The sequence below is a fragment of the Ictalurus punctatus genome, chromosome 11, assembly GCF_001660625.3.
Source record: "Ictalurus punctatus breed USDA103 chromosome 11, Coco_2.0, whole genome shotgun sequence".
Classification (NCBI taxonomy): domain Eukaryota; kingdom Metazoa; phylum Chordata; class Actinopteri; order Siluriformes; family Ictaluridae; genus Ictalurus; species Ictalurus punctatus.
This window is the reverse complement of record NC_030426.2, coordinates 16,907,800-16,959,989: the sequence shown is the minus strand read 5'-3', so window position 1 is coordinate 16,959,989 and position 52,190 is coordinate 16,907,800. Positions and strand designations below refer to the sequence as shown.

Genomic DNA, 52,190 nt, shown 5'->3' with positions numbered 1-52,190 from the left:
GTTATCTCTTACATTACAACCTCTGTAAATAGTTGTTTCCTCATCAGCCTCAGATTTTTTTCTCTCTTGAATTTAATGAGACAAAAAAAATGCACCTTGTCATGTTACTGAGAAATCACAAAGCACAAGGACCTCTACACTGAAGACTTTCCCTTTTCAGAACCATGAAACCTTAAATCTTTACCTCCAACTGTTACAAAACACTGACATGAAATACTTCTTCCAAAAAAGATAAATAAATATATCTTTATGAAAAGGGTCACCATATCAACCACACTGTATTATATATACACATGTGTAAGTTACATTAGGGGGGCATGGTGGCTTAGCATGATTTCCTTGTACCTCTGGGGTTGGGGGGTGGATTCCCGCCTACGTCCTGTGTGTACGGAGTTTGCATGTTTTCCGCGTGCATCGGGGGTTTCCTCTGGGTACTCCAGTTTCCTCCCCCAGTCCAAAGACATGCACTGTGGGCTGATTGGAATCTCTAAAAGTGTCCGAAGTGTATGAGTTGGTGTGAGTATGTGCGCTGAGTTCCCTGTGATAGGCTCCAGGCGCCTGTGATCCTGTGTAGGATAATCAGTACAGAAAATGTATGGATGACTGGATGGAAGTTACATTAACTAATATGTTCCATGTGTGTTTATTTACAAGTTTCTTTCTACATGTACAATACACAATCTAGTATTCCGTGCTACCTATAAATTGTTAACCTAAATTGTATATGTATATCAATGTATATCTGGGTTTGTGTACGTTTATATATTGTTGTATGTAATTACACTGATTTGCAAAGGCAAAGAAAAAGAGATTCTGATTCTTTTTCATTTGACCACACTGATTTGAAAGCCATGGAAAAAAGACTTATGTGTGTGCTGATCTAGACCTGGAACATAAATACCAGTATCAGCTCTACAGGTATGTACCCAAAATAAGTTTTATTTCCTGCTTTCTATGACACAAATGTGACGTCTGCTCTTTCAGATCTTAATTGGACCCAAATGTCCCACTGACAGCCGCCTTCAAAGGCAGGTTACAACTTTCTCCTGCAGCGTAAAAAGAGTACAAAGGCAGCTTTGGCTTGCACCTCAGAGTCCACACAAAGAACAAAGGAGCAGTGTGTGTTTGGGGCTGAAGACAGCAGCTCTGATCAGTATGGCTTACTCCCTGACATTTACTAAAAAAGCATAGACAAAGTTTAATTGGCATCTAATTCTGCTTTTCATTAAACACCTTTACAAGCAAGAGAGATTGTACGTCTAAGCGAAGTACAACCTGTAATACAGTGTGGATGTGTTGAACTACATAGTGGGTTGTGCTGACAGATTATGTTCTCTTTTTTACTGTTCTACTCCAAGGTGAAGAAAAAAAAAAGTTAACCTTTGTGTTGTTGGTACAACAACGGAATGGCACGGATGCTGAGTATTGAAAAATGAGTCATGTTGGAACTTGCCCTTATGTTAACTGCAAGTAGGACATTCCATGATATCAGTGTCGCATAAAAGTATTCCAGTACTCGGAGAGTTCTTGTTTGTATTATAAACACCAGCTTTTTATGTTGGGAAGATTCCATTTTTTTATGATGATGTTTGAGGATGAAGCTGATGACAAAAAGGTCATCGGGCAGTGTTTAGTAAACACAGGGTCAATCCTTGGCTATAAATGCAATGCAATTCATGTTTTTAACTCATCCGTATGTACGCCTACCAACATTATCACATTTTAAACGTTTTTCAGTGACGCAGATGTTCATGTTGAGAAAAAATATATATAATACATCAGGCTGCAAGTTGACACTATGGTATAATGAGTCTTTAAGAGCTCTTTCAATATCTTTATAAAGACATTGGCATATTTGTGCAGATGATTGGTGAGTGGCTTTGGATGTGGGATTGTGGGCGCTGCTGTTTTTGTGTAAACAAAGAGAGAGGAAGTCGAGCTCACAGCCTTAACAGGAGTTGCACCTGTCCGTCCTCCAGCACCATATGGCGTGTGTGAGGAGAGCATGCAACGTCGCTTTCTTTGTAATGTTCTTATACAAGGAAACGGTACGCATATATGCATTACTCAGATACACATTTCAATTATTGACAAATTCTGCTTGTACTAAATTTGGTGTATATCAATCCAGCATGAAGAAAGTATACAAAAACAATGTATACACAGACTGAAGCTTTAATGTAACCTGAAGTCTATGGAAACACATCAGAACATTCTGTGTTATAAAAAATAATGTATATCAAGCGGATCCCCATATCCTCTCTGACTTATTGCTGCTTTAAACTCAACTCCTTTAACGTGTTTACCAACAGTCCTCATCCCCCACCCTGAGCCAGGCCTGAACAAAGCCGTGGTCACAGCACCTGTCCTCCTCTGAGCAGCTTTATCAATGAGAGGTATTCTCTCACTTTCACTCCACATTCCTCACACCTATTAGAGCAGAAGCAGGTGGGAGATCAGCATGGTGATCTCTCCTCTGTCTCACAGCATAAGGAGCTGTTGTGATGGAGGCACTCTATATGGAAATGCACTTTATTCAGGCCCAACGAGAACAGTGATGAATTTAAGTCACTCGCATTGGTGTGTTTATTTAGGTGGTAAGTGACGCAAATAATTTTTTCTTGTTTACAACCTACCTCCTCACCTTAATTGCTATACTTTGTAAATGTTGGTAAAGTGTGTAATTATTAGCAGCCTAGTATAATTATTATATTAAATAATTCAAAAGGGGCCATACTTAAAAGACTCCTGCGGAAATAAGGATTTACAGTGTGTGATGTTTTCATTTCTACTAAATGAAGGTGTACCATATAATTCCAAAACGCTTCCCTTCTATGTCAATCATCTTTAAAGGCTTACACCTCGGCATGTATGTAGGTTTGCCAGATTTTTAAAAAAATTTTTAAAATAAAACATGTAGAAATGAATGAAAGAGAAATTGGTTAGAATGCCTACTGCTTCTCAAAGCTTAAGAACAAAAAGCTCATTTGTTTTTTTAAATGCCCTATAACCTACATAAATATTTTATACTTATATTAATATTAAATATTATTTCATCAATATTTAAAATATTTATATCACACGTTCTTGCAGGTTTGCACAACATTCAAGTGCACTGTTTACAGAGTGTGCTTATATATTTCTTGCATATTTTTGTATAGAAATACAGCTGAGGTCATATGTTTACGTACACCTTGCAGAATCTGGAAAATGTTAATAATCATCAAAATTTTATTTTATGTTTTTATTTAGTACTGCCCTGAATAAACTATTTCACATAACAGATGTTTACACATATTTCACAAGACACAATAATAACTGAATTTACACATTCGTAATACGGTATGTTGTTACTTGGATGATCATTGACTGTTTTTAACTTTTGTGGTAGTTGTTCATGGGTCCCTTGTTTGTCCTGAACAGTTAAACTGCCCACTGTTCTTCAGAAAAAAGCCTCCAGGACCTGCACATTATTTGCTTTTCCAGCATGTGAATATATGGTTGGAGCTAAAGTCTTCAGGAAGGTAGAGCTCCAGCAACAGGGTTGGTGACCACTGCCCTAAAGGTTGTATGTAGAACCCAACAACAGAGTGTTTCCTAATCAAAATGAGTTCCATGTAGAACCATTTTTTGGAAGTTGAGGACCATTTAGTCACTGTACATCTGGGGTTTGGATGAGATAACAATAAAACAGGTAACTATTGTTAAAGGTACGGTCAGGTTTAGAATTTTGGAAATCCAGAAAATAATCCAGAAAGAAAGAAAGAAAGAAAGGAAGGAGGGAGGAGCAAAAACAAAGAAAAATATATATTTGAAGAAAATCAAGAAAGAAAAAGGAGAATGTGTGAATAATGTCAAACGCTCTGTGAAGTGACCATTCACTGAATAAAACCATGTTCTGTCACCAAATGTACATTCTGCTCTTGTCCTGCAGTAACATGATCATATAGCATGAGTGGAAGTGACTGTAAACCCGCCTTTTGAGTCATTACTCCTAGCATTGTCTTCAACAGAAGATCGATAATAGAAGGGATCAGCTTTCGTCTCTCTGCAGATCCATCTAAGAGCAGATGGTTCACTAAGCGATCACTTCCAGGGCAGATAAAGTTGTCTCCCAAGGCCATATGGTCCAGAGATCCTCAGGCAACTAATCAACGGCTGAAATGAGATGGATGCTTTTAAGCCTGTTGCCTAGTGACAGCAAATGCACACACATATACACACACACACACACACACACACACACACACACACACACACACACACACACACACACACACACGCACACACTCAGGCCAGGTGGTGGGGATGGGCAGTGTGTCACAGCACCCAGCTGCTGAATATAATCTTTTTGTATTGTGCAGAATGCTTACAGCACCTGGCATCTACAGCATATGCATCATACAAGGAGCGTTTACTTTTTAGCTGATGTGGATCTGACTTTCTTTGGCTCATCAGTAAACTGAAACATATGAAATATGTAGTCAAGTCTGGAATGTACTTTATTCATGCAAAAATTATTTAACAGTATGATAACAGTATATTTCAGCTATATTGGGATTCAGGAGGTGAGCACTAGCTCTTTCATGTAGGAACAGTACAATTCATGTTCTTGTGTGGAGTTCTCAAATAAATCTGACTACACTGGAGATCCAGGCCTTAAGCGTTTCAGTTTTCCTTGTTTGTCAGTTTGGTTGTCAAAATATCTTCTCTCCTGGTAAAGATTTAGTAAAGTCTTTAAACAAGCTGATCAGTGGTCAGTTGCATATAAGCAGCACTTATTTACATGAATTATGTAATTATCATAATTATTAACATTGTGGCATGCTACAATTAACATTTCCATCAAATTTAGTAATAGAGCTCAGCTTTACTTTCCATTTACCAAAACCATATGTAAAGCTGAAAAGGCATGTGGACAATAATTATGGATTGTTTCTGGTATTTCCAAGTGTAATTTCTGTTGTTTTCCAGCTCGCCATCCAGAGTAAGCACTTGTAACAGCAACAGATTATACATCGCTGTAGGCTATTTCTGGGTTCTTTGGCCAAAATGATAATTGTTTGTAGAAACATAAGCTCACATATTTTACTGAAGAAGAAAAAAAGAAGAAAGAAAAAAACTGGGTTGCCCTATATGGCATCAAATTATAATTTTAGCTTATGGTGTAAAAGTGTTTTAATACCAAGTTTCTGTTTTGAAAGTTAGTATTATTAAGCTCATTTAAGTTAAATAAATTTGCCTCCAGACAATTCTATTTGCAGTGGCCACTCTTAATGTGTGTATGCTTTAAAAGCTTTTAATTTTTTTATTATTATTATTTAAATCAAGAACTAAAAGAAGTGAATGTTAGAGAATTGAACGATTTGAAACACTGCAATAATGAAATAAATTAATAGATTTTTTTTTATACTTCATGACACACTACTTTACACCTAAACTCATCTTAATGATCAGCAAACCGAGTCTATCAAAAAAAGATAAAGAAAACAAGTGAAAGAAAATGTACATGACAACATAAAATTCACTTAATTTTAGATACACGACTATGTGTAAAAAGTAAAGGTAAAAGACGTTTTAAAAATAGATAAAGTGTCACTCACAATGTTCATGTTTCAACTTAAAACCTGTCTGCAACATTTTTGCCTGTCCCAACCCACTGTAACTACACTTTATCTCACAATATAATCATCAAAATACTTCAGAAATCCATTTATCCATTCATCTCCTGCCTGAAATATTCTTTTCCATGAGTCATTTAGTGCACATTCACCCTTGTGAAATATTTAGAATCATCCTCAAGCCACACATTCAACAGGAGGTTGCAATAGCCAGATTTCCTGGAGGTCTTCAAAAGAAAAAAGGGTACATTTTTTTCTTTATTTTCTGTGATATTCTGACATTGACTGATGAAGCCACTTCATCAGTACAACACTGATATCCAAACAGGTTTTATTATTATTATTATTATTATTATTATTATTATTATTATTATTATTATTATTAAGCAAATCATTAGAATTCCCTTGATATTCTTCTGCTATTAGCCTGAATGCTTGTTAACCACATTTCGGTGTATTTGACTCAACCCTGTTACTCATTTTAAGGTAAACTGTAGCCATGAAACCTTGTAAAAAAATAAGCTGGTTGCCTGAGACGTGCTTGTGAATAGTTAAATGCATGTTTTCTAAGACTCAATGTTGAAAATGAACTTTAATTCGAGTTATGAATTGTACCAATCATGAAATCACCCATGATAAACTACTGGGTTGTCATTTTTTAGACAGTTATTTGACCTGCTAAACTGTGATTTACTTTTTATATCCATGGTATAAACATTGAATCCTGAAGTTAAACTTAGCATCAAGCCATTGTTGTCCATTGTGAGTGGTCCAGCCTGGCTGCTGCTCTGAGTGGACTGCTGGATGAGGATGAGGGGGGAGGAATAATGTCTCTGACTCTACAGCCCCCTCCACCTCGAGCCGTCTGTCTGCCTACGTGTTTCTGCCACTCTGCTCCCATTGTTCCCCACTTCCTGATAGGAGGCACTCGGGTCAGGAGGCTCACTCAACTGCAAAGGAATGTGGACAAAAATTACGGACATTTCCTGAGATTTCATAGCGCAATTCCTGTCGTTTTCTAGCTCACTGTTTGGAGCGAGCACATCCGGCTATACACACACGCAATTCAAGACACACACGAATACCTAAAATCTCGCTGTCATGAAAGTGACCCACATACAGCACGTGAGACAAACATGCGCCCAAGGACAAAGAGAGTAAGTGGATGAGTGTACGGGTGTATAAAGTCTTTTGTAAATAACAAAAGTTCATTAATGAATAACGCCCCGTGAAATATCTTGCATAACTGTCTCACAAACACATCTCGTGGAATTTGACTGGAAGAATTTCAATAGAATTTGTTCTTTTGCAGACTTTACTATGTCTGAAATTCAAATGTGGGCTGTTGAATGCCAGTAAAAGTATTTCTCACCCAGTCTACCCTGCCATGTAAAGAGAGAATAACATGATCAGGCCCATCCTAGAAACCCAGACCCCATGAAACTCGCCTTTATTTCCTATAATTTCTCTGGTGGTGTTGTGTTTCTCATCAAAAGTCAACTCACCTTTTAACATTGGGACAATTAGCATTTCAGTGGGCAGGAGGAAATGGGTCTGCAGAGCCACAGGCCGCGTGAGCACAAAGGAATCTCAGGGACAGAACAATGCTTTTGACACCAACCGTCTCACCAACCTTGGTGTCAATGTCTCAAGCAGACTTTCTTTCTTACTGATGTTACCTGAGACCAAAATATTCTCACCCCTGAAACCCTTCCCAGCCCTCAGGCAAGCGAAAAAGGAGAGACAGAAAACCAGAAAAAAGATATTTTAGATAGAAAGATAGAAGTATTTCTAGTGACTTTTAAACATCCACTTCTACAAAAGGAAAGTATTTAAGTGGCAGTAAATCCTTTCTGAATGTTCTGAATGTTAATCATAATGAAGGACTTTTCTCAATTTAGACAAATTAACAAAATTCATATCCGAAAACCCGACATTTCTTTATATTGTACATTAAAGCTGTTATTTCTTTAAATGGATTGATTTTTGGTTCAAGATAACGACTCCTTAGGCACATTATCTTTCAAAATGTAAGCGAGCTAAAGGAAACTTCTAAAATTAGACCAAGATAGATAAACAAAGAGGGGAAGAGAAAAGTTCTGCTACTGAAATTGAATGTTACTTGAGTTACTGTGCATTCTGTATAGTGTAACCTCAATTGACAAAAAAAAGCCTTAAAAATTATACAATAAGGACTTCAGAGACATTACATCTGGCAAAAGACCACAAGATTTATTATCATACACAGCTTAGGAGGAATAGTCAGGCTCTAAATACCACAGAACATGACAGTTCTCACGACTGCCCTCTTCTTTTATTTGTGCCCAGATTGACCTGTTGTGGCATCTTCTCTCTGAAATATGCAGCAAGAGCCAAGAAATGCACTTTCCTGAGAACTGCAGCCTGATGTTTAAACATCAAGCCCTTGTAGTGTATATTCAGAATTACAAACACTCACTCACATGGAACCATCATGCAATGCAATACGGTCCTCAGATTGCCAATAAAGTGTGTATGAATAATCGAAGTGTTCTGAAGTGTTCATAAACCCTGGAAGGTGTGTGAAACAGTATGAGAGGGTCACATGTTCAGCCAGCATCACAAATTCATGTCACCTAGTAGGATATTGCACTAGCTGAGAAATAACAATACCTCCAGTGTGCATGTTTAGAGTAAAACACAGATATATGCTCATCAATGAAGTGACAGTTGGTTGTAGTCAGCTGGCAAATTCAAATTAAAAATGATGACATGGCAGAGAAGAATCCCACCAGTACTAGGATTGTATAAACCTGCTTGCTTTTACTTAATTGTGGGCAGTGGTGACTCACGGTTAAGGTGCTGGGTTACTGCTCAGAAGGTTGGGGGTTCTATCGCCCGCACCACCAAGTTGCCACTATTGGGCACTTGAGCAAGGCCCTTAACCCTCTCTGCTCAGGGCGCTGACCCTGTGCTCTGACCTCAACTTACTTACAAGCATGTCTATGTTTCATTTTTTTATTGAAGCAAACAAAGTTACCCAACACTTACCCATGTGAAAAACTAATTGCCCCCTTAAACTTCAAATCTGGTTGTGCCATCTTTAGAAGCAATAACTGCAAACAAACGCTTCCGATAACTGGTGATCAGTGTTTCACTTATTTCTAGGACTAGGACTTACTCCCATGCTTTGGATCATTGTCTTGATTCATAATCCAGTTGCTAACAGACTGAAGATTGGACATTCTCATTTAGGACTGTCTGGTCGAGAACAGAGTTCATGTTTCCCTCAGTTATTGCAAGTTGCCCAGTCCCTGAAGCAGCAAAGCTTCCCCACATCATCACACTTCCACCACCATGCTTGACCATAGGTATCCACAGAACATTATCCCAAAAGGTTTGAGGATCATCAAGGTGTGTTTTGGAAAAATTCATATGAGTCTTAATGTTCTGAGTTAGCAGTGGTTTTCACCTTGCCACTCTTCCATGGATGCCATTTTTTCCCAGTGTCTTTCTGAGTCATGAACAGGACCTTTATTGATGCAAGAGAAGCCTGTATGTCCTTTGTTGTTGTTCTTGGCTCATTTGTGACTTCCTGGATGAGTCGTTGCTGTGCTCTTGGAGGAATTTTGGAAGGTTGGCCGCTTCTGGGAAAGTTCTCTACTATGCTGAGTTTTTCTATTTAGAGATAACAGCTCTCACTGTGGTTCTTTGGGGTCCCAGAGCCTTTGAAATAGCTTTGCAACCCTTCCCAGACTTATGTATTTCAATCTCCTTCTTCCTAATGATTTCTGGAATTTCTTTAAATTTTGGCATAGTGTGTTACTGGATAAGACCTTTTAACCAACTTCATGCTGTTGAAAAAGTTCAGTTTAAGTGTTGATTTGATTGAACAGGGTTTTTTCAGAAATCAGGCCTGGTTGTATCTAGTCCAGCTGAACCCCATTATGAATGCAGTTCTTTAAGCCAAATACACTTAAATATAACAAGTTTGGGTTAATTTTTTGTTATATTTAAGTGTATTTAGCTTAAAGAAATTGATTTATCAACTTAAAAATTTTGAGGTAATTAGTTTCCTTAAATTAATGAGTGAAATGAACTATCCGGTTTTACAGTGTGTGTTAACTGACATCACATAGAATGGCTTATGTGGTTTGTGACACTATATGGCACATTCAATTATGGACAAAAACCTGTGACATAGATAGAAACCGTAACAACAGCCATTTTGAAGCCAGAATTTATTTCTTCCTCAGCATGTGCTATGTTAAAATGGGATCATGTTCATTATGCTTATGAGGAGATTTCATATAAGCATCTCACTTTTGTTTTATTCCCACTTCTGTTAGCACACATGACACAATATTGATGTTTCTCAATACAGTGCAGTCAATAGTTTCTTCATCAGTCAATGCTAAGTGTAATTAGTTGTATGCAGTCTTTCCTTAGTAATTTATCAACACTTCTGAGGAAAATATTGATAATACTGACACACACACACCCCCCCCCCCCCCCCCCCCCCCCATTTTTATTTTTTTGGCCAATCTGTCCCTTTAACAAAGACAGTATGGCTTTTTGAAAATGTACGTACCACAAATTGCACAATCTAGGATGCAGAAATGTTTTTCAAAGAAACAGATGAGAATGCATCTGTTTTGAGGCATGAAAATGTTTTCACTATACTGTGAAAAATACAATTTCAAGCTTATTTTCTTAAATCTGGATAGGGTGCTAGGGGATTTGGCCAACAATGTATGAAGATTACACAATCAAGCATGGCAACTTTTAGTTGTACAAAGTTCAGAACAGTCATAATGTAAAAATTCTTATGACTTAAATCATCATTCCTCTCATAACATATAAGTTGGCTTTCAAACTGTTTTATCTGTGTTCCTGTCAGCATGATGCCTATTTTAAACACCCATTTCTGAGGGTGAGTTTTCTCAACATTAAACCTGAATTTCCACATTCTTTGTTGAGCCAAGGACGAGCAGAAACCAGTCTCATATGTCTCTGCTGTGTGTAGTTGAGTGCGCGTGTGATTTCACAGATAAGACTTGGCAGCATATGTACCGTTAATGTGTGTGTAAACAGCACATGCAGATTTTGGACATACTACTGTCATGTACTTATCAATTTAATTGTAGTCTATTGCTGTATTTATACCACATACTGCAAATGACTGATGTTTGTGTATTATTTCAGTGCACATTTTCTTGCGGTAATATGCAGTTTTGAACAGTGCTGGACTAAGAAACCCACTGAAGGCTAGGGTTATCAAAAATGCTGAGACACAGTAACAGCAGCCACATTTATCACCGTCCATGAACAAGCCTCTCTCAGGTGACGAGCGGAGCATTCTTCTCAAACTATTCTGGCTGTATGCTAATTATGTCTGCTTATTTCTCAGCATTCCAGTGATGTAGCATGGAGTCTAAAAGGGGGAAGTGAAGGAGACTGGAACTGGAGACACAGGGACAGCATGTTTACCGTTCCACAGTGGTCTCCATTCCAGGGCCTTCCACCGTGTGCTACATTCAGCAGGAGGCTTTACATGACCGACATTCCTGTTCAGAGCCACATGGACACTCACGCACGCAAACGTTTACAGCCAAAAACCAGGACTCAAGGTCAGCGCTAATATGACGCAATCAAGCAAATAAGCTGAACAAACATTACATTGACTTAAATATTATTTTCTTAATACACGTTGGATGTGGCTATATCTGTATACATTTTTGTACGTTTGAAAGATTAGAGAAGATTTAGTCTCATATTGACAAATGCCTGTATCATTATTTATTTATACAATATACGTCAAAAGGGGTTTCACTATTCACAAACATCTGATCTTATGCCATGTAAATTTAATGCAATGTGCCATGATTTTGTACAAATAGAGACTAATTTATGAATAATTGGACATCCTTCTGTACAAATCTCTGAATTTGTATATGTATCAAATACAAAAACAAAAAGGACTTTTCAAACCTTCAAACCAGGGAAATAGAACAAATGAACTAATGAATGAATGGAGAGACAGACAAACAACAAACAAACAAGCAAACAAATTACCACAGAGGTGGCAAAAAAACTTTAAAATAATTGTTAGAAATGTATTGTGGACCATTACAGCATTATGTTTCTCTTTCTCTGTTAATATACAGTATAATAGAGAACAAGGGAGTAATAAGGGTGTAATGGTACATAATATTTATGCAAATTGATAACCTTTTTTTTTCTTTATAAGACAAACCAGTTTGAGAAGTTTCTGAATGTGATATGCAAGCAATTGATACCTTAAATACATTTGTTTAAATGATCAAGTCTTCCTCTTCATACTTTTTCAATGCACACTTGTTCCAGATACTTGCTGAACCTTCTACCATCAAGCACAACCAATGAGATAATGGCTTCATAAAATATTATCAAGTTTACAACAGTTGTAATGTTGGCTTGGTCATGTTATAGCCATGATAGCTAACAATGAATGAGTTGTGAATGACTATCATACAAAAATTGCATTGGGTAATATACACTGACCACAATACGAAGTTTGGCTGGTTTAGAATAGAAGAATTTTATAAACATAAAGAAAGTTTGCTTCACAGAAAGTATGGCGATGTCCAGTACAAAAAGAACATGTTCAAGACAAAAAAAGAGGATAAAGTTTGGAGAAAGTTGGAGAAAGGCGGTGTCTATAAAGTCCCAGCATTATCAGACTCTGTGTATCGAGCTGTTTCCCCCTCGTGAAGCATGTGTGACCCTCACAGCTACAGAGCTCGGCCTGAGAAAACACTGTTGGCCAACTGAGCAAACATCGTATGGCTGTCCATGGGAATGCTCCTGCTGACCCTTCATTAGTCCAAAATCACCAGAGCCAGGGAGGAGAAAGAGGGGAGAAATGAGGGGGTATGTGACAGGAATGAGAAAACATACAAACACACACGTGCATACACACACACATACACACAATCAGAGGTAAGAGGTCAAGAAAGATCTACATGGTCCTGGTTGGACCCGTGACATCTTTTGTGCTGTGTGTGTGTGTGTGTGTGTGTGTGTGTGTGTGTGTATGTGTGTGTGTGTGTGTGTGTGTATGTGTGTGTGTGTGAGAGAGAGAGGGGGGGGTAGTGGTATTGTGGGAGTAGGAGATGAAGGAGGAAGGAGAAGTGACTCTGACCCACTGATAGCCCTCGTCAGGCGGCCGATGGAGCGGCTGATGTCATGCACAGGCCTGGAACTTTCTCAGGCAGCGCATCAGCAGGCGGCAGATAAGACTTGCTTTCAGTACCTCTGCCATCTGTCCATTATATAGACAACAGAAAGAGGACATTTCAGTAATGAGAAGGCCGTGGGAAAGGGCTCAAGCCTGTTAAAAACACACCTCTGCTTCTCCTGTTTTCCATCCAACACAACCAAACAAGAAACACATCATGCTTGGCTGTAACTACAGATTTACAGCCTTCCTCGAGCACACTGTGTGCAAGAATATGTCATTTTAGAACGACTTGGAAAAGTGTACATACGTATAAATATGTCCACCATCCATCTGTTTGAACAATATAAAGATCAAAGTTAACAGCTATCCTATTGACCATTAACTCAGTAGGAGTTTGCAGGCTTTATGTGAGCACACATTAGCATTTTCACTACTATTGTATGCTATCCTGCTGGGGATCTGCATTCCTTACATTCCTCTGGCTGACCCTACAGACTCTCAGAAGCAACATGCCATTTTTTCCTGCTCACAGATGGATGGGACAGGACTGTAATGTGGGTCCTTTGTATGCAGATGCTATTTTCTCCATTAAAGGAATATGCTCTGTCAGTTATAACTGTAGCATATTGGGGATTGCCACTGAAAATAATTTCTTTAAATTTCCCTGTACTTAGAAAAAACACCACCACCACCAACAACAACAACAACAACAACAACAACAGAAAACTGGTTTACTCAAAAATCAGTCTAAGGTGGCACCAACAATGCTGACATTGTTGACATTTCTACCTCTGGGTTTTTCCAGTGTCTCTATCTGAATTCAGATACATAAACAGATATGAATATTTGGAGCATTTACAGGTACAGATACAGACAATGGCATTCTGATACACCCTGTTAAGCACATACTTCAAATGTTTATTTGAATCTGTTTACAGAATGCAACGACTGCTCATAGACTTCCATTATAAGAGAGTTTTAAGGTTTTCTATTGTTGTTTTTGGTAAGTGATAATCATCAATATACCACAGATGTGGTGGAAAGAGTTTAGGTTGAATTGCACAGGACTAGTCCTTTAATTATTTCTCCTTTTCTCAGATCACAAACACTGAGCTTTTAAAGTATTCATTCAGGTATGAAGACATTTGGAATATGAGAACGTTAAGTACATTTTTGAGCCATGTGATTTACGGCACTTGGATTTTTATACAGCTAAGCTGGCATTGGGTGCAGCATGTAGATGTCAATCAAGCATTTTCACATTAGGCCATTTATTTTCAGATTCCTTTCCAGAAGTTGGCAGTCATCTGGAAGTATTGAAAATTGACACTTTTTGGGGGAGAGATTCTGGTCATTCCTTATACGCCAACATGGATTAGGCAGCCTAGCTCTTCTTGTCTTTCTACACGTTTTCTGTAATTTTAGATGTCACTACCACATGTAAGTTTCATAGTTTGTAATAGTTTGAGTCAGTCCTGTATTCTTGAATCAATTATTTTGATATCAGAACACACTCATGTCTCGAATGATTACATCAAGATTACGGATTCATATGTTTGAAATTAAGCTGGGTATGACCCATTGTTTTCTGTGTAATCATTTTATACCATGGAAACAGTATTCTGATTTTATTTTCCCCCTCAAAAAGCATGCCTGGGAAAGTGAGCGAGAGCCCCGAGATGGCCAGTTTGAGAGTGATCAGAGAAGCCATGCTGATTTATGGCACAGTTCCTCACTGGAGTTTCCCCTGCAGGTGACTAGACTCTGCTCTCTCATTTTCTCCACGAATCACCACTTTATGATAGGCATAATGAAGGCTTTACTGTGCTATCAGGCCGGAGTGAACGTGAGCGTAAAATACCAAGAGAATCACTGGTATGCTTTTGTTACAATACACTGCTTAAGAGGAATGTAAAGGGAGGGCTAAAAGTCAAATGAAGTAAAAGATGTGACAGTTTCAAGAAAGAAGCTTAAGGGCGCATAGCCAAAAAGCCTGAAACTGCCTTAAAGAGGCCCAAGCTCCCCACCCATGGGTGAAAGGATCCAGAAAGCACAAAATTATTAGCATTTGCATCAATCCAAGCAGAAATGTAAACAGGCAACGACTGTCGACATCACAGGCCTCTCTGAATGTGCAGAAAGACTAGATGTGTACACTGTGTGTGCATTGCTCATATTCGACCCTTGCTAGCCTGGCACACCCTCTTATAGTGCTTTTCACATTCCAGTACACAATCAAACTTCCTTTCCATGGTTATTCTGGAGCGCAAACAAGTATGCAACACAGGATCACCAACACTTGAGTGAGGAATGTACACTAGGTCTTACCTGATTAAGATAAGGCCAAGGTCACGCGGCATTGAACAGTTGCATAACTTAACTCTGAATTATAGGTGATGTGCCACTTCAAGCAACCATATCTGAGTTACAATGACTTGCACTTACAATATTGGTTGGTATAGTATGTGAAAGCCTGCTACATATACAACACATCCGAGGAACTGTATGGCTGCAAAGCTGTTCACCATTAAAACAGAATCTGTGGCGCAAGGATTTAGGAATGATGACTATTTCCTCTATCCCTTCCAAAAGACACGTCCCTGCATCTCAAACGCTCAGTGATTTCTGGATGTTAAATTTTGCAATTTATTTCTGACAGATGCGTGCAAAGTAAAACGAGGACACGGTGAGCTGTACTGAGGAATTTACTGGTAGTGTAATGGGTAGTAAAGCTAAAGACAGCAGTTATCAGGTGGCTCGAATATGAACAGCAGCCTGTAGGTCGGACCTGAGCAGCTGGCATTGATTAGCAAATGAGTACATTCACATGTTTAACTGTTCCTTTAGTCTTAGGTCAAAACAATGCAAACGATAGGGGCAACATTCCTTTTCAGGCATTAAGTCCAATCACTTCAAACCCCCACACACTCATCCACATGATATTTAGCATGCATGTTTTTTTTTGTTTTTTTTTGCTTGTTAGCATTACAGTTAGAATACTACAACTCAAAAACATAAGCATTTGTGCTAAACAGGTTGCCCAAGGTTTAGTGAGGTACAGATAAAACCCAAGGACAGAGCGGTGGCGTGCTTAGGTTAGCATGCAAGAGTTCACAAGGCATTCCAGTGTAATTAAGGCCAGTTTCCAAATGGTTGCCTTAATTAGTGGGCAAAGAGAGAGACACACAATACACTTTTACATAACAGAGGCTGCTGCCAAGCATTACTAAGGGTTTGCACTTGAATCTGAATGCCACAGGATATTTCTAAAGATGACCTGAGGGGAGAAAAATACCTTTGTATGTATAATAATAGGGAATAGTGCATGACAGCCTTTCAGTATTAATGCTTATGTATAAAGAACAACTCTAGAAAACTGTAAGAAACTTTAAGCTGAATTGTCCTGAACAAAGGGTACTATATGCATCTTTCGACAAGAATACACGTGTGAATCTGATACTAGTGAGAGATAAAAAATAAATAAATACATTTGGAAAACTGTCATAGGCATGTACTGTCAAAGAGGGCCAGATAGTGATGGGAGGTTTAAATGAGAAACCAAAGAAACCAGAGATTACTAATCTACAAAGGCAACTGATGTATATACACAACTTGTTTCAGAACTGCTACATGTACGACTGTGGGTTTGGAATTTTCTTCCATTACTGTGCACTGAAGGCTTTTTAATACTGCATGTGAATCAAATAAATTTATTCATTCAGTGTGTGTGGAGATTCATTTCTGTGCATTTTTTTGTCATGAGTAAGTAAATGTTACCATTCTGATTAATGTGTGTGTCTAGTTAGTCAGTCCCTCCAGGATTTTGCGATCAAGCAAACACCGCAATATTTGGAGGAGTTTGCAATTTTTCTAAATTACTGCAGATTTTAAGCAGATTTGGGCCAAGATACATCACGTGATGTCATCAAAACACACATTCAGCCAAAACCTTCTTCGATTCACTTGCGCCGAACATGAATACAGCTAAAAGGTCTCATTTACCAACAAACATCACTGGGGAAGACAGTGCAAAACAATTTTGTGTAATTGCAATTTCGCCAATTCAATTTGCATCACAAAATTTGAAAAAAGTACAGACTACGAAATCCTGTACGGACTAGTTTGAAAAAAAGATTTTATTAATGTAAATGGTAAATGGTCTGCACTTATATAGCGCTTTTATCCAAAGCACTTTACACTGTGTCACATTCACCCATTCACACACTCACACATCAATGGTAGCAGAGCTGCCATGCAAGGTGCTAACTTGCCATCGGGAGTAATGGTGCTGCCATCGATCTAATAGGAACTCCACTACAGTGCCCAGTCATCATGAACAGAAAACACGGCATGTCTTACACGGCTAACAGACGAATAGTCACTTTTGTTTCAGTTTTGTCGCGGTCCCAAACACAACAGGCTTATAAAGTCTAGATTGTCCATTGGGAATTAAAATACTCCAACTGACCAAAATGCATATCTACAGCTTCTCCTATCAGGAAAGTACAATAAGAGTCCTTTCATTGATTGATTCACCAATGATTACATCATGGTATCCAGTGGCCACTCACACAAAAGGTATTTGACCTGGGGGATGTCATGAAAACAGGAATATGCTGTTGGAGTCGCTCTTTACTCTAAAACACAACTGAAATATCACAGCAGCATCAGATGGCACCATGCAAGTCCGTGTAGTCACTGAGAAAATCCACGGCACGTGTGGTGTAGTTTTGGAAATTTTCTCCAGGCTCACAGATACACATCTGTGCCATCTTTTTCACATTACTAACAGGCGCCAAAGTAATCTTCTCATTTCTCTCTTTTTCCTTCACACACACCACCACCATTACACAAGCCATTCCATGGCCCACTTCCCATAACTACTGCCTTCTTCCAGCATGATGCAGATTGGCATCAATCACCTATCTGATTTTCAAGGAGGCCTGTTTCCTATCTAGAGACCAACAGAAAATGGTCCAGCCCATTACATTTTTATTGAAAGACACACTCCAAGTGTTTGCAGGAGGACTGCTATGGATATTAAACCATTAGTTAGTCGCATACCAAATACACCTCTTCTATCTAAGCTACGTGTAAGACTCAGATAAGAGGCGACTACAAATGGTGCTTAGTGATGCTTGAACAGCCTCCCCCTGGACAAAGAGATAAGAAAATGGAATCATAATGGGGTCAAAAGGGACTAGACAAGAGAGGAATGACCACGGCACTGGAAAGGGTGTGTGTGTGTGTGCATACGTTCACGTGTATGTATGTGAAAGGGTGGAAGATCTTTAGTTCAGAGAATTGCTGGCGTCTCCTCACATACAAACACGCTCTCTTTGAATCATGCTGATAAGACACCCACCCTTCTGTCTCTGGAACTTTGTGAATGTCCTGTCGAGGGGTGTGTGGAGCAGATTCCCGTTACACCATATTCAGCAGGGATAAACAGTGAAAGAACAAACACGCAAACACACACAACGGGAACTGGGCCAGGGATGCAAGGCCATGCCAGGCAGGGAGATGAATGAGAAAGACACGAGCGACGGATGTGCAGCGGCAGACAATCCTGGGAAAAAGCTATCGCTTCTGCTCTTATCTCTCTGAGGAATGTCAGATAGTTATCCTAGAGCAGAAATATGCTACAGCACTTCCACTACATCAGTGACACTAAGTGGGTGTGTGAAAAGTTGTTGTTTTAAAACTTAAGCCAGATTTAGTTAAGACAGTAAAGTGCACCAAGATGAATATAGCACCATAATGTCCTTCTGCAAAGACCGAGGGTAAAATAAAGTCTGTTTACCCTTGGACTAGCTCCCAACTACTGTAAGTGTAAACAAACTTTATTTTACCTGAAATCTTTGCAGAAGGACATAATAACCACAAACACTATCTTATTTTGTGTTATACTTCACTCACAGTCTAGCTGTACAATTTTTCATTTGGCTATCCATTTTTTCTATCCACGGTTTCGGCATCTGCTGGGGGGCTTGGAACTTGTCCCCCACGGATACAGGAGTCCTCCTTTATAAACAGGGTGTCCCAAATTTACATTTATTCATTTAGCAGATGCTTTTATCCAAATGTCTCCATACCTAGGGGGGTAAGTTTGTCAGCACAACGTCGGTTGTGCCATTGTCAGTGGATGTTCGTGGACGTCCACTTCTCGGTTGGTCTGCAACACTTCCAGTCTTTCTGAATTTTTTAATAAGTTTGGTAGCAGTGTCGTGTGTGAGGTGTTTGCCATGTTTCCTTTTAAAGTCCATCGCAACCTTGCGACAGCTTCCTGATACAACCCTGAGAATGTTTTCACTCCGTTATTCTTCCGTCAAAGTCATTCTTAAAGGACACCTGAAAAAATACAGGTGCATCTAAAAAAATGTGAAAATTAGAACAGACATTGATTTCCAAATGAAATGCAACATTTACTTTCATTTTCCCCATGATTGTGGTTGTGTGAGAGATTAAAGGCTCAGGCAACCTTCGCAGGTGTTTTGAGCTAATTAGCTGATTAGAGCTCTTCTCAGGTTGACTTTTCTGTATTATAAATTCTTTATTCGAATATTTTGAGATACTGGATTTTTGATTTCCATGAGGTGTAAGCCGTAATCATCAGGATTAAAGCAAAAAAAAAAAAAAAAAAAAGACAGTTCCACTTTTTGAATTAAATTTAAAAAATTAACTTTTCCACAATATTGTAAATTTTTTTAGATGCACCTGTATATATAAACTAAGTATTAAACTTTTGGGGTACCCTGACGCCCTGTGTATACACATATGGCAGAAACAATGAGATTTTTTTTTTATTTGTTTATAGTTTAAATATCTAGCTACTCTCGCACCCAGTGCTCCAATAATACCAATATTGGAGTGAAGTAACTGGGAAACAGTTTTGCTCCTGAAAGTAGAACACACCAAAACAGATGTCTGAACTTCGCCAAACATCACTGGAACTACAATTGGAATCATGTGTTGTCAGACCAAAATCAAAAGTTTTTGGCCATGAACACCATTGGCATATTCATATTTTTAAATGAAAATAGTAAATAGTATATGTAAACCGCGCACTTATCTAGCACTTTACACTGTGTCTCATTCACCCATTCACACACACACTCACACACCAATGGTAGCAGAGCTGCCATGCAAGGCACTAACTTGTCATCGGGAGCAACTTGGGGTTCAGTGTCTTGCCCAAGGACACTTCGGCATGTGGAGTCACCCAGGGCGGGAATCAAACGGCCAACCCTATGATTAGTGGACAACCCGCTCTACCACCTGCGCCACAGCCACATGTTGAGGACTGCACTTAATATCCATTGTACAATATGGTGGTGGATTATTGATGCTTTGGTCCAAGAACTCAAATGTAGATTGATGACATCATGAATTCCACTAATCATCCTACTAGGATTTTTTAATAAGACCAAAAATAAACAGGTTGATTTTGTCAAGGGGTATATATAATGCATAGGTGTATAGATTTTTCCCCAATAAAATGACCTCTAGGAGACATCTAAATCGACACAGAAGTAGTTACAGGAACATAAAATCATTGTTTTGCAACGACCATTTGAGTCTGTGGATTTTAATAAAAGCCCGTGATCTGACTCAAAAGATGGTCTACATGCACGAAACTAATGCTATAGGATAACAAAACACTTTATATTATTATCCTGAAATCAGTAAAGAATATAAAGAAGCATGAAATGTTTTCATGGAAGGATGATCCAAGATTCCAATACAAATACTATCCAATCCTTTCAGATATTAGAAGAGGAGACTCATTGCTGTTGATCTCTGTAAGGAAGGCTTTGCCAAATATTAACTGTGCGGTCCCAGTAATTTCGCAATGTGTTTAGAAGTAAAAATGCACCATTTGTGCCAATACCTTTGAGGTAGATTGAAGTACCACATGGTGGTGATATCCCCAGGCACCATTCACTTACAGAAACATTGGCAGTGGTCTGTAACTACATGTGAACTCAATTACTCTGTCAGACTTGAGTAATCAGTGAATTGAGATAAAGAAATACTGTACATGTTTTGTGGATACACTTCCTTCTCCATTCAGGCTTTTCAGAGGTAACTCATCCTTGATGGGATAGTGTAGAGCAAGACCTTGGAGAGAAGACTTTACGGCTAAAAATATAACCAGTAAAGCTTTTGCAACATGCCGTTAGCAGTCGACAACCATATTTATAATGACACTGTCGAGAAACAGACTCGTTTTAAGCAGCTTTGTGAACTGTGAATTTATGGAATGAGGAAAACCCGGTGAGAAAAACAATCCGGCATGCCACAACGAGCAAAGATTCGGCAGGCATCTGGTTTGAGATATGACCCTGTTTGCTTTGGCTGGAATCCTCAAATGTCCCACTGAGCCTCAGAATTCTCTTCCCTTCACAACGCTGGACATTTTACGAAAAGCATGGACTTTCCAAGCTCTGCCAGTTCACCATATCATCAGTGCTTTTCTCTTGTGTTTATGCATGTTGTGAGGGAACAGCTCTTTGCAAGACTTTGTCATAACTACATATATCTATATCTCATTTTTGGATAGACACAGGTCTACCTGATTTGGAACATCAGGATGTTAGGAAATAGTTGGAATGCCTATTTCCTTCTGCAGGCTATCTGATGAGAGAGAAAGCCCAGTGCTACATAATATTCTCATAGGAGCTATGCTTCATCCAGCACTCTAGCCGTTATCCTCCATGATTAACTGTGCTTGGGTGATTAGTCAAGTATGTAGCCTTTGCACAACACAATTTGCTTCACAAGGCAGTATTGTATGCTGGTATGCAGCTTTTATTGCTCCTTGAATACTTCTTCGTTCCTCAGTTTGACAAAGTATGCCCTGTACAAACATTTCCACGCAATCAAACCACATTTGATTTGTGAAAGCGTGTTTTGGAACGTGTTCACCATAATCTACAGTTGTTTTGAATGCCAGGTAACCACAGGCAAGTTTGGCAAAGAGTGTGTATGTGTAAATGCATGTGTGACTGCACATGAAGTGATTAAAGAGGATTGTTGTTATTTGGCAGGATCAATGTTTAGGCATTGCGAGGAAGGGAGTTGACACCAGGAGCAGAAACAATGGACTTGCGCACTGTACAATGGAACATGTCCGTCTGTACAGGCGAGGAGACAGATGTGAAAATTCTTAATCCAGCTGTGCTCCGACAACGCCTTAGACATGTTTAGTAAAAAGAATGAAGGTCAAATCCAATGAAGCGCACATGTGACACATCAGCACTGATGAGTGTGAAGCACATCTGTTATAAATACATTGCTCCCGGTCACACTTCTCCTTTTGCTACTGATAGTTCTGACTAAGTGACTAAACAGTCCGGTTACAATTCCTTGCTTACAAAAGATCTGGACAAGCAAGTAATATGACAGAATGGTTATAACAATTTAGTGTTAATGATTAGTTTATGGCTATAAATAAGACAAAGTCCTAATGTTTTGTTTCATAGAGGTTCATTGATTAACATGATCATTAACCCTTTTGCCTAGTGCCATAGACTCTGAACATGGTGAGAACAAACACATACAGCTTTGTTCAGTCATTTTTAAACATTATGATTTTGTCATTTACTTTTTTGTAAACAGACAACAAATTTTTTGCTTAGCGGCAAACCAGCCAACGTGCAGTAACAACACAATGCCACATGAATTTCAGAAGAAAATAAGATAAAATACACTATATAATGGGAAAGAAGAAATAGCATACAAGTGTATAATATGCCATTCTTACTGCAAAACAGGAGATGTAGTCAGTTTGTTAAATCAGACCACATATAAATAAAATGGTGAGAATCCATGAAGACTTACATTACCCCGTTTCCGGCCTAATATTTCAATTATGTAGCTAGTCGGTAGTCCGATGAACTGCCTTCAGGTAAATAATTTACGTAAGCTTTATGTAATTGGATAAACCGCAACATCTGCTACAGAAGCCACAAAAGGTTTGTGTTTAGAAAACCAGAGTGTGTAAATTATAGCCTGTTTTTTCATACGTTGATGGGCTCTGATACAGTATCCCCCCCCCCCCCCCCAAGTACTCAGTTCAGTCCGTCGAAATACTTGCTGGGTCTGCATGTGGACCGCGGTCCACTAGTTCATGACCCCGGGATTGGAGACTTGTTTTGTGTTAACAACAGTACATTCCTGCTCCCACTAAAACACAGCTGGCTGCAGGTTCATGCTAATCTTTGTCACTATAAACTGCACAACATACTGCAAATAAAGAGTTCTTCAGTCGAAGTATTTGATCTATACATATTCCCATTTAAATACATTGCATTCCTCAGTGAGAGTGTTAGCAACTGGTGATTTAGGGTAAAGCAACTGCACAAATTGAGAAGTTATGGCCATAATCCTGGCGCCCTCTATTGAGGGAACAGTAAAAGTCCTCAAAAGGTAAAGTCTGATTTTTCATATATGGCAAATTTAAATGTACATCATCTAAAACGTCACAATCCAAAAGAATAGGCCACATAATTTTGACCCGAATGTGTGTCTGGAAACCGAGCCTAGAAAATTTGTTATAATAAATCTGTCTGAATTTGAAAACAGATGGTATTTATTACAAATAATTTTCCAAACATTCCTTGAAATAAAGCAGTTGAAATGCCACGGCACTAAAGGTTAAATCCTGATAGTATCCATTCTTGGTCAGCTCTTCATTCCGATGTCACTTAAATATCTGCGCAACTCATTATGTCTTTAAAATAATGCTGCAAATCAAAAATGTTTCACTTTTTGCTTGAGAGACGGCGTCAATGGCTAAGCTGCCAAATTCCTCAACATTGTTTGTTGGGCCTCACGGCTGTGGTAGCCTGGGTTACCAAATACCATTCGGAAAAGTGTTGGACTAAAGCCTAGCTAAACATACTTCCAGCACTTGGTAATCTTAGGAAATGAAGACTGAAGAGCAACAAAAAAGGGGGGAAAAAACCAGATCCATCAGATCCATCATATCTGGGATAATTTTACCCTCTTTCACTTCTCATTATCGCTAAAGGAGCTTCTCATAAAATGCCCATCGTGCATCACTGCTTCAATAAAATATCACTCTTTACCATGTGCATCACATCAGTAATGGCCCTTCTGGCCACATCGCACGTGCACAATCCCACACGGGTGCCATCAACATATCCAAACTGGTCTCATGATGTATGGTATTGTTTGGGGCAATAAGACAGCTCTGGCATAGCTACTTCATTCTTAGGGTGAAGCTCAGTTAAATGACTAAGATTACATAGTTTGGCAGAATTGTTGAGAGACAGAAAGGACATTAAACAGAGGTGGAGGTCTGTGACATGCACTATTGACATGTGATACACAAATGTGTCACATAGTTTACTTTCCCAAAGGACTTGTTTCAGTTTTACAACAGTACATGCCTGTACTGCAAGTATTAAAAGTCTTCCAAAGGAAAGTGGGGCCTGCAAATGCATGTTCAATTCTAGGTATAAATATTATAGAGTACACCATTTAATGCCTGATCCAACCATGTTACATCTCTCGACTGATTCTGAGGTCATGAAAAGGGCGACCCCCCCCAAAAAAAAAATGTAATGTGCATTGTTGAGGGTGCATTAGTTAGAAAAATGTCTACAAATAACCTTAGTATTTTACTTTGACAACAGAATGTCCATAGCGTTTCCAAAATGCCTTTAGATTTGGAAAGAAATGCTTTGCACTTCGTACTTTTGGCAGGTGTTTTGGCCACCGGCAACATTTTTAATACATTCTCCTATTTTCAGGGAAAGTGCTTTATCTTGCCTTTTGCGCTTTTTCCAAGGACAAAATGGAATTAACTGCTACAGATATTTTATATTTAGTAACTAGCTGACCTCTAATGGTGTAACCGTTAACAATGGTCACCCAGTGGTGAACAGTTATTATGATTCATTTCAGAGAATATATTTGTCCAATAGATTTCTTATAGAAAATCAAAGAGAACATATTGAGCATATTCAATAAATAAAAGCTTTTATTTTGCACTTTTCTTCATTGATGGTGGACCACTAGTAACCCACATGCTGCACAATGAACAGTTACAGTAATTGTGAATTGCTGTTTTTGCACTTTGTTCAGTACCCCGTGTGGCTCAGAGTGACTGAGACAGCAGCATGTGCAAGTGTGTGTATTTGTTATCAGCTGGACATCTCTGCTTTACAGCACTGCCCGATGATGCGGCCCCTCAGAACACATGTAATAGTTCGTGTGCAGACCTTGTTTCTCCCAAAAGCACACAGTGACATGGAGGATGAATCATTCACATAAACACATCTACTCCTATAAACACACTGTCAAAACAAACTCATTTAATTCACTCCAAACAGCCTCTTCACTAAATAAGAAACCGTAAAAAATGTTCCACATAAATTTGTCAGTCGTATACATAAATATGACAGAGAGAGCGCGTGAGAGAGAAAATGACAAAAAGTGAACAAAGAAAGGGATGAAGGCATGGAAATCCATCATTCTAAAGTTCTAAATAATAAAAGGTGAGACTACAGTGAGGACACAAAATCAGTGGTCAGAGGTTAAAGGTCATAATGGAGGTCCATGTCCAGGTCATTCACTAGTGCAATAGCTACAGAGGCATTGTAAGCTTCAGTGCTGTGTGTGTGACTGCACAAGTTACCAAACAGCCAGCAGTCAAAATGCGGTCCCAATCGATTTGGCTTTTTTTGTGGCAGTGATCATAGTTACTGACAATGATTTTCATCTCCATGCCACCGAATACAAATAAACTTCCTTAGCTGAATCTTAAAAGGCACTTTGTGTGTGTGTCTGTGTGTGTGTTCTGTCTGTCTGCATGGAGTCAGTGTGGGTTGCGGGGGCTGCTGTCTTTGGCTAGGTACTTGCGAACAGTCTTGGCATTCTCCTGCCTCATGCTATGGATGTGGAAGTCCAGTCGCTGCAGCAGCTCTTGAGAACGCTGTGTCTCTTCCTCCACAAAATGAGAAGTGACAGAGCCTGCTGGAGAACCTATACAATGCTCCTACACACCACAGAAAGAGAGAGAAAGAATGACCAAATCTTCCTCAGTCATATGTGCATTACAGTTTATGTGTAAGCCTTTAGCTCAGTAGCAGAGTCTATGATTGTCTATGATTTACCAAAGGTAGTGTGTCTCCAGCAAGACCCAAGCCCTGTGCTCCTTCATCTTCAGCTGCAGCACTCAGCAGAGACACTATCTTTTGGGTTTTACTTGCTGAGGATGATGAGGATCTGGAAGAGGAAGCGGAGAGTGTTGGGGACATGGCAGGTCTGCTCTCCTGTGATTGGCCATCGGGTCGGTGGGAGGAGTAGGAGGAGGATGACAGGTCTTCCAGTCGCTTGAGGAGTGTCTGGATCTGAAGCTCATAGTGCGAGGAGCTCTCCTGCAAGCGACTCTTCATGGCCTTCAGCTCCTCCTCACACCTGTAACATAGAACAACTAGAGGAAGTGACACTAGTATACTCTGAAGAGAGGACTGGAACAAGGCTACAGGCCGATATGTGGGTAATCGGTTAGATTATAAATTGCAATATCCAATAAGCACAACATTATTGTCTGCAGTAGAAGCAATCTGACTATTGGATTTGGTCTGGTATTTATGGCTGTGTTGCATTTTTTTTTTTTTAACCATTTAACATAGGAAGTAGGGTTTGTTGGGAGGAAAGCAGCTCATTGTTTTCAATGTACTTGCAGTTTGCCTTACAGACAGCAGAGGGCCCTGAAAATGACTTCATTAAGTTTAGAAATTCATTTATTTTAGTTATTTATTTTTAATTCTTCACCATTGATATGGAGTCATAAAGCCTTCAATATACAGAATTATAGACACGCTGTGGTTTTTTTTGGTCTTATTAACTTGGAGAAAAAGAGTGGCTGGTGAGGGACATTTTTGTGGACATTCCACAGTACCAAACTTAACTATTAAGAGACAAACAGTAAATCATGTCATTCTCCAATCAGTAAACAATGTTCGTGGTGGTATAAGAGGAGTAAAACACTTTAGGATGTGCCGTATTATCCGTCATTAAACATTCTTCTATAACAGCACACCATGTTGTATATGGCGCTGTGTACCTTGTTGATAAAGGTGTAGCTGGTAAAGATCCACTGATGTAAACACAGACTTAGGGCATGTCTAATGTTCCTTTCGTCTGGCTTTCTGTTTATACCAAAAGGAGCAGGTCAGGAAATTTTACCTGTCAACTAGATTTAAAGATGATAATACAGGGAAACTTTCTGTATCTGAAAGTACCAAAAGTATTTGTGAAAGCTCCCAATTCTACGAATGCCAATATATATCCTTCAACCATCCTGCCAAAGACCACAAATGATATAAAACATTGTCAGATTTGAACAGTGATTTAAAATAGTGAATATGTTTTTAAAAACAACAGCTTGATTATCTGTTTTGAGTTTATAGGTATTTTTCCCCTATTTGAGTAGCCAAGAGTCTGGTCTAATCAGACTAGAAATGACCAGCTCAGATGAGCCCCACTGAGTGGGCAGATTTGCTTATAAGGACTGTGTTCTACCCTCTTTTGGTTGATATTTGAATGATAAGAAACGCAATGCATCTCAAAGCTGGATTTAATATTGCATTTTTTGGACTAATATATGTTACAGACATATATACATAATAAAAATGAAAATCAGTCATTGTTCAGAAATATGTTATACTAGTATTACTAATAAGGCTGCACATTGGTTTGTGTTGAGTACCTGTCATGGGTGTGCACATTCTTGCTGTGGCTCTGCAGCAATGCTCTCTCGTACTTGTCCTGCCAGGTCTGGTTGCTAGCCTCCATACGAGCACGGACCTCTGCCAGATCCTGCCTAAGCTGCTGATTCTCTTGCTCCAGGCTGTTCAGGGAGGATACATAGCTGTCCCTCAGATTCACCAGTTCCCCATCTGTCCTCTGAGAGAGAGAGAGAGAGAAAACGAGAAGAGTATGAACAAGCCTTAGAGACAAATGTTCAAAATAAGAAGGAATGAGATAAACAGCATTATTTTGATTTCAGAGTTCAGATGGTAGTATGCACCTTCGGGGACCGTGACTCAACTCTCTCCAGCAGGTCATTCAGGTGCTGATTCTCTAGCTTTAGAGTTTCCAGTTGTACCTGCGTCATCTGCAACAGGCATTGAATGTGTCTCAGTTTTTGCATGACTTTAGTCAGAGCTCTTTTGCCTGAAAGGGCTGTACCTTGAGTTCTGCTGCTCGCCGCTCTGCCCGCTCTACCTCAGCCCGCAACTGGCGCTCTGCACTGGAGGCGGAGCCTGTAATTGTGGCAATGGTGATGTCACGCTGGTGGAGTTCACTCGTGAGCTGTGACACCTCTTTCCTCATGGCCTCTACCTCAGCACAACGAGTCTGCTCAGCCTGCTGGAGCTCCTCACGTAGCTACACAAAGTAGTACAAAAGTAAATCATATCCATGATGGTAAAACAACAAAATATTAGCACTAATGTGAAATATCCAGTGTCACACTGTTCTTTATTCACCCGCTTGACTTCAGTCATAGAGTGACCATGCTCCTCTTCCAGTTTTCTCCATTCCTGCTCTCTTTTACTTGCTTCTGCTTTCTGCCTCCGCATGCTTTCAAGCCTGTCAAAAAGCAGGAACTAGCAATACAGCCACCTCTCAAATGGCACAACATACACAAGGAACCCTACTGATTAGAAAAATTCAAAAACTCGCTTTTCTCTGAGTCGGGTGACCTCGGCTTTCAGGTGTGCCTCACAGGTTTGAGAACAGTGAAGCTTGATGACGACGTTCTCCAGTTCCTGTCTGATAGACGCCAGGCCTGGAGAACTCCGAGAGGCCAGACACTCCTCCAGAGACCTGTAGTTATAAAAAGGACAATTATAATTGATGTATTAGTTATTACGACAGTTTTTTCCTCAGTAAGCTTAAAGGGGAGTGTAATGAAAAGATCCTCAGTATTTGTTTGTTTGGCCGTCATGGGTTTCATCCAAACTATGATATGTTGCCATTGTGTTGCCTTTGACATTATATAAATACATTTTTTAAACCCTTCCAATAGATTTAAATTAAAAAAAAATGTTCCTCCCAAACAGCAGCACACCAATACTGTGTACCTGATGACATGTTCCTTTGCCTGCAGCGCCTGGTTAAGGCAAGCCACCTCGTTGCGCAGCTGCTGTTGCTGCAGGTCTGAGCTCCTCACAAATTGATCCTGAGCATCCAGTGTAGCTCTCAGCTCCTCCCGCTCATCACTCAGAACCTAAATCGGAGACGAACCATACAAAGCACTCTTCATTCCCCAACTGCTCATTCAATGTATTACTGAAGCAAGCAAGCAAGCTAGCTAGCTACAGGGTATTCTATCATACCAAAACTATTCTCACGTACCAACACTGCATTAGCAGCCATCAATAATCACTGCATATTAGCACAAGCTGCACCAATACCATGGTTTCCGAATGAGTTTTGCTACTGCATTTAAATGTAATTATTTATCTTCACAAATTCCCAAATGGTCTACTACTCATTATATACACTGATCAGTCAGAACATTAAAACCAATGAACGGTGACGGGAATAACACTGACCATCTCATCAGAATAGCAACTGTCAAGGGGTGGGATATATTAGGCTCTGGGCAATGTTCTGCTGGGAACCCTTGGGTCCTGGCATTCATGTAGACACATACTACCTGCCTAAACATTATTGCAGACCAAGTACAACCCTTTCATGGCAACGGTATTCCCCAATGGCAGTATCCTCTTTCAGCAGGACAATGTGCCCTGCCACAATGCAAAAACTGTTCAGGAATGGTTTGAGAACCATGACGAGCTTAAGGTGTTGACTTGTCCTCTAAATTCCCCAGATCTAAATCCAATCATCTGTGGGATGTGCTGGACAAACAAGTCCAAACCATGGAGGCCCCACCTCTCAACTTACAGGACTTAAAGGATCTGCTGTTAACGTCTTGGTATCAGATACCACAGTACACCTTCAGAGGTCTTGCGGAGTCCATGCCTTGACAGGTCAGAGCTGTTTTGGAAGCACACGGAGGACCTACAAGATAATAGGCCGGTGGTGGTTTTAATGTTATTGCTGATCAATGTATGTACACAACAGTGTTTCCGCCAAATTATTTTGGTGCCGGCTAACGTGTCCGGGAACGATAATATTTACAGGGCAAACTGTAAAACAATCCATTCATCTCATTTCAGTGTTTATTTTGCACTGTAACATTTTGGACTGTGCATAGTATATGTGATTGTTGGGGTGGGTCCATGGTCGAGCATCAGCTATGGATGGAGAGGAGGTGGGACAAACTGGCAGGTAACGTGTGTGTTGGATTAACCCGAGTTTACTTGTGTGTGTGTGTGTGTGTGTGTGTGTATGTGTGTGTTCGTGCTTTCAGTGCCTTCCATTATGAATGCGCGAGTGAGAGATGGGGGGGGGGGGGGGGGGGGGTAGGATCAGACAGTGCGCACAACTGCGAACATATTTTGTCTAACGTATGTCTACGTCGTGTTTAGATTTTTACTGGACATTGTGTCCGACAGTTTTTGATTTTATAGGACATTTTGAATTTGCAACGGTAACCAACCGGTATTTACCGGCTAACAGAAACTCTGGTAAACTGCATACTCGTGGTGAATGAAGATTTGTTTATTATGGACACTGCTAAAAATAGGAATTTGTATAAATATTAATATAAAGTGATGAATACTGGTGTACCCAGGTGCTATTATCAAAGTAGTAATGGATACCAATATTGGTGCATCTCTTGCATAATCCTTGACTCTGTCTGGCTCTACCTGGCCTGAAGCATGAGCTGCAGCACGGCAGCTGACCTGCTGTTCTCTGCGAGAGTCTCCCAGTTCGTCCTGCAACAGCCGTAATCTCTCCAGCTCCAGCTCTTGTGCATGTAGGGAGTCTTGCGCCCGTTGCAGTTGTGCCCGCAGGCGCTGCATCTCCCCCTGTTCCTGCAGCCGTGCCGCACCATGACACTGATACTGGAGAGAGGAAGCACACACTCAACCAGGATTCAGTCACTATCATGCTATTCGTGTTGATAACTTAGACGATCATTAATTGCTCCATGTCTCTGGATATCTAACCACATGTAAGGTCATTAACACCTGACTGCCTGGCTCAAGAATATGAACTTCCATTAAAAACAGAAATATTAGCGCTTAAATCAGAGACGAATATGCTGGGTGAGTGCTTTGTCCATTTTTAACTCTACCCGCATTTGAGTGAACTGCTCTGCCAGGGTCTTCCTCTGGGCCTCTAATGAAGCAACCTGCCTCTGATACTGCAACCGCTGCTGCTCCCACTCCGCTGAGCGCTGACGGAACTCCTGCAAAAACACACGCAGAACATCTAACAAAAAGATCTGGGACAGGACGTGGACATAAAGCTACTGTGCACAAGCAACCTGGTTTTCCGGGTGTGACCATACTTTAAAGTCATGCTGCACTTCATAAAACATGGTTATTAATTTAAAAAATCTTTTAGATTAATTAATTACAGTGTGCAGGCTGCTCAAGTATGAGACCTGTCACAGCAGTGGCTCTGCTTAATCTTTTTATGAAAAAGGTACATTTTTGAATACATTTTTTTTTCTAGCTAAACTGTTACTAAAGAGATGACTGGCATGTGCTCTTATATAATCAAATAAAAGAGTCTCACATAGTCTAATCTGAAATATGTATCGGGATCTCCATTCAGGGTGTGTTACACCTCACACCCAATGTTCCCAGAATAGACTGCGGAGCCAATGTGATACTGACATGGATAAAGTGGTTACTGGTGATAAATGAATAATGACCTTCACTTTCTGATTATAATAACTTAAGTGAGAGCTTTGGCCACATTTCCTGTTTTGTTGTTGTACCCATGGGCACATTCCAAAATCTAGTGGAAAGCCTTCCCAGAACAGTGGAGGTTATTATAACAGCAAAAGGGGAGTAAATCTGGAATGGGATGTTCAACAAGTACATAGGAGTGTGATTGGTCAGGTGTCTGCACACTTTTGGCCATATACAGTATCTTGGTGGAATTTAAATTACAAATGCATTTCAAATAGCTTAAGTTTACAGTTCATCAGTCATCAATCTATAATTGTTAAAATGATAACATAAGATACCAAAAGGGAACATGTGTATATTCCAGCCCGAGGTGATGAATGAAAAGCACACTATCATTGCAAAGACTGGACAATGCTGATTGCATCCCCTAATTAAAGTAAAGGAATGATCAATGAAGTACCTCCAGCTTGCTGTTCAGATGCAAAACCTCACTCTTGTCCTCCTCTCGGCTTCGAGCTCCCTCTCGCACCTCCTTTAGCTGTTTGCGCTGAAGTTTCTCATAGCTGCGCTTCAACTTGGACAACTAAAAGAAGTGTTGAACAAGTGTTTGTAACGTTTGTAACGGCCTAACAGACACAATTCCTGTTTTGTTTCTTTTGCTCAAGTAATAAACACATCTCCAACTTGATCTGAATTGAGGAGTTGTACTGCATATACTGCAGACGTATACTTATGTTGTAGATTTATATTGCAGACTATGCCTTATTCTGTCTCAGCAAAGTATAGCACTTGCACAAATATGCAGCTACGAGGAGTATAAATGCTGTAAACACACATTCGTGGCAGGTGTTTGGATGCTGTTTTTGGACACACTTCAAATCAGTACGGACAAAGTATGATCTAGCCGGGCTGGACAAATCGAATTCATGAGCTAGTTCACTGAGCAATTCAAATCTCCAGTGTGCTTACTAGAGGCCGACTGATTGATTGGTTTTTCCCAATCGTTTTTCCTGGTTGCGTCCACAGCAGGAGCGGCTGAGAAGGGTCCTCGGTCATTATAAAGTACGAGAGTGAACTCTAGAGGTGAAATAAAAACTATGACGGACCAATTTTGTTGTTATTTAAAGTGTTTTTTGATTCATTTTGGATGTCTCTATTTTTATTTGCTATTTGGAGTGCTACTTTTGGGTTCAGTTTGGATGTACATCTATTTAATATTTATTAATAATTAATATACATTCATATTTATTTCATTTTAAAAAAGTACAGTTCATTTTCATGGTACAGTTTATTTGTGTAATAAAGTTCAGCAATATTTTACTTTGAGAGTTATGGTTTCATTCAGTATCAATTTTAAAAACTATCAGTTGATTAATTGGTAATGGGCAGGTACTGCCCAACTTAGTTGTCGGTATCTGTTAAAAATCCACCTTTAAAAGGTCTAAAACCTAAAACCCTTTCCATATCAATCAGACCATCAAAATTTTACAATAAAGTCTGCAGTGAACACTGGAATCATAGGCCCAGTGAGAGAATTTGTTCTAGTGTTTACACAAAATGCTGTGAAAAACAAAAAACATCCACTGCAGCAGTTCTTTGGACAGAAATGCCTTGTTAATGAGAGAGGTCTGGTTCGAGCTGACGAGGAAGACGCAGTATCTCAAATAACCACTCTTTATAACCGTGGGGAGGAGAAAAGCATCTCAGACTGCACAGCACGTTGAAACTCAAGGCAGGCGGGCTAAAACAAGCAGAAGACCTCAAGACTGGTGAGATCCCATTACATCCCATTCTGATGCTTGATATGAACATTATCTGAAGCTCTTCATCTGTATCTTCATAGTTTTATGTATTGAGCAATTGAATAACTATATAAATGAGTAGGTGTACAGGTGTTCCTATTAAAGTGGCCAGTAAGTCTATGTAGATGCTGAGTCTCAACAGCTAGCCTCAGTTTAACATTCATTGAGGGATGTGATCTTGAAATGGCTTACCTCTTCTTTCAAATGCTGCAGCTGCCCTTCATACTTTGTGACCAGTTCCTGTTTCCCAGCCTGCATCTCATCGAGCTGCTTCCCAAGCACTTGGACCTGAAGTGTGGTTGAAGGGCATCGTAAAGCAAGGGAATAAGGTATGATTACAGAAAGAATTACCCTATGAAACAAGCATGTTAGCTTCAACATAACCTTTATAAATGTGGTATGAGCTTTATGTCTTGAATTATTAATTCCACGTACTCACGCAATGCTGTTAATATCCATTATAATAATATAATCATTAGACTCCACTACTAATGACTGAAGCCTGCATTATATCATGCTTGTGTATGTGGCATCCCAATACTCAACAAAATTTATTTATTAATGCCTACAAGGAAATAAGAATGACCCCGCACAATAAATAAACAATAAGACAACAATCAATACGAACAGATTTCAATGCTGATGACACACAACCTCACTTCGGGTTATTTTGCAGATTAGTGGCATTACTGATGTTTGAACTAAGGCAGGTGAATATTCAGGTTCCAGTAGAAGTTCTAACCTCGAGAGCTTGATAGTTTTTTTTTTTAACTGATGTTCCCATCACACGGTTATCATAAGCACAGACATGGTGAGAGGAATTAGGAACTAAATCCTGCTGGCCATGCAGGTAAGAGCTTTTCCTGTCAGGCAGCCACGTGCTGTGGAGATTCACCTGCATGAACCCCTTCTCCACTACCAGACTTAACTGCTGGAAGCCAGAGTCCTGAAGCTGCAGCAACGAGACAACAGCCTCTCTCATTCTGAGCATCTGCCGGGGTAAAGGCAGAGCATCAGGCCAGGACACAGTCTGACAGACCAAGGTTTAGGAGTATAGTAAACCCCAAAGCCAAATTTCTACAGGGGTTATTCAGTGCAACATTGCACACCAGAGTAAAAAATTGCAATATATCTACAGGAAATAAATTAGCCAGTCACTACTTACTCTCTTTTAAACACTCCGAGTCCTGTATATAATTTAAAGGAAAACTCCACCCTAAAACACATCAAATATCTTTATATTGAAATATTTGTTATGTGTTTTGTTACTTGGGTACTGGTACTTTTGTCACTCTGGTATTTGTTGGTTGTTGCTGTATTTTCATTATTGTTTGTCTACAACGTAGGGCTGAGTGATAAATAGATATAATATAGATACGGTGATCAACGATTTTGCAATACACTTTTCGGAGTTATTTTTGGTATGTTGATGTATTTTAATAATTCAACATTAAATGGTAATGCATAAATGCCGATGATTTTATGTAATTTTTAATTTTTTAAAGAACTTAATATTCTTGAACTTTCTAGGCATTGTCATCAGAGTTTAACCTTTTTTTTTTGTTTTGCGGACAGTCTGTTAGCTAAATTATATATTGTGATATATATCGTGTATCGTAGAAATGTCCTCAAATATCGTGATAACATATTTTCGTCATATCACCCAGCCTTACTCCCGCACTGACATCACAGGGGGACATTGCTAATGCAATCATAATGGTGTTCAACAGAAAAAAAAAAAAAATAGACAATCTCAGACAGCAAATGTTTGATTCACAGTTCTTAAACGCAAGGTAAGAACTGCAATTGCAAACGCAAAATGACACAGTTGCACAGAGTTACTGCAGAAGCTTGACTCATCTACGAGACGATGCAGATGGTGGTTTTAGTGTGAAATTTCAAGTTTTGGACCCTGAGCTCTCTGAACAAAGTGTGCAGAAGAAGAGGTGAGAGATAAAGCGAGGAGGTAAATCCCACCGGCACCAACACCACAATCATCATCAGACAGTTGAATGGCATTGTGAAAAAAGTGAAAGTAGACCAACATGTCAACGAAAGGAGTTTAAACAAAAAAAAAAAGTCAACTCATAATTTCATAAAAAAATAAGTATTGGGTGCCATTAAAGACAAGCTCTTAATTACAGCTATAGATATGCAAACCATTAAGGGTGGATTTTTCCTTTAATCAGTATGTTCCTCTTATAGCTGCATTAGCGAGCCACTATATGTTGGGTTTGGTAACTCATTCAGCACCTCCAAGTTCCTCTTGTCCAGCAGATCTTTAGCTGACTGGAGCTCGTCCTGACCATTACGCAATCGCAGCTCCAAGGCTCGTACCTCTGTCTCCCACTCGCTGCGCTTGTGATTCACCATGATGTCGATCTGCTTCATGAGCTCCTGGAGTTCAGGCTCACAGGATGTCAGGACAGAGCTGAGGATAACATGAAATCATCAAATCACACATACGATCAACTGACTGAAGTACGAGGGTGATTCACAAAACAGCTTGGATTTAAGGGTCTTACATATCTGTTAGATACCTGACATCATGAGCACGAAGAGATCCCAAAAACGCATCCATTTGGTGGTCAGAGATATTCTGACGACATCCTCATGAGAACCTTGAGTTATGCGTATGAAACCATGATGATCATCATCATCTCGAAGACATTCACACTAGTTCCTCAAGAAGAAGAAGAGCTCTAAACTCGCTGTGAATACATTCATAGGTGCAGACGAAAACAAAAATACAGTTTCTCAGATACGGGCAGGAAGTTAACAAGAACACTGATATAATACGAACAGGTATTAAATTGTTAAATGATATAAGAAACTAATCACTACTTAACGCACGCGGTGTAATATTAGCTATATACAAGGTTTTAATGAACTGACGTTAGCTAGAAGAGTTTAGCAAACTTCTTACCAAACTACATAACACAATTTAAATAACTACTTATAAACTACAGCATTAATGTTAGTTATAGGTGAGCTATAGCAACAGTCATACTATAAAAAAAAAAAAGTTTAACGACTTACATTTACAACCATGTTTAAATAAAGTCAGATTGGACTTTGTTTTAGCTCTAGGACCGCTTGAGCTTTGCAGCAGCTGAAGACTACGGTTAGGCGCAAAGCACTGTGGGTAATTTGTATTCTATTTTTAGCTAGCTAGCTTAGCTTAGCTTTAGCCGTCAAAAACAGCTGTCGTTAGTCTTGAGATAAATTGAGGTCGAAGGTTTTAAGGCAGTCAACACGTTTGTTAAGTTTAGTTTAACAGAGCTTGTGTATGAGTTAACACAAACAGACAGCAGATTTGAATACAAAGGAACATAAATAACTACACTGAACAAAAGTGTTCCGCGCCATGGAGACCATTGGTATGGTTACATAGACTGAAATCAACACGTTACACACGCGGCTCGTTGGTCTAGGGGTATGATTCTCGCTTCGGGTGCGAGAGGTCCCGGGTTCAAATCCCGGACGAGCCCACTTATTTTGGATGCATGTCAACAAGACTGTAGTCTGAGACTGAGTTGTGTTTGATGAAGGCAACAGCGATTTCGTGTGGGTTTTATATAGAAACAGTGTGTAGCTAAGAGAGAATAATGGTCCGTGCATCACAGACTAGTATAGGTTTTTGTTTTATTCATTTTGACATCTGGAAACTCTACCAAACCGTTCAACCTCTAAAAATGTCATGATTTGGTCCATGTTAAAGAATCCAATTCAAACAATTGCAAAGTAAAAAATGTTCGTTTTTGTTTGTTTGTTTGTTTGTGTGTTTGTTTGTTTACTGTTTATATAAAAGATCCGACACAAATCAGAATAGCACAAATAGCAGAAATACAGTTTGGCTGATGAACATGAAAATATTGAAGCACCTGCTCTTATTTTTCTCTCTCTCCAGTCGCCATGTTGTTCTCCTTTACCCCCACCAAAGTGCTGAAAAATACTATAGAAACCCTCATAGAATTTGTAATGGTTATAATGGGAAATGTATTGGTTTTAATGGAAACTGTAATGCTGCTGGTCATTTGTTGTCTTCTATTCTGGGCCAGATTATCCAATGGGCATTATGGGTACGGGTCCAGGGGCCCATGAGCACTTGGACCCAAGCGAGGGGAAGAAAAAAAAATTTTTTTTTCTTTTTTCTACATTGCCGAAAACAGAGGGCATGATGTCAGATCAGAAAGGCATTCATTTTCAATAAAAATTAAGATAATATTTGAAAAGTGGAAATAAAGTGCCTAACGACTGTTTAATAATAAAGTGTTTACCGGTTAGGGGTAGGTATATGGGGGGCTTTATTGTCCCAATATTGTAACAGCCATGTAATAATTTTAATAAGTATAGTCATTTACACTCTATGTTATTACTGCATCCTGTTAATGTACGACAATACTGGGGTACAAATAGTATCTGCCACTATTTATAATTATGAACAGCATCTAACAACTATTTGCACTTATTGCAAAGAACTGCTCATTTTATATAGCCTAGCTAGTGTAAATAGAACATATTGCTATCTATTTTCACTGCTGTATTTTTTCATGCCAAAAATATTTGCTATATATTAAATAGGTTGCTTTATTGGAGTTATAAGTAATAAAACAAATTTGTCAAGCAAACAGTAGATTATATCAGTGCATCACACACATAATTTCCTGTAGCAGTTTATTGTTCCTTTGTCTGTATTCACTGGTTGCTTTTTTAACAGTTATATATATTTGTTTTGTTTTGTTTATTTTTGTTCTCCATTACTGACTAATTCCAGGTGACAGAAGATCATCTACCTGCTTTGGGAGCCGACATTGTAAGCACTTGAAGCCAGCCATCCATCATATCCTATCTATATCTAGGTCTTCCTTTCTCTATATTTATGTAAGTTTTGTCTTGCGTGAGAAAAAAAAAAAACACATCTATGAACTATACATTTTGCTTCACCAGTCACGTCCATGTTTGTCTCATATGCTCCAGCTTTGTTGCAGGAGTTTGTACAAAACTTACTATATGTACCTGTTGGCTATATGGCACTATGGGAAGTTGGATAGGTGGAGTGAGTGTGTGCGTGTGTATGCATGCATGTGTGTGTGTGTGTGTGTGTGTGTGAGTTTGTGTGTGCGTGTGTGTGTGTGTGTGCCTGCTCCTTCCTTCAGATTGTTGAGACCCAATGTTTAGGGATTTCTTGCCTAGTTTCTTTCATACTGGTGGTATTTTGTACAGGATTGGTGCTGTTTTGTAATTACCTGTTCAACATTTCTGATCTGCTCATTCATATGTCTTTTTTGAAACACATGACACCACTTGGTAAGAGGCACCAAGAAGAAGAGCTGAACTGTAATGTATTTATCATAATATGAATATGAGATCTGTGTTCGTTTTTTGTGCATATAGCATAGTTTTTAGAGAATTAAAAAAAAAACCCCTCCATTCTCATTTCTGATGTATGAGTTTCTTTTCCATTGAGCTGAGTTAAATTTGAAAAGTCATTTACAGTTGGTCTAAGTAAATATAGTATTTTGATTATATTTAATGCCACTGTAGTAATTTGTTTGTTTCTAATTGCTGTTTATTTACAGAAAATACTTTTTACAGGTTTTGCGACAGTATTTTACAATAAAATGGCTATAGTTATAGAAAAAATGCTGACTAAAAAAAAAAAAAATCATTACATCTCTGGCAACCACACTTGCCAGCATTTACCATAAAATACACTGTAAAGTGATAAAATGTATAATGATCACATATTTTAATGGTAATATATTTAAAGCAAACAGTGTTCATTTGTTAATGTAAAAAGTTTGCCTGTTAATTTTACACCTAAACATCCGGCTATATATATATATATATATATATATATATATATATATATATATATATATATATATATATATATATATATATATATATATATTCCTTTCACGGTTCCTTTTACGAGATGTGCAGTTGTGTCTCACTGTCTGTTCATCTCTTTCGACACAGGAAGACAGAGGGAGGAAACATCATATGACCTGCCATTTGCTGCCGACGAGCTCCATTACAGCACCGTGGACAGTGACTACAAGGATGAGGTCCAGATGTCTGACCAGCATGAGGAGGAACAAGATGGTGGTGATGAGCATGAGTTGCCTTTTAGAAGCCCACCCCCTTTGGGAAGCCCGTCCCCTTTACCAGGCCCATCTGCTGTAAAAATCACACCCCCTTTCCTAAGGCAGTCTCCTGTAAGAAGCCCATCCCCTTGGAGATTCACACCCCCTTTTAGAAGCCCTTCTCCTCTGAGATTCTCATACTTTTTAAGAAGAACATCCCCTGTAAGAAGACTAACCCCTGTGAGGAGTCTATCTCCTATAAGACCAAACCGTGTGAGGAGTCTATCTCCTATACGACCAACCCCTGTGAGGATATCTCCTATATCAGTGGTTCCCAAACTTTTAACAGTTATTGTTATTTTTATTATTATCATCATTATTGTTGTTATTTTATTTGTGTTAAGTATTTAACCCCTAGACTCCAGCATTAGTCTTTTTTAAAATAATGTATCATTAATAATGTATATAAATTACATTTATATGGATAAAATGTGTAGGTTAATCAAATTAGTATGGTATATTCGTGTAAATATGAATATATTTATATAAGTTTTTAAGATTAAGTAGTTTACTTTTAAGCAATAACACACAACAGACATGTATAGGTTAATAGCTGCATTGCATGTTTATTTGGTTTTTACTTTTAAATAATCAATAAAGTATCTTTTTTTCAACACTCAAGTCTCAAGTGTCTTTTCTTACAACACACTATAAGCATTTCTCATGGGTTTCACCTATACTTACATTGTAGAAATTCTCCTTCAGTTGAAAACTTGGTGTTCAGAAATAATTTCACAGTTTTCTTCACACAAGTATACTTATGTACAGGTGCTTTTTTTTTGTTTTTTATTTTTAATAAATTTGCAAAGATTTCAAACACACTTCTTTCACGTTGTCATTATGGGGTATTGTTTGTAGAATTTTGAGGAAAATAATGAATTTAATCCATTTTGGAACAAGGCTGTAACATAACAAAATGTGGAAAAAGTGAAGCGCTGTGAATACTTTCTGGATGCACTGTATATGGCAATTAATTTACAGAAAGAAGAGAGCGTAATTCTGGGCCTAGTTACACAAAGGGCTTTATGTGTAAGGGTTTATGTAATGTCTGTTTCTACTGGTTCAATATATATGTTAGAATAGAGTTATATAGAATTGTCTTAAAGCCACTTTCAGTGCCTCAAACCTCAGTGAGTTAGGTAGTGTTTGTCATTAATGACAATAAATGGTCATGTGATTATGCCTTTGCACTTAAGGTTTGTGGGATACTTTTTATGTACTGATCGTGGACTAATCTCAGGAGATTGCACTTCAAAATAAGCTAAATAACATTATGAAGAACATATGAACTACTTTTTCCCCATCAGCCTATAAAGACAATGTTCATAATTGATTATATGAATTTAAATGATTGTTTTACTGAAAATAAATGATTCATGTATAATTACTTAACACATGCTCAGTATCTCCTGCACCCTGTGTGGCCATGATGGGTTCTGGTCAGGCTATCTAAACAATCTCAGATAACGTAAACCAGGTCATGTGACCTCAATACTCAAACTCTGATATATGTCAACAGGCTTGGGTGAAAACTTTTACTCATTCTCCCTATAGGATGCCAAAGAGAATGCATCTTATGGTGGATGTTCCTTGTTCATTTTTTGGTTTAAATCAATTCAACTGAACAATGCCGGTTTATGTATTTATTCTGTGTTTCTTTCTTTTTTTTTTTTTTTTAAACCTATTCAGAGTTCACTGCAATTTACTGGCTGGTCCTCCATTTTTAACCATGCAAGGAGACACAATTATTGTTACTCTTGAGGGTCACTGATCCACTGGTACTTGTTTCCAATTTAGATGATAGAGCTGGATGGACTTGGTTACATAGTTTAATTAAAAACAACAACAATAGATAAATATGTATAGCATGTAATTTAAAAAAAAGAGGAAAACACTTTCTTCTTTAAGTAATTTTTTTAAATTATCATTTTGACATTTTTTGTACCTTAATAGGGCACCTTATCCTAGGAGATACAACTCATAAAAAACATAAAACAAAATAGACAATACACAGTATATCAAAACATTTTCTTTTTACATTTCCAGTTGAGTTAAAAAGTAACATGAAACTATATTTTACTTTTCATTTTCCAGTCCTGTCTGTTTAAGGGTTAATAAAAACACTATATACATTTTAAAAAGAGTGTTACTATTATTTTTTTAATAATGATATGTGACCTACATAAGTTAACCTTGCAGCTGTTTAATTACTACAGTTTGTATAGGACTGTTTTGCAACCACTACATCTCAAACAGATTACCCAAGTACTATATAGACCAAAGCAACCTGATTTTCATTGGGTTCATTCAGTATGTAAAAAAAAACCCCAATACTCCTAATAAACAGGAATACACATTTTCTTACTTAAACTTACTGAATATTGGTCTGTTTTCTTCAAAAAGGTCACATGACCAGATGGCTCAGTTGTCTTTCCAACAAGCCCAAGTAAACGAAGTTACATCAACAGTCATGTAAAACAGATGGAGTAATTTGTTCCAAATACATTGCTTTCATAATTCTTAAATAGCAAATCAAATGTGATGTCTTATAATAGTAATCTTACTGCTTAGGCTTACACAGTTACTGAAACTGAATAAATAACTGAATAAATTACAAGTAAAGACATTTTAAAGGCCATGACACTAAACATTTGATATGGTTACTGAATAGTTTTGGGTCACTGAGGGATTGAAAGTACCATTTCTGTAAAGGAAGTCACACTCACAAGGCCATTAACTTGTTCCAGGTCAAGAAAATAGCAATGGAAGCAAACAGGGGGAAAACAAGCTTTTATTCCCCAACCAAATCTACAGTGGTAACTTATTCCATTTAAAAATTTGTACAATTTCACATAAGACATAAGGAGAAAGAATAAGGTAAATTCACACAGTGTTTACTAAAGAAAAAACATACACACAAAAAGCGCTAAATATTACAGGATTTGTTGCACTCCTTGTTACAGATGCTCAAGATGAATATGAGCTTCCGCAGTTATCGGTTGTAAGGATGCATTGAAGCCGACTTGATATTTGTCTTAATGCTGCTTGGCATTTTCCCTGAGAAATCAAAACAGAGCAGTATTAGGAACTGTGTGTGTGTGTGTGTGTGTGTGCGTGTGTGTTGGTGTGTGTGTTGGACACAAGTGTCCTACCAGGCTGGCCAGGCTGCTGTTGTGCCACAGATGATCCGATGCCCGCCTGATGTCCAGAAGGCCCAATGGTCACCTGCTGCAGTGTGGGCCCCCCCGTCATCATGGTTTGTCCCGGATGTCCAGGAGCCACTGAAGCAGGCGGTCTGCACTTGGACAAGCCTTTCCCAAAGCCAACTGCTGCCACCAGGGCGGTGGTGTCAGTTGGGTTAAACCACTGTTTGTTCTGGCGCATTGCTGAGGCACACAGAGAGAGATACACACTATGTACTATGAATACTGTTTATTTTTGTAATAAAGTGCAGCAATATTTTACTTTGAGTGTTAGACTCAAAATTATTCAATATAAAGATTCAATATAAATTCTAAAAACTTAATTAAAAAAAGCCAATACAATTATTAAAGTATATATATAAAAAAGCAATGCATGGGGCAGCATGCAATGTTCAACATGGACCCAAGTTCCACCCCTCGGTAAAAAGAGCCAATCACCTTGCTAGTTAAGCCATTACCAGGAAATGTGGATATAGGGCTCTCTGCTCAGTTATGGAGAAATGTGCCATAGGTGGAACAACCCAAAGATATTTATTTTATTGGACCCAAAGACATTAATTCCATTTTCTGACAGATTTTAACAGTCATTTCAAATTAGTTTTTGAAACGTCATGTTGTCCATCTGTTTCTGGTAGATACTGTGCCCCCTCCTAACATTGGCACCCTTGGTAAATATGAACAAAAATCTGTGAAAATGTCAGTCTTTATTGTTTAACCTCTTGATCTTTTGTAAAAAAAAAAAAATAAATAAATAAAAAAATCACAAAAATACTCTGCTCTCATGGATATCAAACAACTGCAAACAAAACAGGTTTATCAAAAATATATATCTTTGTTAAATACAGATCTGCAACAATTACTGGCACCCTTATGAATTCATACGAGAAAAATATATGTGAGGTATATTCCCACTGATATTTTACATTTATTTTAGTACAGCTGTGTGACTAGGTACAGGAATCTGGTCAACCATGACCTCATGTTTCACAGGGGTAAAAATATGAGGTAACACATAGGCAAGTGGTTCCCAAACTCTTTACAGTGGTGTACCCCCCCCCAGGCATTTAATATCCTTTTGCGTACCCCCTTTCTCAAACTGTGTTGTCTGACAATGGCATCCTCTGTATTGTTTTTTTTTTGGCCATTTCCCCAAGCATTAAACCAGCTATATCAGCCGCAGCAGGAAGAATTAAGTCCGCCACAATAGTATGGGGTTTGCCGTTTTAGCCACTCTGCAACTCACAATGTAGGATGCTTCCAGACCCTTCCTATTTAGGTCTTCCTACGCTGTTATAAGGGTCTTAGTACTCCTGAGTTGTCTTAAATATCTTTCAAAAAGCTCTCGAGGTTTATTTAGCAAAAAGTAAGCAGAATGCTTTGTTTCTAAATGTCTACGCAGAAATGCTGTTTTCATGCAGTTATGAAATAGTTTGCACATATATACACTGTGGCTGGGGGTTTTCTTCACTGCCAGCGTATGTAAAGCCCAAAGAAATATATTTCTCATCATATTTGTGCCACTTTGATGGTTTTTCTGCGAATTTCTGGTGAAAAAGAGGTGGCATTTCAACTTCGGATACATCGCTGTCTGTAACTGGGCTAGGAACAGTGGGTAAACTTACGCTTGCTACAGATGCGGTGTTAGAGGGACCTGGGCCACCGCTGTCAGAGGACTGTGGATCAGCAGTGCTTGCTGTAGTTGCGGGCCGATATCTTTGCAGCCACTTCTCCATTTTAATGTTACAAGCTATTACTTAACTTCTGGCGATGAATGATATGCGGCAAGATGCTCACTGAAGCATGACTGTGAATGGATGCAGTTTTGACCGCGAAAGACAGAATAATTTGATTGGATGTCATGTATTTGACCTTTAGAACATTGCAATTTTGCTGTTTGTACACTGGAGGGGGCACAAGTTTCTTTTTTTGGCCGTGAGGAAAAACATGAATTGTATTTTAATGTTATTAAATTTAATGTTATTAAATTTAATGTTATTAGTGAGGCGGAATTAAATGAACAGTAAATCTCAGTCTTTAGCTCCCGTACCCCCTCCGTCACCTCGTGTATCCCAGTTTTGGGAACCAGTGACATAGGCCAAATTCCCTTAGTCATTCATATCAATGGGTAAGACCAAGGCATACAGCTGTGATGTGCGGCAAAAGGTTGTTGACACAAAAAGGGAAGTGGCTATAAGAAAATAGCACAAGCATTGAAAATGCACATTTCCACCATCAGGGCAATAATTAAGAAGTTCCAGTTAACTGGAAATGTTACGAATCAACCTGGAATTGGACGTGTGTCTATATTGCTTCAACACACTGTGAAGAGGATGGTCCAAGTGGCCACAAAATCTCCAAGGATCACAGCTGGAGAATTGCAGAATTTAGTTGCTTCTTGGGGTCAGAAAGTCTCCAAAACTACAATCTAAGTCACCTACATCACCACAAGTTGTTTGGAAGGGTTTCAAGGAAAAAAAAAAAAAGCCTCTACTCTCATCCAAAAACAAACCCAAGCGTCTTCAGTTTGCCAGACACTACTGGAACTTCGAATGGGATCGGGTTCTATAGTCATATGAAATCAAAATAGAGCTTTTTGGCAATAAACACGAGAGGTGGTATGGGTGGTATGGTGATGTATTTATGTTTTCAGTAATTATAAATTAAATGGTACTGAATGGATTCTATTGATTTGACATTTTTGCTTTAACTTAATCTTCTTTGTCTTTGTAGGCATTACAGAAAAGTATTGTAAATAAGAAAAGTAAATATTGAACTTTTTGTTTATTTTATTACTGTTTATAGACAGTTTGTTAGCTAAACTATATATTGTGATATGCATCGTTTATTGTAGAAATGCCCTCAAGTATCGTGAGGTGATATTTTGTCATATCGCCCAGCCCAGATCCCTCGCCATGTATTCTCCAACCTCATCAGGTATTATAGGAGAAGACTCAGAGCTGTTATCTTGGCAAAGGAAGGTAGCACAAAGTATTGACTAAAAGGGTGCCAATAATTGTTGCACACCTATATTTAACAAAGATACATATTTTTTGATAAACCTGTGGTGTGTTTGCAATAGAGATGCACTAATGTATAGGCCGATACCGATTATAGGCTATTTTTCACGCTATTGGCTACCGGGCAATAGTTTAAAAACATCCAATGATCACTGCCGATTATATCCTGTCAATCAAAAGAGTGCAGGAAAACACATGGATTTCGTGCTGTGTGTAAAGATGATGTCTCTTGTGTGGAATGATGACAAAACTGCAGTTTGTAATCTCTGCACTGGTAAAATTTAACGATGCAGAAGTTTAGACGTCGATTCAATCACCTAGCCTCCCCACTGCCCACTCGCTGAATTAAAAGGGTTAGTAAACTGTTGAAAGATTAAACTTGAAGATGAATTGACAAAAAAATTGTATATTGCAAATAAAAATATATTTGAAGAAATTTAGTATTGGTGCATCGCTAGTTTGCAATTGTTTGATATCCATGAGAGCAGAGTATTTTTGTGAATTCTTTGAACAAAAGATCAAAAGATTAAACAATAAAGACTTACATTTTTCACAGCCGCCTTTGCTCATATTTACCAAGGGTGCCAATATTAGTGGAGGACACTGTAGAAGCATGATCTTGTATGACTGAAAATAACTGCCCAGGAGCATTGCCAAGATGATCCCCAAGTGGACAGACTTCACAAGAATGATGTTGGTTTGGCAGAAGTTTTTGAAGTCTTACATGATGTATACAATATGATTGTGTACACGTCATCATGCCCCAAGATTATGAAGAAGTCCAGTTTCACATAGCAGCTGGAAGCAAGTTAGCTCAGAAGCCCATACTGATTTTTAGCTACTAGCTAAAGTTAGTCAGCTACCTCACTGTAAAGTTGTGATAAATATTCTAGGTGTCTAGAAGAAGTCACTTTACAACATGCCTGTATAATTATTTGAAAAGCAGGGTTTTACTGTGTTCTGATACAGAAGTGTGATTATAGTTACACCACAGCAAGTGAACAGGTTAAACTATAAACTGCTGGTAATTGTAGTCAGTTACTAACCGAGCCCAAGAACAGTTTTACATTGGAATACAGGAGAAATGTAGTGGATTTTCTAAACTTTATAAAATCCACAGGAACAAAGAGAATAAAACACAAACAAGCACCTGAAGTTTCTGCATCTCTGTCGTCGCGAGGGTTGTTGAGCTTCTCCAAAAGGCTCGAGCAGAGTTTGTTCAGAGTCTGGATCTGTTTCTATTTACACAAACCAACATTCACAACTAATATTATACACAAATCACAACTAATTTATTTACAAATTTGTAGTCCTTGTATAAACAATTAATTCAGCTAACCCAACAAATTAAGACCCAAAAAAGGCAAAAATTATACAATGATCCACAAAAATGTCACTCAGTGTACATGATCTGTCAACTAATATACATGTATGCGCATATATATATATATATATATATATATATATATATATATATATATATATATATATATATATATCAATTAATGTCTATTAATGTTCAATATACACTGTTTAAAAGTGTGGAATCAATGATGTTCCTAATAATCAAAAATTGTAGATGAAGATGTGAAACAATTCCAATATTAAATGGCACTGGATTACTTCACAAGTTTAACATCATGGCTAGGAAGCTGTTAAAATGCAAAAATGAGTACAGTGCTGGAGATGATTCCAGAATGAATTAGAAATTGTAACACAAATCAATATTAACACTGAAGTCCTAAAATCATTAGCATTACAAATGCCTCATATTTGGAAAGCAAATATCAAATCCTGTGGTGAAAAGCTTGGGTTCTGGTATAATTTGTGCATATCTAGATTTGATAAATTTTAGTAATTAAAATAATTAATACAATTATATGAAAGATTAAAATACATGAGTTGGTCAAACCTATGTTAACACCTGACCGTTATTGCCATATGTGGTTCTTTCCAAAAGTGTTGCCACAAAGTTGGAAGCCCACAATTACATAGGATGTCTTTGTATGCTGTAGAATTAAGATTTCCCTTCACTGGAACTAAGGGGCCTAGACATGACAATATGCCCCCGTATACAAAGTGAGGTCCATGAAAACATGTCTTGCCAAGGTTGGTGTGGAAGAACTTGAGCCCTGACCTCAACCCCAATTAAAGCCTTTGGGATGAACTGGAACGCTGACTGCACGCCAGGCCTCCTCACCTGAACTCACTAATGTTCTTGTGGCGTCCCTACAGCCAAAATCTAGTGGAAAGCCTTCCCAGAAGAGTGGACGTTGTTATAATAGCAAAGGGGGACTATATCTGGATTCAGATGTTCAAACAGCACATACAGTATGGGTGTGATGATCAGGTGTCCATATACTATATAATAAAGTGTTTATAGTGTATAAGAATAATTGAAAGGCTAATTCAAACTTTTAAAAGGTAAAGTTCTGATATTAATGATTAGATTAACTGACTGGATTTAAGGGTCATTACCTGAGCTACTTCCTGTCCAATCCTGGCAGCTTCTGCACTCAGTTGTTTCTCCTGCTCTTCTACTTCTGGGTCGGGTTTTGTCCTCAGGTGGTCCGGTACGATCTCATGGCTGAACACATGCACACGCTGCTCTGTCAATTTCTGGATTAGAGAGAGAAAAATGTGCAGGATGTAATTCAGATGAATAAAAAACACCTTTATGCAGTTATACCTGTTCTGGTTATAAAAGAACGAAGGTCCCTGATACTAACTGCAAGCTCCTCGTCTCTGTCAGGTGACAGCAGCAGGGGAATGATGACCTGGTTCCGGTAGGATGGAGTTTTCTCATTACGTAACAGCTTGTTGATGGTGTTTAGCTGCCCAGACAAAAGTGCAAAGTTGTCCAGCACTGAGGGCCTGCAAAGAATAAAACACATCAATATCAGCAATGATTGGTCTTCTACAACAGACTTTAGGTCATTTGCACAGTTACTTGATGCCAAAGTAATTAGTTCTTGAAAGATTAACGTTACTGTAGTTTAGTGCTGTACTGTTATCTCAGTTTAAGCCTTTGCTGCATTCCTGATCTTACGCCGCGGTCAACTAAAACTTGTAAAACGGAAATTCTGACCTCCGATTAGAAAAAACCCCACAGAAAATGCCCCTCAACTTGGAATTCCCAGAAAAGTCAGGAAGGCCGCTGAAACTCTGACATTAAATACACAGTATCAATAGTAAACACAGAAGCACTTCTTTACCTTTAAATGAGTTCCACTGTATTCACTAGTATTTGCTTTGGATCAATCAACATACAGACACATCTGCTTGTTAAATCTATAACACTGACTATATAGTTCACTGTTTTCAGGGAAAAATATACATCACTCATCACAAAGTTGCAGATAAAAGAGGAACGTGGAGACGTCCATTGTACACAGACGGCAACCATTTGACAGCAAACAAGACAGCATGGCTGCCAAAATATGTAGATATAATTTGGTAAGGTTTGGCCAACAAAGTGCTAACAAAGGACCAGTAAAGTTTCAGGGATTTGTTTTTTGTCCAGAAATTATAAAAATTAAAGTATTTAATGATGAAAAGGAAGGAAACATTAATTGATAATTTTTTTTTTTTTTTTAAATACCTGACAATAAAAGCTATACTCATAAAAGTGTATCAGGCTGTTCAATATCAGTATCATATCATCATATTGCCCAGCTCTATTCAGAACGACATCATAGAAACATAACACATTTGATCTGTTATACATTGTGCACAAACACTGATACAAAGTGATAAGAAATACACTGCTCTTAAATAGATCTGTCAAGGAACATAGAGCCTCACAACAGTACTAGTTAGTTGCTTACACAAACAGTTAATATTTACAGTCTCACTCATACGTACCATGCCATTCTGTCGTATTCATTTTCCAGCTTATAGATGAAACTTTGTAGAGAATTCTTCAGATGTGCGACTCGAGAAATCAGAGACTCAACAGATGCTTCCAACTGCTTCTCCTCTCGTTGCTGAAAATCAAAAACATTAACAGATAACCGTGTAAACATGTTCACTTTTGCGATCGTGAGTTATATTTATTGGTTTCTGTCTTTTTTTTTTTTTAATTATTATTATTCAATGTCCTGATTGCAGATGTTCTCGAGGAGGATCCAGGGACCTTCAGTAATTAATGAAACATAGCCAGGATGTCTATGAGATAGAAAACGCTTGCCCTTGTGCATTTAAATTTCGTTTCCTTAGTTCTAGTGAACAGACTAAGAAAGAAAAGGCCAGCTAGCAAATTTGTACCACAACATGTTAACGTTATCGATAAAGATATCGTCTTGCAAAGTCACCCCTGAATAAAGGTATGTTTTTGTTATGGGATGTTATATTATATGTATTTGGCCGTTTTAAATCTCAATTGCAGAAGAAGCTAACGTGAACAAACAGATCAATATTGTGTAAAGCTTCCAGAAATTAAAAGTAATGCGAGTTTATGGTTGACAATCAGTGTGAGAATCCTCAACCTTAAATTACATTTAACTTTACCCTGCTTACCTGCATATTTACTAAAACGAACAGCACCTCAACCAAAAAACAAACAAACAACAAAACCCCGAAAAGAGTAAAAGCGGAAGTGAACGTCTTTTACACCTGAAAATGAGTCCGGGCAAAACAAGAGCTTCTTCTTCTGCTGCTTCTTGTTCTTTGGCGTTTTGTGAATACTTCTTGTGAATATCGCCATCTATCGGTTACAAAAAGAAAATCGTGTGTGATCAGCATTTGTTGGTTTTACGGAGAGAAAAAATATAATTTTATATACGTTTGTCAAACTCAGATTCATACATAAATCTGTTTTAAAAATAAAAACTTTGACCACGATCTCTTCCAAATTCCTCTCTTGCCTTCCCAGTTCTTCCCTTTCTTCACTGTACTTTATACAGTGGTGCTTGAAAGTTTGTGAACCCATTAGAACGTTTTAGATTTCTGCATAAATACTATGACCTAAAACAGATTTTCACATAAGTCCTACAAGTAGACAAAGAGAAGCCAATTAATCAAATGAGACATAAATATTTATTCTTGGTCATATATTTTTGAGGGAAATTGTTATCCAATATTACAGATCTATGAGTGGCGAAAGTATGTGAACCCTTGCTTTCAGTATCTGGTGTGAGCCCCTTGTGCAACAATAACTGCAGCTAAACATTTCCGGTAACTGTTGATCAGTCCTGCACATCGGCTTGGAGGAATTTTATCTCATTTCTCAGTACAGAACATCTTCAACTCTGGGATGTTGCTATTTTTCCTCACATGAACTGCTTGCTTCAGGTCCTTCCACATAATTTCTACTGAATTAAGGTCAGGACTTTGACTTGACCATTTCTGCCTCCAGCATGTGTGATAGCTCAGATGGATATGAACAGGAATCAGAAAGTCAGGGATATAAAACCATCAGAAAGAGGAAGATGTGGGCAAACACTTACACCCAGCAGGGCTGTCTTAAGCAATTAAACACTAGATTGGTGTACAATTGGTGTACCTATAGAAGATTGTAGTTATAGTTATTATCTTCCTTTGTAACTATAACTACAATATTCTATAGGTACACCAATTGTACACCAATCTAGTGTTAAATTGCTTAAGACAGCCCTGCTGGGTGTAAGTGTTTGCCCACATCTTCCTCTTTCTGATGGTTTTATATCCCTGACTTTCTGATTCCTGTACATATCCATCTGAGCTATCACACATGCTGGAGGCAGAAAAGAACAAAGTAAAAAGAAACTCCGCTCTCACATCAAAAATCAGAACTGTTGAGCTTCTCAAGCACTGACTGTTTACAGTTCCTCATTTTTATTGCAAAGATTTCCAAACAGGGGCGCACGGTGGCTTGGTGGTTAGCACGTTTGCCTCACACCTCCAGGGTCCGGGGTTCGACTCCCGCCGGGGCGTGTGTGGAGTTTGCATGTTGCTGCGGGGGTTTCCTCTGGGTACTCCGGTTTCCTTCCCCAGGCCTCACCCAGTCCAAAGACATGCATGGTAGGCTGATTGGCATGTCTAAAGTATCCATAGTGTATGAATGGGTGTGTGAGTGTGTATGTGATCGCGCCCTGTGATGGACTGGCACCCTGTCCAGGGTGTACCCCGCCTTGTGCCCAATGCGCCCTGGGATAGGCTCCAGGTTTCCCTGCGACCCTGAAGAAGGAGTAAGTGGTAGAAGATGGATGGATGGATGGAGATTTCCAAACAGTTGTGTGACTATAAAATGACACCTGTAAACCATGTTGTCAGCTTCTATTATCTGAAGCAAATACACAATTCACAGGCATACCCCAGTATGACAAAGCTACCTTCTCAGGGAACAGGGTTACATGCCTAACCCAGACATTTCCTTTCAAAGTGAACTCAACGTTATGTG

At 38.7% G+C, this 52,190-nt stretch overlaps 2 protein-coding genes and 1 non-coding gene across 8 annotated transcripts; 1 reads left to right on the top strand and 2 right to left on the bottom strand.

Annotated features, from left to right (window-relative positions):
• Positions 1–24,814: 24,814 nt before the first annotated feature.
• Positions 24,815–36,607, bottom strand: cep63 (centrosomal protein 63). 6 transcript variants are annotated; one of them, XM_017480369.3, is made up of 15 exons: positions 36,479–36,607; positions 35,965–36,150; positions 35,693–35,870; positions 33,632–33,727; positions 32,098–32,220; positions 31,073–31,186; positions 30,642–30,839; positions 28,947–29,092; positions 28,546–28,689; positions 28,350–28,452; positions 28,051–28,248; positions 27,890–27,976; positions 27,569–27,765; positions 25,968–26,271; positions 24,815–25,849 (listed from the first exon to the last, which is right to left on the bottom strand). In XM_017480369.3, exons 2-15 carry the CDS (start codon positions 36,018–36,020, stop codon positions 25,670–25,672), a joined length of 2,124 nt encoding a protein of 707 aa, XP_017335858.1. In that variant the 5' UTR covers positions 36,021–36,150; positions 36,479–36,607; the 3' UTR covers positions 24,815–25,669. The 6 variants fall into 6 exon arrangements, with proteins under 6 accessions (XP_017335858.1, XP_017335860.1, XP_017335861.1 ...); XM_017480371.3 differs by having other exon boundaries at positions 30,678–30,839; XM_017480372.3 differs by having other exon boundaries at positions 35,777–35,870.
• Positions 36,608–36,858: 251 nt separating this feature from the next.
• trnap-cgg (transfer RNA proline (anticodon CGG)) lies at positions 36,859–36,930 on the top strand. The gene has a single exon. It is a non-coding gene; the product is annotated as a tRNA-Pro (tRNA).
• A 5,436-nt stretch (positions 36,931–42,366) lies between these two features.
• On the bottom strand, positions 42,367–50,448 carry med8 (mediator complex subunit 8). Its single transcript, NM_001200848.1, is given in 7 exon segments — positions 42,367–42,648; positions 42,744–42,977; positions 46,962–47,049; positions 48,290–48,430; positions 48,541–48,685; positions 49,676–49,797; positions 50,330–50,448. Coding segments are annotated over 7 exon segments (801 nt in total). The 5' UTR covers positions 50,336–50,448; the 3' UTR covers positions 42,367–42,583.
• Between the last annotated feature and the right edge of the window lie 1,742 nt (positions 50,449–52,190).

Bases quoted from the DNA above. Each gene is read 5' to 3' on its own strand.
- cep63 (XM_017480369.3), bottom strand. From the start codon at position 36,020: ATGGATGCGTTTTTGGGATCTCTTCGTGCTCATGATGTCAGGTATCTA. The intron at 26,272-27,568 runs GTACTCAACACA...TCTATGTTACAG, and splicing joins AATGTGCACACCCATGACAG to GTGTGAGGAGGAGCTGAAGG. The intron at 25,850-25,967 runs GTAAATCATAGA...TGTGGTGTGTAG, and splicing joins CTGGAGACACACTACCTTTG to GAGCATTGTATAGGTTCTCC.